Source organism: Nicotiana tabacum, chromosome 15 (assembly GCF_000715075.1).
Source record: "Nicotiana tabacum cultivar K326 chromosome 15, ASM71507v2, whole genome shotgun sequence".
Classification (NCBI taxonomy): Eukaryota; Viridiplantae; Streptophyta; class Magnoliopsida; order Solanales; family Solanaceae; genus Nicotiana; species Nicotiana tabacum.
In genome coordinates this window covers 130175695-130247783 of record NC_134094.1, presented here as the reverse complement: position 1 = coordinate 130247783, position 72089 = coordinate 130175695, and the positions used below count along the sequence as shown (strand labels likewise).

Below are 72089 nucleotides of genomic sequence, written 5' to 3'. Positions count from 1 at the left end.
CTAGGATTAACTTCGCTTTTTGCATCAATAACTGCTATCTTGGTCTCATTCTGCGCTGCGCATTTCTTTGTCCTCCAGGATAACTTAAGGAGAGCAGCATTTCCAATATACGGGGTGACATGCATACCTGTGGTGTTTTTTGCATTTAATCAATTCCCTCTCTATTTTGATCTCATAAGGTCATACATCCAACAGCTACCACTTCGTAGCTATAAGGTGTTTTATAACGAGTCCTCAGGCGCAAGTAGCTCAGATCAGACGAAAGAAGGTAAAGAGAAGGATGATTGAAACAGGTAGAGATTATGACAAGAGGTGAGCGTTTACTTTAGTTTTCCAAATAAGACTGGGTTGTTGTGTTCCAAAAAATGTGGAATTCCAGGAAAGGTTTCCCTTCGCTGAGAGGAGGCGAGGTGGAGATATCATTTTTCTGTGTTTCCTGAATAAACTTGTACTCTCTAACTAAGAGTTACATGGTTTCATATACGTTGTTTCTGTACTAAAGCTAGTTAAAAATGTTTTTTGATCCCTTAATATGAACTTGAGGGAATCTTTGGGAACTCACCATGTCTAGATAGCGCAAAAAATGTATGTTCCTGTTTGTAATCCTTATTCGGAAGAAGAAAAGGCTCAGCTTTTCAAGGTTCAATTTTCATTCACTTATGAGTAAATCCAAATTAAAAGATTACTCTTAGGCTACCTCGCTCAAACTTTAACCAAATATGGATAAGAAATCAATGTTCTTCTTCAGTAAACTTTAGAACCCAAGCAGATTCAACTAAGAAAAAGGAGAGGACAAGATATTCAGCAGACCTAATAAAGACACAGGAGTTTAAATAGCAAAAGGAATGTTGCAACAACTAGCCTATGCAAAAATAGAAGCGGAACATGCTAAGAGCGACTAATCTGCCAAGCTGGTGTGGTTCCTCAAAAGTATTACTCTTTAACCAGATTCTTTTAAATTGTGGTTTTTGTCTCATAATATGTTAACCACTGCTAACAGATCGTTGAACCTGTGGTATAGTCGATGAATAAAGCATATGGAACAATAGAACACACATACACACACATCATATATGTGTGTGTATATATATATGTATGTATATATCAGTGTTGTCAAAGGCGCGCTTAAGCCCTGAAGCGAGGCTCAAAACACGTTGAGCGCTTCGCCTCGCTTTGTGGGCGCTTTAGTATCGCATCAAAGCTCTAAGGCATACCTTTCCTTGCCAATGAGTGTAATACTGAAAAGGCGATCTTAAACAATTGATATTTCACTTTATCATAAATTATTTTTCTTTGTCCATATCCATATATTTGTTATTCATGCTTATAATGATTAGTCTTGGACTACATGCATATTTTTACTTTTTTCTCTCGTTGCGCCTTTTTTAATTAAAGCTCACGCTTTATTTGCGCTTTGCACTTAAAGCCCCAACGGACTTTAGAGCTTTTTTTGCGTTTTTCGCCTTTAATAACACTGATATATATATATATATATATAAAGAGAGAGAGAGAGAGAGAGAGATTCATTTTTCCTACTCAAGCAGTAACTTGGGCCATTTGTGATATGGCTATGTTTTGGAGACGAATTATTAGGTAAAGTACTTATTCAACATGTCCACTAATATATTATTAGAAAGAAAACATAAAACTTTTTGTACAAGTAGCTAACATTCAATGCCTTACTATCTAATGATCCACAAAAGATGGAAGAAACAGCAGAGGTTTAACAACAGGGACCTTACATCTGAACACTGGGTAGAGGTCAATAAATAGCAGAGTGATAAGTTGTTACCAGCAGTGAAAAGATAACAATTGTTGTGCCTTCTTACTCATAATCTTCCATATTATCCAATAGAGGATCAATCCCAGTTTGTCCTCAGCGGTTGCACATTAATACCGTCAGCTGCATGCTTTAAAGAGGTCATTTGCCCAGCAAAACTTGTTCTCAAATAACTGCACAACATCTCTTCAGAAAACAATATGGGGCATTAATTGGATTGTCTTCCTCGGATAGGAGCAACTGTGATGGAAGATCCAAGGCACAGTATTAGGAACTCCAAGCTCAGAACCATTTGAACCCCTGTATTTTGTTTATCGGTAAATTCACAGTTCAAAGTTTTATGATGTCACAAGGGGAAAAATTATAGTAATCGTCATGTAGATTTACCATACCTCAAGAGCTTTGTTGCATTCCTACAGAAACACTTCGAGAACGCCTTTTCTTTGACATGCCCTGAAACACAACTTTCATACCATTACTTCTTTGCTCAAGGAACAGATGATGCAAGAACAGCATGGTGATTACACTTAAAATTTGAAAAAGAACAGCATAGATAAGGTCAAAAAACAACTCTCAAGGTACTATGTAAACTAAAGAAAAAACAAGCAATTTGTCCTGAGCACCAAACTTTTGGAAGTACCATTCAAATTCCACAAAGATGAACAGATCAACTTTCTTTCTTTTTTTCTTTTTGTAGGGCCTAAATTGTAGGATGACAGCACTAAATGAGTGCTTATCTCGCGTCATCAAGACACCATCAACAAACAAGGTCAATTTTTAGAATAGGTGGAAGAAATGGACGCAGAAAAGCAATTTGGAGTGATCATAGGTGGACAATCAAGTGGTCAACACAAAATAACCACAAAGCCAGGCCCAAGAAAATGTCAAGCAGAGGCCACAAATAAACAATCACACGATGACTTGTTGACATTCACTTATACATAACAATTCCGCGACAATACAAGACAATATTAGTTAAAAGAAATATGTATAAACTTATTAATAATGACATGAACATCATAAACATGAGGTTCTTTATCCAAGGTCAAATTACATGGACATTTTAATCCCTGATATCCATCCGTCTCATGATACTTCAAACACTTGTCTTTTCCAGAAACATTAATACAAGCTCTTTCACAGGTTTCTGTATCTGGATTTTCTTTTAGCACTTCCCCTCCAAGCGAAATGGCATGATCAGGAAGCTTCTGGTTTACATCAGAGGTGTTAACCATAAGCACCATCTCTTTCTCCTGAAATTCTTGGCTGCTATAAGAATGCTCTCTTAGGTCAACTTGCTTTTGGGAGCTGGCATCTTTATTCTGTTTTTGTATTGGTGCCTTTCCCCCCAAAGCAGTATAACTTTTATTATCAACAGAAATTACCTCCACGGAATTCCTGTTTTCTGCCTCAAACGATGTACTAATCTGATGAAGCATAAGAACTGGATCCTCAGTAGGATCGGATGAAGCATCAGCACGTCTTAGAGCATCCGCTAAAATCCCACTATCAACTGTTGATTCCTCATTTCCAAGATAAGACATCTGCCTATACACTTCAAGTTCCTTCTCCAAAAAGTGTTTCTCCCTCTCTGTCCGCACCAGGATCTCCGTTAGAACGTTCATTTCCTCTTCAATTAATCTCTGGTATTGCCGGGCGTCCATTTCAATAGATGCCTTCTCCTCTTGTAGACGTAAGATCATAGCCATAGCCTCATGTGATTTCTTTCCTTCTCAAGCTCAAGGGAAAGAGCAGCTCGAGCATCTTGTTCGTATTCTAAGGCTCGTTCCAAAAGTCTTAATCTCTTTTTCTCATCGAAGTTGGAACCGAGTTCGCCATTATATCTCAGTTCTTCAACGGATGCAAAGTTCTTTCGGATGTGCTCAACTTTGAGAAGATGGTATAGAATTGGAACGAGGAGAGTCAAATATTTGAAACAAGTTAGGGGAGTAAAATACCTATACTCTTTTTCCGCACTCTTTTTCCGCCTTACTAACGTTTTCGTACCGGGTTTTCTTATAAATTTTTTAGCGAGACAATTGGCTATGCTTCATGCTAAATATGTTTACTCTTTTTTTTTCACTAGAATTTTTTTCTCACGGGTTTTTTTCCTAGTAAAGTTTTAATGAGGCACATTGTTATAAATATATTAAATTATTGATGTTTATTTAGTAGTCCGTTGTAAATAAGTTTCATGAAAAAGCTTATCCATATGAGATTCCGCCATAATTATATTTATCCATTTAGTACTCTATTGAAAATAAGATTCCTGAAGAAGCTTATCATTTTGATACCCCGTTATGGATAAACATTACTCTGGTAGAAGATTATCTATATCTGGTACAGTAGCAGCTTACAAGCAACTTACAGAGCAGCTTGTAGTAGCAGTTTGTAGTAGTAGCTTGCAGCAGTAACTTACATAACAACTTTCTTTTTTCTATAAATAGAGGAGATTTCAGTTCATTATGTAAATCAGTTTAAAGTTGAATAATGAAAGGCTTACGGAAAGGCTTACGTGAAAGGCTTGAAATACATCTAATGGATGTGGTTACAGCTTATCTGTACGGGTCACTTGATAATGAAATTTACATGAAAATCTCTAAATGATTTAAAATGCCTAAAGCATATTCAAAATCTCGGAAAATGTACTCAATCAGATTACAAAGAACTTTGTACGATTTAAAGTAATCTGGGCGCATATGGTATAATCGCCTGAGTGAATATTTGCTGAAAGAGGGTTACATAAATGATGTTATATGTCCATGTATTTTTATAAAGAAAATGACTTCAGAATTTGTTATTACCCGAATTGTATATTTTGCAAGTGTTGATTATGGAAGACGATGAATAGTAACTTGGAGGCAATGGACAATTGATGTAGTATTATTAACGACTTCGAATGGGTATTAAAACATAAGAATGAAGTTGAATGGTCTAGCATGTAAAACTATTTGGCGATTTGAGTTGTTGGAGGCTTGTAGCCAACTTATGAGCCATATATGGAGGTTGATCAATATCTTAGATCATATATTGATGTAATAAGGATATCTAATTATAGATATCGACTTGTTGGTGATGTTGAGCATTTTAATCAACATTGGAATGATGGAGGAGGATTGAAAGCTTGTGAATGTTAATAAAGCAAAAGCGAGGTAAGTTGATTAAAACTTACTCTTCTTGGGGAACTTTCTCTAAAAGCATGTTTCAAGTTAATACTTAAGTTGTTTGCAAATGTGCTTTCGTGCTTGTGGGGACAAACAAGTACGGATGTCTCCATGTATTAAAATATTATGTTGCATATGTAGTGTCATGCTGTTTTATAAAAAAATTATTTGAAATCTTGTTGGCAAAATGACACTCTAGGTAAATGTTATAAGTTTTTATCAAAACTTACGTATTTACAAGAGTATACATATTTGAGTACTAAAGATAAGTTTTCGTGAAAAGTATTTCTTTTGGAAATTGACGAACAGAATGGCACTTGTGGTATCTTTTAAATATTGATGTTAAATTTTTAAAGGCTTTAGTATGAAAAAGATTATTTATTTAAATTTTATTCAAGTGATTTAGATTTTCTATAAATTCAATAATTTGATATAAATAGATCCTTTGAGGCTACTATGCTATGAATTTATTTTTGAAGTATCAAATATTTTGGGAGTTACTTGTGTTCGCCAAGATTGGCTTCAAATATATCTTGTTCGTTGTCATGAAACTATACGTGCTGATGTAGGCGTAGATTGTCACTTTGTGGTATAGACTATGACAGAGTATTCTCCCTCGAGAGAGTACTATTTTGTGCTATTATTAGCATGTCTGAGTCGATTTGTACGGCACTACGATGAGACGACCTGAGCAAGTAGGGTATATGATAATTGCCGCTAGGTACATAACATAGTTGACCTTCTTATGTCGGTGATGGTATAGTACTCCCAGTGAAAGGTAAGGATGATTTTCTTATGTTTAGGCCCAAGGAGCTAAAACAGATTTCGATGACTTAAAGCAAATAGAATGATTTTATATGATTTTATCCAAAATCTTGGATTGATGTAAATGCTTTAAAAGTTTATATTGTGGGTTATATTTTACTTGATTATTATTTAAAATAACAAGGGTCATGAATTGATAAAATATCTTATCATTTTTTTATCAAATATTGGTGCATTATTTTTATAAAGTTTGTCCCAAGAACTTAAGTTAGAGAGAGTCTATGACACTTATTGAGTACCGTTCTGGTGTACTCAACCCTTAGTGGGCCCCCTCTAGGACCCTACTTACTTTACATGTTTCAAGATGATGTACGATACGTGCCATGCGGTCAGGTTTGGATGACTCTCTTTCCTAGGTATTATGAAGCACCACTTTTATTGTGTGGTAGCTATCATGTTCGTTCTTATTTTATTTTGTTGGAATTACTCCAACCGTTGGTTTTATTCTTTAATATAGAGGCTCCATAAATAGTTGTGAAAGGTTGTAATAACGGGGTTGTACACGACATACATGAAAGTATATTTATTATACTTAGTCTCATTGTTATTATCATGAAATACGTCATGTGTGATTTTGAATTAGAAAAGATTTTTATCATTTAATTTGAAAATGTGTATGATTTTCAAGGAGCTTCCGCAATTAAATTGGTTTTCATGCATATAATTTGGGTGCATCACATGGTTTGGTTCGCTCGGATCGTGTAGTGTGCCGGGTGCCGGTCACGTAATTTTGGGTCGTGACAAATTTGGTATCAGAGCACTAGGTTCTAAGTCGAGTCCTAGGAAGTCTATGGAGTCGTGTCAAGTAGAGTCCCTCTTATCGGTCTGTTGCCGGCCACACTTATATCGGGGAGGCTACAATGACATATAAGGTGTTTCACTTTCTGCATACTCCAGATCATGCGTTTGTGTCTGAAGTGAGAGTACGTATTCTCGATCTTATTAATTACCTGTTGTGTGAGATATAGAAGTGATGAGAATAAAGCTCAAGGTTCAAGTAATAATACAAGATGTTTAGGCTAATTAGCCAAGAAGTGTCAGATGTTTTCAAAATGGAAGGATAAGTTGAGAATAAATTGGGATTGATACAGTCAACACGTATGACTTTGGTGAATAAGAATTATCAGTCGAATACTGAGAGATCATGGAAGAAAATAAGGTGATGATGTCAGCTAGTATTGTCAGGATGGTGTCCTGACTTAAAAAGAATTTTACTAAAGGATGCGAATAAAGTCATCTATGTTAGACCCTAGATTTAAGTTCAAGATTTTTGGTCAAGATGTTGGAGCGACTGTTTACTATGGTAATCACCACTAACAAGTTTAACAAAGGTACAAAAAAAGAATATTGTAAATGAAGATGTTGCATCTTAAATTATCATGACAAGATATAGAGAGGTGATATGGATCTAATTGATAAGTGAATGAGAATTAGTCAAGTTTGTGGTAAACATAATATGACTCATAAGAAGTATGGCATAGTTAAGACAGTGTCAATAATGACCAAAGACACCTTCCCCAAAAAAAATAGGGACTTCTTGATCATCTGAAAAGGGAATATTATAAGACGAGAGAGATGACCCTTAATTGTACTTGACACCGGATTTTCCCTAAGCATGATAGGTTATCGTCATGATGGTGTCATATGTAATTGAGGTGGCACACAAAAAATAAAGTGTCATGTGTAAGTACGAGTTGAGGATAAACGAAGCATGCCATATGTAAAAGATGGGCATGACAAACTTGAGTTACTCCAGCTATACAAATAAAAGTCAATCTTTAATTATGCATACCAAGGTATGCGAGGATAAAGTATGTAAACTTAATTGGGTAAGCGTAAAAATAGTAAGGCATGAGATACACAAAAGGCGTAATCTTGGAGGTTATAAGAAACAATATAGGTTATTAGAGAAGGGGAAAAAATGATGTGGAATGATAATCTTGAGTTTTTTTTTTCTAGTCAAGGTATGTCTTATTTTATTCTGTTGAAATGATGAAAAATTGAGAATTTCCAAGAATGATCTCAAACCAACTCTACATGTACCCAATATTGAAATGGCTCATGGGCTAAGTTAAAGTTGTTGGAAATTTATACATATAAGGTGTACGATGTAAGGCTCAAAACAAAGATTGAAAATGGTTATGGTACGGATTTGGAGATTGAGAAGTACAAGAATTCTAAGACTACATATTTATCATATGAAACGTGTTGATGTAAATATATGGTAGTAGCTATGGCTAAAAGAGTTCGCATTATGATAAAGACATGAGGTGATAAGGCCCTACAAGCATGACATCTTTATCATAAGTATTAGCCTACTAGGTGGGATACCATCAAAATAAAGTTTTATGAAAGGACTTAATAGCAAGGGATATAATTTCAGAGATATATACTACGGAATCTCATATATATATATATATATATATATATATATATATATATATATATATATATATATATATATATATATATGCGACTTGAGAACATGATGTTGGCATAAAGATAGAATGTGTAATTCTTACATGTAGCATTGTGAATATGGTATATGTTGTGAAAAGTTATATAATGATATATGGATTTAGCCTAAGGGAGTCACACTTATTCAACATATTTAAGCATGAGATGAGAGGCGCAAGGTATTTGTACTTGCTAGAATTGTATTAGAGCATGGATTGAAGGGTGAAATATTAGAAGAGATTTCAACGGTAGAGTTAACATGAAAGAGTGAAGTGTTAACTATAAAGATGCCGTAAGGGCAGAAAATAATGGCCCTTAGCAATATATGTTGCAGCTAGTAGTGATGTGATACTTGGATACGAAAATGAACAAAGAAAGTTCCTACGAGTATAACCAATATATCATATTTTCTGAATAATGAGCATATCGGTATAATGATGAAACAAAAGACAATGTATGATGAAAGATTGAAGCGGTAAAATAGAGATTTTTAATTGGGGGATAAATAGCCCGTAAAAGCAGGTGAGCATGTAAATGGCCCAAGAAAATTTGTCCGAAATTTCAGTTAACTCTTTAAGTGGTAGGTAAGAGTTTCAAATTTCATTTGCTCCTAAGTAGAGGAGCGTCTGAGTAAGCAGATGTCACCTTTAAAGTGATGGTTTATTAAAAAAAGGAGAAAAGGTTATAGTTATTAAAAACAAGGCGAATGAGGTATTATCACTAACCTTTTATGATCAGGAGGGTACAATTTTTATGAAGTGCTTGTACGACAATTACAAACTAAATATTAGCAATAGTTACGATGTTCTGCATCAAGGATGTTGAAAGTTATGTCTGATAGTCAAGGATTTAATAGGCAACTTGAATGTATTCCTACAACTTGGGGACATGTGCGATTTGAATTAAATTCAAGTATTGTGAAGAACGAGGGAGTACTTATACGTGTAATTGTATGGAATAAGAGAGTCCTTTTAATATGTGCACACTTTGCACGGAATAAAATAGAAAGGGTTAATGCAATGCATATTCTTAAATGAGAAGATACTTCTATACAAAAATAAAGTATGTCAGTAAAAAGCACGGGTTCAAAGAAGAGCACTAATATTAAAAGGGTGCAAGTACCATCGTGGTAACCATGACTCTTGACTGTTGAAATTTTAAGGGCTACGATAGCATGTCTATGGTGCGCATGAAAATAAAAGCAATCTCAAAATTTTTGGTAGAAAAATATCACAAGATACTCAATGGTGTCAAGGAATTGGTAAAAGTTAAGAAATAAAACTAGAACGCGGATGTCCGCGAGTAGGTGGCAAACTAGTGTCATGAACTCAAATGAAGTGAATTGAATTACTTTTAGAGCAAACTTGTTGGTATCAAATTATGGATCTAACATGAGCTCTAAAGGAATGAGCGAAAGTGGGGGTATGAAATTATCATATGATAGAGAAATTTAAAACAAATATCTTATTAATCTTTGGAAGGAATAAAAAAACATTCTAAAATATTTTTGATGATTAGCGAATATTAAAAGTTTTAAGCGGGAAGACTTTTCCTGGAAACAGGATTCATAAAGGACAACATACTAATTTGAAAGTATTCGTTATAAGGAAATTTTGAGACTACGAGTCGTAATGAACAAGTTTTACAGATACCAAGTGGGCAATATAACTTCGATCTCATAAACTATGAGATATTGCCTTGAGCAAGCTAAGAAATTAAGGGGGCATGAAAATAAGTTATTGTTCATTAAGGAAATCCAATCACACAGAGAGATTTTGATTTATTTGAAGATACTTTTCAGGTACAACTTGACGTATGCATGACTAAAAAAAATGCAGGCATGTATAATAGTGATATGGGAGCTATGTATAGTAGAAATTATTGATATTGAATGGAATTTATATATGTTACAAGTTAAAAGTTTTAAAGATTTACATTTGATGCATTTATGGTATATGTACGGCCGAGTGGGGTCAAGATGGTATATTATATTGTGTATTGTTGATTGTTGAGCGATATTGTTATTGGTTCCCGTGTGGGGTTTCTGGACAGATTAAAGTTTTTGGATAGTCCTAGTTATAGGGGACGCTCTGCCGAAATTTATAAGAATTTGTAAAAGATAGCCAAATTTTTAGGGCCATAAGTAAGTTGAAATTTTGGAAAGAAAGTATAAGACTCATGTAGTCATAAGTGCCTATGCATAATGGTTGGAGGTAAAAGAATGGTAACTCTATTCTTAGAAGTGACTTGAAAAACATTCGAAGACGAATGTTCTTAAGTGGGGGAGAATGTAGCACACCGGAAAGTTTTGAAGTACTTAAGCGCTATTAAGAAAGTTGATATGCGCTAATTATATTATTTTGTGTGCAGACGAGGGCTATTAATATGATGGATATCAATTGGATATGATAATAAGTGTACGAGACATATTATAAGTGATTTGGGATCTAAGGAGAGGCCTAAGTCTAAGCCAAGTTGGAAAATTACATGATAGACTAAAATTCCAAATGAGTACGCACAAGACCAAACTTTGGACGAGCATATCTACATTTATATAAAGAGTTGTGTGATGCACAATCTATCAAATTAAAGCTCTTTGAGTCTAGTTTCTAACGCAATACATGAAATATCCTCGAGCCTAGTTTCTAATGCTTCAAACCGTTTGTCATTTGTACATTCCTACAAGAAGTTATGACCAAATTACCAAAAGCTCCGCGTCCGAAAGAAAGGCTGGCAGTGAAGTGTTGCCATAGCGTCTAGGTCTGCATTCGAACTTCAAAGAGGAGTGAAGTGGGGATGCGAATCATCCGAGGCCGCATCCAAAATCCAGAAATCTGGGCCTATAAATACAAAGTCGGGGGAGGAGAGTATTTTGAGTATTTGGGGGTTAGGGTTCTTGAGGTGAAGGGGCGATTTTGACCTCAAATCAAATCCAATCAACTAGGGTAAGTTGTTAATAATGTTTTGGGTTGATTCTTACTTAATATACATGAGTTCTAACATCATTCTTGCATCCAAATGCTAGATTTCATCATCAAATCCTCAAGAACACTAAAATCATCAAAGTTGTGATTTTTCAAGAGATATGTACTAGAGGTAATTCCAATGCCTCACACTCATTTATTATGAGTAGTTAGAAGTATTTGAAGCATTTGTTACAAGTTTTAAATGGTTGAAATATTGGATTATAAAACTCTAGTTCATGGCATGAATAGTACTTTTGAGAAAATAAGGGAGAAGATGAATGGTAGTTTTGGCGATGAAATTTATGAATACAATGAACCTATGAAATTATTTGTTAGCAAAATATGGAAGTGATCAACTAAGTAATCACCCGAATTATATATTTTGCAAGTGTTGATTGTGGAAGACGATGAATAGTAACTTGGCGGCAATGGACAATTGATGTAGTAGCATTAATGATTTCGAATGGGTATTAAAACATAAGAATGAAGTTGAATGGTCTAGCATGTAAAACTATTTGGCAATTTGAGTTGTTGGAGGCTTGTAGCCAACTTATGAGCCATATATGGAGGTTGATCAATATCTTAGATCATATTTTGATGTAACAAGGATATCTAATTATAGATATCGACTTGTTGGTAATGTTGAGCATTTTAATCAACATTGGAATGATGGAAGAGGATTGAAAGCTTGTGAATGTTAATAAAGCAAAAGCGAGGTAAGTTGATTAAAACTTACTCTTCTTGAGTGACTTTCTCTAAAAGCATGTTTCGAGTTAATACTTAAGTTGTTTGCAAATGTGCTTTTGTACTTGTGGGGACAAACAAGTACGAATGTCTCCATGTATTAAAATATTATGTTGCATATGTAGTGTCATGATGTTTTATAAAAAAAATTATTTGAAATCTTGTTGGCAAAATGACACTCAAGGTAAATGTTATAAGTTTTTTTTTTATCAAAACTTACGTATTTACAAGAGTACATATTTGAGTGCTAAAGATAAGTTTTCGTGGAAAGTATTTCTTTTGGAAATTGACGAACAAAATGGCACTTGTGGTATCTTTTAAATATTGATGTTAAATTGCTAAAGGCTTTAGCATGAAAAGGGTTATTTATTTAAATTTTATTCTAATGATTTAGATTTTCTATAAATGCAATAATTTGATAAAAATAGATCCTTTGAGGCTTATGCTATGAATTTATTTTTGAAGTATCAAATATTTTGGGAGTTACTTGTGCTCACCAAGATTGGCTTCGAATATATCTTGTTCGTTGTCATGAAACTACACGTGCTGGTGTAGGTGTAGATAGACCCTTTGTGGTATAGACTACGATAGAGTACTATTTTGTGCTATTATTAGCATGTCTGAGTTGATTCGTACGACACTACGATAAGACGATCTAAGCAAGTAGGGTATATGATAATTGTCGCTAGGTACATAACCTAGTTGACATTCTTATGTCGGTGATGGTATAGTACTCCTAGTGAAAGGTAAGGATGATTTTCTTATGTTTAGGCCTAAGGAGCCAAAAGAGATTTCGATGACTTAAAGCGAATGGAATGATTTTGTATGATTTTATCCAAACTCTTGGATTGAGGTAAATGCTTTAAAAGTTTATATTGTGGGTTATATTTCACTTGGTTGTTATTTAAAATAACAAGGGTCGTGAATTGATAAAATATCTTATCATTTTATATCAAATATTGGTGCCTTGTTTTTATAAAGTTTGTCCCAAGAACTTAAGTTAGAAAGAGTCTATGACACTTATTGAGTATCGTTGTGGTGTACACAGCCTTTGGGGGGGGGGAGGGGGACCTCCAGGACCCTGCTTACTTTAGTGGTTTCAGGATTATGTACGATACGTGGCATGCGGTCATGCTCGGATGACTCTTTTTCCGAGGTATTATGAAGCATCACTTTTTATTTTGTGGTAGCTATCATGTTCGTTCTTATTTTATTTTGTCGGAATTACTACAATCGTTGGTTCTATTCTTTGATATACATACTCCATAGATAATTGTGAAAGGTTGTAGTAACGGGATTGTACACGACATACATGAAAGTATATTTATTTTACTTAGTGTCATTGTTATTATCATATGATTTTGAATTGGAAAATATTTTTTATCATTTAATTTGAAAATGTATATGATTTTCAAGGTGCTTCCGCAATTAAATTGGTTTTCATGCATATGATTTAGGTGCATCACATGGTTTGGTTTGCTCGGGTTGGGTAGTGTGCCGGGTTTCGGTCACGTGGTTTTGGGTCGTGACACAATTGGTGCACTAATGTATCTTGCTAATGCTACAAGGCCTAACATAGCATTTTACTAGGAAGATATAGTTCTTCTCCTACACGGAGACATTGAAACGGGATTAAGCATATATTGCGATATTTAAAGGGAACTCTAGATATGGATTTGTTTTATGCTAACAAAGATAGTGTAGATCTTGTTGGTTATGCATATAGAGATTATTTATCTGATCCTCATAAAGCTAGATCTCAAGCCAGGTACGTATTTATATGTGGAGGTATCGTTATATCATGGCGCTCCACAAAGTAATCTATTGTTGCTACTTCTTCAAATCATGCTGAGATAATAACTATTCATGAAGCATGTAGGGAATGCGAATGGTTGAGATCAATAATTCATTTTATTCGAGAAAAATGTGATTTGGAATGTGAGAAAAGACTTACAATTTCATATGAAAACAATGCTACATGCATAGCCCAATTCAAGGGAGGATTTATAAAAGGAGATAGAGCGAAACACATTTCACCAAAATTATTCTACACACACGATCTTCAGAAAAATGGTGACATGTATATGCAACAAATCCTTTCAAGTGACAATCCGGCATATTTATTCAGTAAATCTATAACGACCCAAACCGACGGGTCGCGACACCCGGTGCCTTACTCAACCGAGTACCAACGTTACATATCCTTATTATCGTACTGTCATTGGCAAATGGGCCAAACGAGCCGTCATGGGCTAACCAGAATAAACATAAGGGAATACTCAATATAAGACGACCCAACCTGATATAAAAACTTATACATTTGACATACGGGCCTATAAGGCCACAATGAACACTCGTATATTGAACATAGGCCGACAAGGCCATACAACCTTTCATATACATGACATCTGTCTACAAGCCTTTAAGAATACATAATTGTCATAAAGGTCAGGACTGAGCCTCTCCATACCAATCAATACATATCTTAATCATACTGACCAAATAGCAACTCCGAAGTAAATGAAGTGCAGCAAAACCTTTCGCTGAGCTGATAGCCTACTTGGAGAACTCTCGACCTATCTATCGGGACCTGCGGGCATGAAACACATTGTCCCCAAGCAAAAGGGACGTTAGTACAAATAATCTACCGTGTATGTAAAGAATGAAATTCATTAATTAATAGTCTTAAGAGAAACATGGAGTAAGAGACTCAATATGTAAGTCTGAACAACTCTGTGAATCATTAATATTTACAATATCATGCATATGTGTATAAATGTCATACCATGCTTAGGTATATGTTATAACATCATCAAGCCTCTGAGGGCATCCCATTATATCATCTCGGCCACTGTGGGCAAATCATCAATGTATACCAGCTAATCAGGTGGTGGTGTGTATATAACGTCGTAACCTTTTCCCATATCCCATATACATATAATATACGCATATATAACGTCATCTGGTCATGGGTCAAAATACGTTAATAAGATTTCTCGGAATGTTATAAGATCAATATGCCTTTCGGATAAACTTTATCAACTACGTATTTTTCTGAGACCCATGAACAGAAGATATAATAATATGTCACATGGGGAATCAAGAACATAGACACCCCTAGTACTTCTATGAATAGAGTCATTTATGAAAGTTGTGCATTTGCTCGTTTTGCTTGTATTATTTGGATAATGCCAAAAAGAAAGAAGGGATAGCCTTAACATACATGAGTCAATTCTCTTGACAATCCCTTTAACACACGTTAATTGCGACAAAACACGTGACGACAAGTTCAGAGTAGGGAAATATCGGTATGATATTCTTGAGAAAGATTGTACCGTACTCCCCTATAATTGCAAAATCTCACATTTTGAAAAGTTGAAGATGCTATGAAATCTCACGTTGAATTCTTGAAGATCCATATTTTGGCATTTGACATATGCTTAAAGTAGAGATGCCCTCATGTTGAATTCTTGAAGATCCATATTTTAGCATTTGATATATGTTTAAAGTACAGATGCCCTCATGTTACATATGATTTCTCTTTGTTAGAGATGTCTTTTGTTCAAATTGATGTGGGCCCCACCTTATGTGGTGGCTTAACCACATATCCTTAATCTTGCCACGTAATTCCTATGACTTAAGAGTCATATATTTAGGGTGTCTTGCTGCCACGTAGGGGGTGTGTCTAATCTTATCCCATTCTTTAATTATCCAAATTTTAATTAATCTCCCACTAAAAATTATTAATTACCCAATTATCCATATAATTAAGAATTATTTTAAATTACTTAAAAATACTACTCACTTTTAACACACTTTATGTACCCTACTATCGCGTTCATGTGGTATGTTATATGGCACTAGTCCATAAATACCGGGTATTATCGCTCGGACCGTATTTTAACCCAAATCGACAACCTTCAACGAAAATCATTTTTTTTGATTCGTTTACCCTTTTTCCTTCGCGAATTTACTTATCACTTGTTTGAAATAGCATAATCCTTATAATCCCAAAATAATCTCATTCCCGAACTTACGTCGATTAACTTACGACGAAGCTTTAATGTACGAAAATGCGGAATGTAACATCGATGTAATACTGCGGGGCATAATATCATTCCCCCCTTTGGAACATTCATTCTCAAATGTTGACTGATACACTTATCATTTTGGGATCTAGGCAACTGTTTTGTGAATAAATCCAAAGGCCAGGGCATTCCCTCCTTTAGGCCTCTTTCTCATACCACGACTTGTAGTCGGAATCCTTCCAATCTCGTAACTGTTGCTACCTTCTATCATGCAGCCTGTACCACTTTTTCCTTATATGTGCGCCTATGCGACTCTTCCCTCCAGCTTTTTCCTCTAGTTTTTAGCAAATCTCTAGGCCTTACCTTGTAAACATATACAGAGCTTGACATGATGTCCCTCTGGGCATCTATAGGTATACTGAAGTTCTTCGCTCGGTACTTTGTCGAACTTACGAATATTGCTATATCTCATTTCATAGGCCCGATTATCTATCCACATGACTTTACTACATCTAGGTGGATCATACTATACCATAACTCTTACTTCGATTTATCATTACTGAGGTCTGCTACCAAACTTCAGGTTATTTTCGCTGCTTATCCCATATGTATAAATCTAAGTCCTTTACTGCTTCCTCATTACTATTTATCTTAAGAATGACGGCCTAATCTCATCTCATACTTTGTGACTTTTGTCCATTCATTGTTAATTCACCTCAATATTGATCTACAATCTACCACTGATAACTTGAAACCTCTTACTTAATCACTAGGGCTCACATTGCATCGTGGAACATTTGAAGTGATTTTCCTGATCCACATGGGGGCGATACGATACTATACTTACACAATCGTATTTCATAACATCCCAATGTGGCTTACCTTGCGTGGGTATTTTAATCCTGTACAATTCATGAAATCATTACTCAATCGAAGGCCTAAACGTTATCCTTCATTTATCATAATTACACCTTCATTTTACTATCAGGGCAGCATTCCATCTCTTCTAAATGCTACTAGTCTTAGACTCCTTTGAGTTTATTCAGGCTATACTGAGTTTTCTATAACTTAGAGAAACCATTAGCTCTCTTGTTTTCATGGGCTTAATCCTGAAGACTTATCCATTCTTGTCACCTTCTCACTCACCCTTTCTTATCCTTACTCTTGTCTTCTAGAACCTTGTCGCTTTACCATACAATAGCTTGCGACCTACACATATCTATTTATCTTACTCGCAACCTTTCAACTTGTTTGCATCATAGATTTCCTGTCATTCTGGAACATCAAGTGAGACATCACATTGTCTCTAACTCTTCTTTACTCTCTTAATCAGGCTTCTCGATACCTAGAAACCATAGGCTGGAAGACATGCTACTGACGCCGCCGCTATTATTACTGGATATTGAATCCCTGCGCTTCTAGCCTTCAATCCAAAGTATAGACTATTCACAATCTTCTGCACTTGAGTATCTCGTACGTTTTTCATCATTACCTTACTTACCTTAAAATCTCACATCACATCTTCTATTCTTTTCATAACCTCCATTCCACATAGGTATGATTCACACTCACAACTTGAAGCTCTATTATAATACTTGCAACTTTGGTGCATACACAATCCGGTGAGAGCTTCATACTGACTTCTTATGCGGATGGTACTCTCCTAATTGGCTTTATCGTAGAGCCATTATAGAATATGGCTATTGTACTATCTCTCTTGTACCTTTGATATTAAAAGTGATTCTGCTATGTTCCCAATCACGATTCCTGTAATTTCCCGGGTCCAATAATCAGACTCCTGATTTACTTTGTTGATGTAACTCTTTAGTTTCCTCTTCCTTATGATCAGCCTTTATGTAAGCTTAAGCTATCTTCCGATCTGCGGCTCATGGCATTTGGTTATTGCTTTAGCCCTTCATGGACTCTATGGAATATCCATGATACAATTTTCTAATATTTCAATCCCTTATCTATGACCTGGACTCAATTCTTTCTTTTAACTTATACCAGAGTCTTCTACGACTGTATGATTGTCAACATATATGTTGCATGGATAATACTACAAACTCTTAAGTGCGTTCATAACGTAGCTAACTCTGGATCATTGATCGAATAGTTCCTTTCGTTCAATCTCAGCTTTCCTTAAACGTAGGTAATTACTTTTCCTGGTCTTTCTACCCCCTTGTTGCGTGCATACTTAGCTTATCTTAGTTCCCACGCATGCCAGAATGTTTGTACAACTCATATGGTCTCGAATATTACTTCTGATTTTTACTCCCCGTTCATTAGCCATGGTAGGTGCCACTTTCTTTTGGAGTGCATACAATTTTGTAGGGAGACTGTTTTTACATTACTATTTCTCCTTCAAGTTACCATGTTTAGGTTGAAGTCTTCTTCCTTATTTCCTCAGCTAGTCTTTTATTGTAGTACTTAGGGAGACCTTCTGGCTCTTGTTAAGTTACAAGCTTATCACATCGTATACTTGACGGAATTTTTGATGTTCTTCCCCGCCTATAATCATCAGTAGTTACTTATTTCCACGTTCTTGTGCTTGTAGGGTTGTTTCTAAACTAATATTTTGACTGTATTCCCAGTGACATTCTCTTTTATTTACCTTTAACTACCCCAACTCATATCTGAATATATCTCAAGGATCACGATGTCATATCTGCGAGAATGAATTCCCCATGTTGGGGTTCACTATGTTCATCTTACACAATCTGTTGATTTGTCTGTATCCTCTTGTCTAGCCATAATTGGGCTCTTCCTGAATCAACTACTAACTATTCGTTGGCTCATCCTCATATCAATATTTTGCGTAATCTTTCTTGGGTTATTTCCTTTGTTCTAACTTATGTCTCTCACAGGCTCCTTATTTATCATTAACATCTCGGGCATGAACTCTTACTTCCTCTCCCTGACGTCATGTTTGCATAATGTTATGGAATCGTAGCATATCAGTAGGATTTGAGTAAGTGCAATCTCATCCCTTTCTCATTTTTATCGTATTCTTACTTTACCATTCCATAGTTACTAGAACCACTTAATTCTGACTTAAATACCACATCACCCCATATTCCCCCCTTTAGGAGAGTACTAAGATTTAGTGCTACGACGATCTTCCTATAGATGTTTTATCTCTTCATCCTTGGCGTCTTTTCACATCATCGATGACCCTTACCCGCCTTGCGGTAATCCTTCTGTACCAAGGATAACAAAATTCCTTACTCACGAGGGTGACACCTAGTATAACTGGCACATACAAAGCTTAACTTTGCTCACACTGCTTGCTTTAGGAAAGCGTCTTCCTGAATGACCTTTAAAGGTTATTCTTCTGTCGTCCATTCTATTATCGCTGGAACGCAATCTGAAATTCTCATGATACCGACCATTATCAAATCACTCAATCCCTAATTCATGTTTAGTTTATCTTGTTCACCAGTCCATACTGATTTCTATTACTCTAGGGTCTAACTTTTTCTTTTGGTAATCACGTTAGAGTCACGAACTTATTTTTCGAAATGAGGATATGACTTTATGGCCTATACTCTTTTGTTGCCTCTAGGCCTGTCGCCTCTCGTATTTTCCTTTACTTGACTATAGACTCTGTAATACTGTCATTCTTTTTATTTACCGTTGTCATCCATGTATCACATCTTACTCATAATGCTTCATTAGCTCTCTTCTTATTTCCCTACTAACATCTTTGTCTATCACTTTATTTTGAAAATTCCAACAAGACATTCTTTTGCTTTTAGCTCCCGTTGCTCCATCCCCTGGATCTTTGGGTTGCCTAACATTCTTACTCTACTAGGGACGGGAGCCACACTAAGGTAATATTTATCCCTTCAAGGATTCCAGTGCCTATCTTTGTAGTACTCATATCCAGTTGTACTATTTTAGAGTGTACCATCTGGGTGTCTCACTAGGAGATCTATTAGCATATTTGCAATATTTTTCGGAAATGTCAACTAACACAAACAATACATTCACCACTTTGGGTTACTCTAACCCCAACTGGATCGTGATATCCCGTCCTTTTCTTAAACTACACTTGTTAGCACCCAATAGGGTATAACTGAGATGAGTGTGGCCAATTATAGATACCTCTGTTGTTGTTGTTGAAGGTAACTCTTATATCTCCCTTCCTAAGTGGTAAGTAATGATAATCTTCTTTAGCTGATTACCTCGTACCCTTCTTCATCTTGCTTCTTTTACTTGTTGAAACTTGTATCTACCTTCTGATTCTCTCGTTGCTTTTTACCATATAGGTGGATAGATATTCATGCTTTAGGGCTTCTTTTCCATAAGCTCACACGTCTTAGTACACATATGATCTGCTGGAGACCTTACATTTACTCATCATAAGCATGATGAAAAATCGAGCTCATTTCACTCAACTATATCTCTTACCAACTGTCTTTCTAGATGTAGGCATCGTCATATTATGAATAAGATAGAGTTTAGAAAATTAAATTCTTACAACTGAGCTCTACCACATGATCTAGAGTAAGTAAAAGAGTGACAGTCCTAAATGCCCTGTAGCCTCCTTCTTATAAGTGTGGTGCACAACACACTCATAAAAAAGACTCTACTAGACACAGCTTGTAGATTCCCTAGGACAAAACTACTCTGATACCACTTTTGTCACGACCCAAACCGATGGGCCGTGACGGGCACTCGGTGCCTTACTCAACCGAGTACCAACATTACATATATCGTATTGTCATTGGAAAATGGGCCAAACGGACCGTCATGGGCTAACCAGAATAAACATAAGGGAATACTCAATATAAGACGACCCAACCTGATATAAAAACTTATACATTTGACATACGGGCCTATAAGGCCGTAATGAGCACTCGTACACTGAACATAGGCCGACAAGGCCATATAATATTTCATATACATGACATATGTCTACAAGCCTCTAAGAATACATAATTGTCATAAAGGTCGGGACAGATCCCCACCATACCAATCAATACATATCTTAATCATACTGACCAAATAGCCACTCCGGAGCAAATGGATCGCACCAACACGTTCCGCTGAGCTGATAGCCTACTTGGGGGACTCTCGACCTGTCTATCGGGACCTGCGGGCATGAAACACAGCATCCCCAGAAAAAAGAAATGTCAGTACAAATAATGTACCGAGTATGTAAGGAATGAAAATCAGTAAATAATAGTCATGAGAGAAACATGGAGTAAAAGACTCAATATGTAAGTCTGAACAACTCTGTGAATCATTAATATTTACAATGTCATGCATATGTGTATAAATGTCATGTTGTGAATAGATACATGTGTTCATAATATCATCAAGCCTTTGAGGGCATCCCATCATATCATCTCGGCCACTGTGGGCAAATCATCAATGTATACCAGCTGATCAGGTGGTGGTGCGTATATAACGCTGTAACTTTTTTTCATATCCCATATACATATAATATACGCGTATATAACGCCATCTGGTCATGGGTCAATGTCATGTATAAATGAATGAAATGCATAAAAAATATGTTAATAAGATCAATATACCTTTCGGATAAATTTTATCAACTACATATTATTCTGAGACCCATGAACAAAAAATATAATAATATGTCACATGGGGAATCAAGAACATAGACACCCCTAGTACTTCTATGAATAGAGTCGTTTGTGAAAGCTGTGCATTTGCTCGTTTCGCTTGTATCATTTGGATCATGCCAAAAAGAAAGAAGGGATAGCCTTAACATACCTGAGTCAATTCTCTTGACAATCCCTCTAACACACGTTAATTGCGATAAAACATGTGACGACAAGTTCAGAGTAGGAAAATATCCGTATGATATTCTTGAGAAAGATTGCACCGTACTCCCCTATAATTGCAAAATCTCACGTTTTGAACAGTTGAAGATGCTATGAAATCTCACGTTGAATTCTTGAAGATCCATATTTTGGCATTTGACATATGCTTAAAGTAGAGATGCCCTCACGTTGAATTCTTGAAGATCCATATTTTAGCATTTGATATATGCTTAAAGTATAGATGCCCTCACGTCTACATATGATTTCTCTTTGTTAGAGATGTCTTTTGTTCAAATTGATGTGGGCCCCACCTTATGTGGTGGCTTAACCACATATCCTTAATCTTGCCACATAATTCCTATGACTTAAGAGTCATATATTTAGGGTGGCTTGCTACCACGTAGGGGGGTGTCTAATCTTATCCCATTCTTTAATTATCCAAATTTTAATTAATCTCCCACTAAAAATTATTAATTACCTAATTATTCACATAATTAAGAATTATTTTAAATTACTTAAAAATACTACTCACTTTTAACACACTTTATGTACCTTACTATCGCGGTCATATGGTATCTTGTATGACACTAGTCCATAAATACCGGGTATTATCGCTCGGATCGTATTTTAAACCAAACCGACAACCTTCAATGAAACTCAATTTCTTTGATTTGTTTACCATTTCTTCTTCGCGAATTTACTTATCACTTGTTTGAAATAGCATAATCCTTATAATCCCAAAATAATCTCATTCCCGAACTTACGTCGATTAACTTACGACGAAGCTTTAACGTACGAAAATGCGGAATGTAACATCGACGTAATACTGCGGGGCGTAACAAAATCTTTGCCAACTTCAACTTTTGAGAAGATGCTATACAAGATTGGAATGCGGTGACTCAAATATTTGAAACAAGGTTTTCATTAGGGGGAGTAAAATACGCGATGTACTCTTTTTTTTCTTACTAAGGTTTTTTCCTACGGGGTTTTCCTTATAAGGTTTTTAATGAGACAACTAGCAATGCGTATTACTAAATATGTGTACTCTTTTTCTCTCACTAAGATTTTTTTCCCATAGGGTTTTTCCTAGTAAAGTTTTAATAAGGCACATTATCTTTTAATGAACATCCAAGGGGGAGTGTTATAAATATATTATATTATGGATGTTCATTTAGTACTCCGTTGTAAATAAGTTTCCTGAAGAAGCTTATCCATATGAGACTCCGCCGTAAATATGTTTGTCTGTTTAGTACTCTATTGGAAATAAGCCTCCTAAAGAAGCTTATCATTTTAGTACTCCATTATGGATAAACATTACCTCCGGTAGAAGATTATTTATATCTGGTACAGTAGCAGCTTACAGAGCATCTTTCAGTAGCAGCTTACAGAGCATCTTCCAGTAGCAGCTTACACAACAACTTTTTTTCTTCTATAAATAGAGGAAATTTCAGTTCATTATGTACATCAATTTGAAATTGAATAATATATCAGTTTCTCTCTATACTTATTTTTATTTTACAGTCTTTATTTCATAACACACATCATCTTTTAATGAATATCTAAGAGGTGTTATAAATATATTATATTATAGATGTTCATTTAGTACTCCGTTGTAAATAAGCTTTCTAAAGAAACTTGTCACTTCGGTACTCCGTTATGGATAAAAATTATCCTGGTAGAAGATTATCTATATCTAATACAATAAGCTTATCCTTTCGGTACTCCGTTATGAATAAATATTACCCCTGGTAGAAGATTATCTATATCTGATACAATAAGCTTATCCTTTCGGTACTCTATTATGGATAAATATTACCCCCGGTAGAATATTATCTATATCTGGTACAGTAGTAGCTTACACAACAACTTGCAGTAACAACTTTTTTTCTTCTATAAATAGAGGAGATTTCAATTCATTATATACATTAGTTTTGAAATTGAATAATATATCAGTTTCTCTCCATACTTATCTTTATTTTACGGTCTTTATTCTATAACATCTCTTTTATTATTAAAGTATTTCATATTTTATCCAAATTAGAGCACTTGCAACCCTTGTTGTTAGCTCAACGCATTGGAAAAGATTTGTCACTTATATATACCGTCAAATCTCTCTATAACAACCTTGTTTGTTCCAAATATTTTTGGTTGTTATAGCGAGGTGTTATTTTAGAAAATATATATTATAACATAACATGAAAGTTAGTTTTGAAAAAAAACTTGATTTTTATAGTGGAGTGTTGTTATATAAGGATGTTGTTATAGAGGAGTATGCCTGTATACTCAAAATTCATTATTTTAGAGACGACTTTTCTTTGATGAGTTTTATTTTAATGGCAGACAGCTAATAAGCATCTTTAGATTGACCTTAAAGTTTAAATGATGATATCTTGGAAGATAAGATTGAGATTTTAAAATTTGGATATAAGTTATATATACCAATAATTTCGAACTTATTTTTATAGTGAATTTTTTATATGGAAAATAGTAGCTTTGCCTCAAAATTTATTGATATTTTAAAAAGTTGACTAAATAAGTATAAATGATAGATTGAACCCAACAAATCAAACTGACATGGAAAGAATTTTGACTCAAACACATAAAATTTAAATTTTGAATCGCCTATGCCTGTTTTTTTTATTCCCTTTTCTATTAGGGCTATATAAAAGTGAGGTTGTCCCATGTAAAAGACAACGAATTTTAAGGCCGTATATAAGGAAGAGATGGATAGTCTCGGAACAATTACGAGAGAGGGCTCGTAGCTCTCCCTCTCACTCTTCGCTTTTCTGCCTATTTGTTACCTTAGATGCATAACTCTTTTTATTGTTTTTAATAAATTGATAGATTCATTACATATTCCGAAATAATATTGTAAAGGTAAATAGACTTTTTCACGTTTTTTTCCATGAGGACCTATGTTAATATTTTGGAAAGTGGATGTTCTAATTTTCTAACAAAAACCAAAAGCGCCCCCCCCCCCCCCCAAAAAAAAGAATTTAAACTCGAATTTATAGATCAGTGTTGGGTTTTTCATAAAATAAGATGACTATTATGAATAGCCTTCTTTTGACTCTATGAATGAAAAATGACTAGGTAAATTTGCAGTATACATAGAGTAACAACGTTGTATTCTGAATAGACTTATTATCTATAACTTTTTCTTAAGATAGTATACGGGCAATATCTTAATTATTGTCACACCTCAAAGCTTTTCAGAATTTTGTCTTTCTTCTATTATTTTTCTTCTAATAACAACATAATTGCCACAAGGGAACTTTACCGAGGAGCAGCACCCTCCACTTCCAATCAAGAGGTTGTCAGTTCGAGTCACCCCAAAAGCAAGGTGGAGAGTTCTTGGAGGGAGGGAGCCGAGGGTCTATCGGAAACAGCCTCTTTACCCCAGAGTAGGGGTAAGGTCTGCATACATACTACCCTCCCAAGACCCCACTAGTGGGATTATACTGGGTTGTTGTTGTTGTTATTGTTGTTAAGGCAAAGGGGTTGGGGACAATTAGTGGCAGAAATAAGGTTATCAAGAAACAGAACAAGGGTATAGTTTTGCATATTTTGTTAGTGAAAGTACTAGCTTGTATTGAAAGCATAAGACTAAAAAAAATTGGCATTACGTAATACAATATTTAGATTTTTTGAGGTTTTGATGAGCAAGAAAGTGCACTCTCGTATAGATAATTAAGGCGTTAGAAGTTAGAACTTTGCTTTTTTTTATAAATCCATCCACCCAGGCTTTCACCTCATGCAGTGCCATATATATTAACATCCAAAATGGTACAAATGAGGGGGACATGTGACCTTACCTCTTAACTTCCTAAAACAGAGAGTTGGACATCTCCAAACTCTTAGATATTCTAGACTAGGACTACTATTACAGTACTAGCCTGTGCAAAAAAATGTGAGATAAATTAAGTATCCAATCTCCCTCCAAACATCTACAAAATACAAGTCAATGTACATCATAGACATTGTTTGAGCTGATCCTATGGTTTGTGGGAGAAAGTGATACTTCTTCTGTGCTCCTATAATACTGTGGTGTTGTTAGAGGATTAGTTACACCAAACTGATGCGAGAGGTTGTATCCTGCTACATTTTTGTAGCTTTGCAACTGTTCAGGTCTGGAGGGATGATTGAATCCACCTGAAATGGAGACTTGAGTATTTCTGGCATTTCCTTGCACTTGCTCTTTACTTAAGTTGCAAACTGCTTGTTTCCTATTACTTTCTCTGATTCTAAAGTTAGGCATTTGCATCTTGTCCATTTTATATGCTCCTCTTGCTTCTCTAGGCATCTCTATAGTACATTGTAGGAATAGGTGCTAAAGGGAGTTCCAGTATTGAACCTCCATGCTTGGCAAGTACATCTGCCACTTCGTTACCTTCTCTATAACAGTGCATTACTCTGTAATGGCATTCATGAATAATATTTTTCATCTTCCTAATTTCATCTCACATTCCCCAAGGAGGATTAATATTGTTCTCCAATAAGTTAACTACCAATAGTTAGTCCATCTCCAATAGGACATGAGTGAAATTATTAGCCCTACATAATGATAGAGCCAAAGATGCAACATGTACTTCAGCTGAGTTTTTAGTGCAGAATTGAAGAGGCTTTGCAAAGGCAAAAACTAAATCTCCATTTCTATTCCTAACAATCCGTCCCATCCCTACAGTCTTCATATTACTGTTTCTAGAAGGTCTGTAACATATGTATGAGATTTTGAGCATTTCTGTTAATGCTTAAAGGATCACAGAAACGTTTCCAAATTGCTGAGGCATTTTCTACAAGAATAAAAATGTGGTCAATAGTTTCCTCCTGAGGACTTTTGCAACAACTACATTTGGACATAGTCATTTGACCAAACCTGGAGAGGATTTCATCTACATGTATCTTCCTTTTAAGTGTCCTCCATAGAAGAAATGACATCTTGAAAGGAATATTTTTCCTCCATTACATTCCTCCACATAGTATTAGATTGTCTTCTTTGTCTCAGGTGTTATAAGGCTGAGGCACAAGTGAAGTTGTCGTCAGAGGTCAACTTCCATGTTGCCTGATCCTTCTGATTTCTATCTCCAATGGTAATTTGAATTATCTTGTTCTCTATGTGTTCTGGCACCAGAATGCTAAGAAAATCCCTATCCCATCCACCAATGTAGTCCTCCTCTATGCAATCTTCTACTAGCAGGTTTCCTGGTTTTTCTCTTTGGGGGTAGAACTGAGCCATTGAACCTAAATCGCTCCAATTGTCCCACCAAAAGTCCAAGTTTGCTGCATTAATTTTCCACAGTATGTTAGGCTCTGCTTGCTTCTTAATGCTCATCAAGTCTTTCTAGCTACTAGAATGGCATGCAACACATAATTTAGCAACTGGATGTGATCTATGGCAATATTTGGCCTTCATGAACTTTGACCAAAGATTATCAACTACTCTTAATCTCCACCATATTTTTGCAATAAAATCTCTGCTTATGTCTTCAAGTCTTTTAAAACATGTTCCTCCCTCACTTGTAGGATAGCACATATTGCGCCATGAACTCCAATGATATCTATTTTGGCCTCTGGTTGACCCCAGAAAAAATCCGAGAAATGCTTTTCCAGTTGCTTGATCACTGTTTTTGGAGGTGATATAGCTGCTAGAGTATGCAAAGTTTGCGATTGTAGTACATGCTTTATGAGAGTAGCTCTTCCTCCTGGAGATAGAAGGTTTCCTTGCCAAGCCTGAATTTTATTCATAACATTAGCAGTTATATCAGAGAAGTAGGCAATTTTCTTTCTACCAGCATAGATGGGGGATCCAAGATATTTAAAAGGAAAATGTTGATGTTTAAAGCCAGTCACTTTTTGAAGCATTCTTCTCTTTGTTTCTGATGTGTGCCTCACTGTCAAGAACACACTCTTCTCATTGTTGATTTTTTGCCCTGATGCTCTTTCATATTGGTGAAGGCTCTTCGTGATCATTTTCACATTCCTTTTATCTCCAGAAGTGAAAATCACCAAGTCATCTACATAACTCAAGTGATTAATCTGAGGACCTTGTTGGTGCATTGAGAAACCTATATATCCTTCTTTATCATGTAAATGATCTAGAGATCTTGTGAGGGCTTCTGCAGCCAAGACAAACAATCCTGGGGATAGAGGGTCTCCTTTTTTTAATCCTTTGGTGGACTGAAAGAAACCATACCTTGACCCATTAATAAAGATAGAGTACCACACATTGGAGATCAACCTCTAAATCATAGCAATGAAGTCTTCTCTAAATCCCATACTACTCAAAACAGCAGAGAGGAATGACCAAGACAATCTATCATAGGGTTAGAACTTTACTTATAACATCTATATAGGCTTACTTTTATCTTCTTCTTGTTTGCGTTATCCTTGAATGTGATTTAAATCCATTTTTCGGTCGGTCATTTTAAGAAACCTTTTAATCTTAACATGCCAGATGAACAAAAAATTCGCGTGACAGCACGTGGCTCTCATCTTCATTAGGTGAGATTAATTAGGGACCGAGGCTATCAAATAGCCAAATATAAGAAGGGTTCATGAGTTATGCCTCTCTTTAACTATACAATCTATGGGCTTTGCTCTGTGTTGGCCTCTAATTCTGGCTTGGACTTAGATGCAACTGGCCAATAAACAACAATATATTTCAGTGGCTTCTACTTTAACCAAAATAACCATCTTGATAACTTTAGGTTTTAATAACCAAAATCTTTGAATGTATTGTCTTTGCATGAGTTCTAGGGATGGCAATTGGGTAGGACAGTCCATGGCAAGGCAAGTTGTGGCCTGCTAAGCTTTTGATCCGTCCTACGCTGCCCTATTTGGCTTTTCCAAATGTTGCCCTGTTTACGCTCTCCTCTTTTTCTTTTCTTTTTTAACTTTTTCATTTTACAAGATTCTATTTTAAGTTATTGATCTTTTTAATGAAGTTAAAACTCTTTACTTATCTTTGTCCTGTCCTATTTAAAATTTTCTAAAATGCTTTTGACCCGCCCTGCCCTTGCCCCGTTTAAGTATTGTTCTGTCCTGCCCTACTTTTGCCCTGCCCTGCCCCGCATGCACGTCTAGATGTGATTTGTGTTATTTCACTACCAAGAATGAAACAAAAATAAATGAAGAAAAAAAAGTTTACAAGTTTCAAAGTATGATAGTCAAGATTCTACAATTCTTGCCTCTACCTCTACTAGACACGGGATGAGGGAGATTAATCAATTTCCACTTATATATTTATGTCCCGCATTAAAAATACTAGGTAGAGCTACATCCGCCACCACTAATCATTTACTTTTAACAACTTCATTTACTCTTTCCTTTCATATCAAGAATTGTAAAAAAAGAAGAGGATACTAGAATGATGTTAACCTATGGACATTCTAAAGGCAAAAAAAGTAAGTGAATATTAAGAGTTCTTACATCCATATCTCTCTTTATTATTACTGTGTTTGGAATGACTGACAATGTTTGTCGAAAAAATAAGTACAGTAATATTTTACTGTTCAATTGCCAGAAGAAATTTTTCTCGAAAGATGGTAAATGACTTTTTGGAAGGAAAAATCATTTTTTTCGCAATTATCTCCAATCTTAACTTCACGTCTAATTAATCAACCCTGAATATTTATTATCAAACTGCTCAAAAGTGTCGTCAAAACATTATCCAATTTGCTAAACATTATTAACAATCTCTACTACACATTTTTCTCCAGAAATATTTCCCATTCTCCAAATACCGGGAAATGTTCTATTGTTAAAAAGAGTTAAATTGCAGATAAAATAGATGTTCCTTAACCCTTTACGCAGACAAAAAAGGTAAACTCTAGAAATACAATAAAATAATTACTAACGTCACAGGAAAAAAGGTGCAGCCAAAGTGTTCAAACTCGACATTTAAGATACTTAAAGTAAAGGAAAATGTAGAGAAAGAAACTAAAAGGAGAATAGCATTACATTTGAGCAAAGAATATACCAAATAAAATGCATATCTTTATGTCCAAAATCCAGTTTTGGCCCTGCCACATTATGGATTTACAAACTAAAAGACAAAAAAATAATAATAACTTTAAAAAAAAAAAAAGTAATCCCATGAGATTCTAAGAGACACACAATTTGCACATTGATACTTGTCAACCAATAAATTTTCATTTTTATATGGTTCTTGTCAATAGATATAATATAAAAAATCTTTGTATTTTTCAACTCTTACGGGAAACGACTTTCTCGAATTCCACCGGTGCAAGATTATACTAATATAATCTTGTAAGTTGCAATCATAAAGGATAATATTTTATCAGACGAGAAGAGTAATTAGATCATTGTGAGGTTAAACCAGTATCGTCTAGAGAGGGTAATATGTAGGCAAACCTTACCCTAAACTTGAGAAGGTAGATAGAGAGAGGTTGTTATCGGTAAACCCTCGACTCAAAGAAAGATGAAAAAAGAACGGTAGCAACACGTAATAACACCAGCTATCAAGTTATAAGAACATCGAAGCGAAATCAGTAACAAGTTATTATTCTAAGACAATAAGATGAAAATGCAAGAAAAACTTATGATTCAAGCAGGACAAAAAATAAAAGAATTTCTACTGGAGTAGCAATTCTAGTGTACTATAAAGTCAGGAGGCAAAAGAGAGATGCTTTGGTGATAGCAGCAAGAAGGGAACAAATGACTAGAGGTCTTGCTTCAAAGAGAAAGGAGATTACCCTTGAGTTTTGCATGACAAAAGTGTAAAGAAAATGAACATGGACCTAACTCATCCCCAACAAGTAGCTCGTGATGCGAGGATTGTCGGAGACAACATCTCATATCTTCAACCAATATAGAACACTTAAACAATGTTGAAGAAAAAATTTAAAAAATAGAAAGTATACCATCACGATTGTCATATGATCAGGAAACGAGTTTGAGCCGTGGAAACAGCCTCTTGCAGAAATACAAGGTAAGACTGCGTATATATGATAAGACCCTTGTGGTAACTCCCTTCCCTGAACTCCGCGCATAGCGAAAACTTAGTGCACCGGACTGTCCTTTTTTTTTATACCATCACGATTGTCGAAGTCAACCCCTCATATCTTCAACCAATGTAGAACACTTAACAATGTTAGAAGATAAAATTAAGTAAATAAAAAGTATACCATCTTTAACAGCTTAAACGTGTAGGTGAGATTGTCACACAATTCAATATGATATAATAGCAGGCAGACGTCTCACGTTCAAATCTCACCGCCACCCATTATCACAAAAAAATTCACGTGATGAAAGCGTGTGTTTAAGCCATAAGTAATACGCTCTTTAACAACTTAAACTTTTAGATAAATAGCCACGCAGTGTCACAAAAAAAGAAGTCATGCGAGCTTTTCGTATGCACGAGGAATCTTTCAGTGAAAAACTATAAGGCATTCTGATAATTTCCATTGTATTCAACGTACTTTTTTGCTTTTCTTCGTCAAAAGTTAATTAGGCGACAAGTATTTTCGTGATTTTGTCCAACACCTATTATCGGATTTAACTTATATGCAATGACAATATGTATAAAGTTATACTATCATTTCACCTAAAATCTATTGTAAGAGGTACCTGACAATATATGAAAATTTTACATAATCATGTCTTCAAACCCGTGGTAAGAGATCACCTGTTTTACTTTCATATCACCAATTTCACCTAGAGTTTTAACTTAAGTGCACTGACGGCATAAGACTTTTTTCCTACACCATCAAGGCCAAAGTAACATACAACATGTAACGGACTATAATAACACTTAACAATATTTATCAACTTAGAAATAAAGTAATCACTTGGAGTAATAGATTAAAGTACATTGATAGTGTTAAACTAAATTTCTGGTGTATGAGCTAAATTCAGCTCACTTATTATGAACAATTATTAGCAGAGGCGGACCTATGCAATAGGCAGGTAGAGGGGTCACCGACACCCGTAAAGTTCGACAAAAATTTCATATATACATGTATATGTTTTTAGGAACTAGTGATATATTAATAGGGGTTTACCTTATATACAAAACAGATTTTAGTTTAATCAAAAAGTATATCAACGACCTTCAAATCTTGGGTCCGCCTCTGACTATTAGTAACTATTTTTTAGGTGATATGATAGAATAAAAGTTATTTTACACCACCATGAGTGTAGAAACATTAGATTCTTTAATACTTTGGGTATTAGAAAGGCATTACACATGCACAAGTAGAGGTTTGTGAACAAATATTTCTCAAGAATATGCCCCTCCTAGCAGTATAAATTAAAGCCATTGGTGACTGGTGAGTGGCATCAAACATAATCTGCAGTTATAACAAGTAGTGAGAATGGAGCCTTTAGGTGGGCTGAGCAAAAGAGGAAAACAAGAAATTCAACCACAGATTTCGGTACTAGGAATGGAATTGGGACGACCTTCCGATGAGGAAGAAAAGGAGAAAAAAAGAATTAAAGATCAATTATTTCAAGCCTGCATGGAGAATAGGTGGACAGGAGTTAAGCAACTGTACATCAACGACAAGTTTGCCCAAGAATCCAAACTCACTAAATCTGAAGATACTGTTCTTCACTTAGCTATCTCTTCTTACCATCCACATCGAGATGACTCTTTACAGAAAACTCATCTTGATTGTATTAAGGATATGGTAGTTAAAATACCAAAGGAAAATCGATTGTGTATCTTAAAACAGAAGAATGAAAAAGGGAACACACCTCTTCACCTTGCAGCAGAACTCGGAAGTGTCTCCATAATTGCGTGTTTGGTAAACCCACAAGAACCTGAACTCATCTGGGAGACCAATTCAAAAGGTGAAACCCCTTTATTCGTTGCTGCTTATCGTGGCAGGCTAGATGCTTTTCTCTACCTACATGAGTGTTGTCAAAATGAAAAGAGCGGAAAAGATCCAATTGTACTTTGCAGGAGGGGAGATGGGGATAACATTCTACACGCAGCTATCTCTGGCGAGTACTTTAGTAAGAGCCAAATCCCCTTTTCTTGTTAATTATCAAACATTTTGTTACATAAGTTTGCATACAATGTCTTCTTTCTTGTGGGATAGTGATATTAACAACTTAATTTCTTGTAACAGAGTTGGCTTTTCAGATAATAAAGCGCTATGAGCTACTTGTCAACCGTTTAAACTCAGAGGGCATGTCTCCTCTACACTTTCTATCTAGGATGCCTCAAGTATTCAAAAGTGGAAGCCATTTTCGGTACATAGATAGCATTATCTACTACTGTAAGTCTCTATAGTCTTTTTGGTCAAAAAGTGGCATAGATAAGCCCTTTACAACGATTTAAATACACCGACACATATCGGGGTTCTTTTTGTCCAGGCATAACTGTCGAAGAGCTAAAGATAGAGAAATATAAAACTGAAGGCATAGAAGACACATATCGTAGACTCCCAGATAACTGGAAACTCCCAGATAACTACCAAACACTGGTGGACTTCTTGGAACTACTTTGGAATGGGACTGCAAATTTTCTTGGTGGGTAGATTTACCGCACATGATCAATGTCTTATATTTAATCTATATCGTACATTATACTTGTACAAAAATTGTTAGGGAGGAAATGCCAAACACTCAAATCAAAACGAGAATGGTTCACTTGCTTTTGGGGTTTCACTAAACCAATCTCCTTTTGATAATGCACTAACAAAGTGTTTGATAGACTGTTGTTGGCACTTTCTACCTAAGAATTTTACATTACCAAGACTGATTCTCTTCTCTATCTAGATTACATTAAGGAAATCTGGAAGCAAGCAAACAAGTCTAAAGGTAAGTGATTACATTACCAATCTCTTTTTGAAAATGAACTAACCAAATGGTTCGAGCGCCTCAGGAGAGTCCTGTTGGCATTCTGTACCTAAGAATTTTACATTGTCAAAGACTAATTCTCATTTCTATCCAGCTCCTACTGAAGAAACTAATGAGAAGCGAGATAAGAAGTCTACAGGTACGTGACTATGTAATAAACTTTTCAGGTTATATGGACTTAACCAGGTTACTTAAGCGGCTAGAATACAGAAACTATGATATATAATATATTTTCATGAGGAAAACTCATACTAGTACTAACTTATTTTTCTTTTTTCTTCGCACCAAGGCAATCAAGATGATCCTGAGAATCCCCCAATTCCAGGTGAATGCATACACATGTATACACTGCAGTTGAAGCTAAATGTTACCCTTAACTATGATAATAACTAAATACAAATCATCAGAATATGCATACAACAAATAATCAAGAAGATAAGGTGCATTTGATTACGCAGGAACCTTCCAGTTTATTAACTCATTATATCAAAATTAGGAAGTAGACCAATCTCTTTTGGAAAATGAACTAACCAAATGATTTGAGCATCTCATCAGGAGTGTGTTGTTGACACTTTGTACCTAAGAATTTTACACATTCAAAGACTGATTTGATTTGATTCTCTATTCCAGTAACTACTGGAGTAACTAATGTGAATCAAGACAAGAAGTCTCCAGGTATGTGATTACGTACAAACCTTTCAGGTTATGTCAACTTAAGCAGGTTACTTAAGAGGCAAGAAATCTATGGTATATGATTTTTATCACGGGGATAACTCTTATTAGTATTAACGTATTTTCCCACACCAAGGCCATCAAAATGATCCCAAGAATCCTCCAATTCAAGGTAAATACGAACACTTGTACATGTAGCATGGTTGAAAATAAATATTACCTCCAACTACAATGATTAGATGTAATTCCTCTAAACATACATGCACAAAGTATCAAAAAGATATAATGTGGCATTTTCAAAAGCATGATATGGTAAATTATTCTATGTCATGAGAAAACTTAAAGCTTTATTAATAGCTGCTCTTTACGAGCACCGATGTGTGCCGTAACTAGTGAGGTACACACCCTTAAAGGTTTCATCATAATCACACTTAAGCCATCACTTAAAGATCCATCAGACCACATTTGACAAGTTTTGAAATTGAGACTAGATATTTGGCAGACAGATATAAATATATTTGTGAAAATAATTTTTATTTGTTTTCTAAAGTAACTCAAGAGATCAGACATATTCAACTTTAAAGCAAGTCCTAATAGAAGTTATGTTCATTTCTCTCTGTCTTCCCTATTTTGGAAGCGTTGGGTGGTGTTTGTCAAACAAATTGAGGAGCCGGAGTAAATCCACCATGAATTAGAATGAACATCTATTGGAAAAATAAAAATCTATTATTAAATGGATTAGTAGCACACTAATTAAAACAAGAAGAGTGTATGTATGTATGTGTGTTACTTCTTGAGCCTCTTCATATGGTTACACCAATAATTCTTTACATGCCATTTTCAAAATATATTTCCTTCAACTTTTCTTTTAGAAAAGCTTTTCGTTGCTTATTCTGTTTTAGAGTATTCTTTAGCTTCCAATAATTGAAATCAAAGCATTGAGCTAACTTATTTCCAATTTATGTGAACATTTTCTAGGTGAAGAGCAATGATAAAAAAAATGCAAGAAATTCTCCAACATATTTGTGCTAACAACTAATCTCTGGAATTTCAGCTGAAGGGAAGAGAAATGGCAACTTATTTCCAGCCAATTACACCACCTTTATCAATTTCGTCAAATTACTAATGACGATTTTGCTAATCGTAATTGGTATTGGTAAGATTTTCTTAAAACATTTCTCTTCAATCATGCATACATTTCGTAAGAAAGAACGTGGTTTGACAGCCTCCCCCCCCCCCTCAAAACCCTTTTTTTAAATAACCGTGGTGTTCGAGCCAGCCAGTGTGCGCCCGCTCCTTTAAAGGGCGGCGGCTTGAAAGCTTACCTTATTATTAGAGAAAGGTTTGGAACTCTAACCAACGTTTTGGATTTTGGAGTTTTCGCCCCAACCTAGGCTGAAGAGCGTGAAGCGGGGAAAAGCGACAAGCCCCTTTTCGCTTAAAGCGAGAAGCGAAGCACTCGCTTTTTTGAAGTGAAGCGGAATTTTAAAAAAAATATTAAAATAAATACTGCACAGACAATACATGTAACTGTAAGAAAAAATGGGCAGCATTTCAACTTTTTTCACTCAAACAGTGCAACAAAATGAAGAAGAATGAGAAAGAAGAACTGAAGGGGAAAAAAAAATTCGCTAGCATCTCGCTGCTATTTGGACGCTGAAACAGTGAAAGAAAAAAAAAAGGGAGGAAATCACATACGTGGGACCAAACTTGATGATTTTGAAGTTGAAAAGTGTAGAAAACTTAAACCCTAGGTCGCCTCTTTCTTTCTCTGTTGCTGCTGCTCGATAGTGTTTTGAAAAAAGACAGTTTTTTTAATTAAATACGTTGGCAGCTCAGTTATAAAGAGAAGCGCTCGCTTCTTACGCTTCATCGCTTCTGCTTTTTCAGGGGAAGCGAGCGCTTTTGTAAATCTGCTACGCTTCAGCTACCAGAAGCACCAGATACCTCGCCTCGCTTCGCTTCTCGCTTTAAGCGAGGAAGTGCTCGCTTTTTACAACCCTGAGGCCAGCTTACACGCACCTCGACTAAATCCACGGGATACCTGCTACCTCCCACCAGCAACAAATACCAGGTAATTCTGTCCATCAAAACTTGGACATATGGAAAGAAATCACTCAGTATTTTTTGCCTCCGCTGGGAACTGAACCCGAGACTTCATGATTCTTAACTCACTTCATTGACCACTATCCTTGGGTGCAAAGCCTGGACCCTTAAAAATGATTCTTCAGCAATCCTATCCTTTTTCACATTTTAAATTTGTTTATGAATCTTTAACAAGTAAGCGTTTTCTTTTCCGTTCTTTTCTTTCCACATCATGCCATAAGGTCTCAAATCTTGTTGCATGCAGGACTCCAAAGGATAAAGAAATTAGAGGTAAAGAAGAAGCACCATCAATGGGCAGTTAAAATTATGAAGTTGATGATTGAGAAAGAAGAAAGTTACAAATTCTATGAAAATACTGGGGAGAAGCCTGAAGATAAGGACCTCTATGATCAAGGCCTCTATAAGCAAATTGGAAAACCTCCTCCAGCACCCCCTCCAACAGATATTAATTTAGAAAAAGCAGAAGAACCTAGTAAAATTTCACAGATCAAGCAACCAGCAACCTCAAGCACAGATAACAAAAAGAAAGATGATATCAAGTCTGGTAAAGAATCTCTCGTCTCTTTCTGGTCATACTTGTGTGGCACTGAAAACTTTTGTTCTGTGTCATCAAGATTCTGCAATTTTAAAAACACAAAATCTATCACGCAAAATGCTGTAAATTTTGTTCTAATATTCCAAGTTAGGATCAATTTTCTTTGAAGCTATATGTTCCCTAAAAGCAACTAATAACTATAGTTCTTTTATTTTATTTTTTTGAGGGGTAGATGAACTGGTAACTATAGGTCTAAATACAGAGTTGTCAAAGACCAAGGCGACACCCCTATTGGTGGCATCAAAGATGGGTATCGTAGAGATGGTGAAGGAGATCCTTGAAAAGTTCCCAATAGCCATTCAAGATACGGATTCTGACGAGAAGAATATCTTGCTTTTGGCAGTAGAGCATAGGCAAACAGCCGTCTATAACTGGTTAATAGGACAAAAGTATCCAGAGCGCGTGTTTTATCATGTGGACAAACAAGAAAACAATGCAGTACACTTAGCTGCATTGTTTCAGAAGCACGAGTTGTGGCGCATCCCTGGTACTGCGTTACAGTTGCAAGGCGAAAGGAAGTGGTACAAGGTAAGAGATCTCTAACAACCATCCTTTTTTATATCAGTAAGGATTAAACTTAGATATGTTGAAAGAATTTTACCCATCATAATGCAGTATGTAAAGCACACTTTGCCAAAACAATCATATGTCCGTTATAATAAAAAAGGTCAGACACCAAGAGAGATCTTCAGAGAGACGCATGCAAAGTTACTCAAAGATGGCACTGAGTGGCTTGTCACAACCTCAAATTCGTTCTCTGTCGTTGCAGCACTGATTGCTACAGTTGCATTTGCTACAGCTTCTGCAGTCCCAGGTGGAGCCGATGATTCTGGCCGTCCATACCTTGAAAGTCAACCTGCTTTTTCAGTATTTTCTATCTCATCACTTGTTTCTCTTTGCTTCTCTGTCACGGCCCTGGTGTTTTTTCTAGCTATCCTCACATCTCGATGCCAACACAGTGATTTCGAGAAAGACTTGCCAAGAAAGTTGCTCCTAGGATTAACTTCGCTTTTTGCATCAATAACTGCTATCTTGGTCTCATTCTGCGCTGCGCATTTCTTTGTCCTCCAGGATAACTTAAGGAGAGCAGCATTTCCAATATACGGGGTGACATGCATACCTGTGGTGTTTTTTGCATTTAATCAATTCCCTCTCTATTTTGATCTCATAAGGTCATACATCCAACAGCTACCACTTCGTAGCTATAAGGTGTTTTATACCGAGTCCTCAGGCGCAAGTAGCTCAGATCAGAAGAATGAAGGTAAAGAGAAGGATGATTGAAACAGGTAGAGATTATGACAAGAGGTGAGCGTTTACTTTAGTTTTCCAAATAAGACTGGAATTCCAGGAAAGGTTTCCCTTCGCTGAGAGGAGGCGAGGTGGAGATATCATTTTTCTGTGTTTCCTGAATAAACTTGTACTCTCTTAAGAGTTACATGGTTTTCATATACGTTGTTTCTGTACTAAAGCTAGTTAAAATGCTTTTTGATCCCTTAATTTATATGAGCTTGAGGGAATCTTTGGGAACTCACCATGTCTAGATAGCGCAAACAATGTATGTTCCTGTTTGTAATCCTTATTCGGAAGAAGAAAAGGCTCAGCTTTTCAAGGTTCAATTTTCATTCACTTATGAGTAAATCCAAATTAAAAGATTACTCTTAGGCTACCTCGCTCAAACTTTAACCAAATATGGATAAGAAATCAATGTTCTTCTTCAGTAAACTTTAGAACCCAAGCAAATTCCACTAAGAAAAAGGAGAGGACAAGATATTCAGCAGACCCTAATAAAGACACAGGAGTTTAAATAGAAAAAGGAATGTTGCAACAACTAGCCTATGCAAAAATAGAAGCCGAACATGCTAAGAGCGACTAGTCTGCCAAGCTGCTGTGGTTCCTCAAAAGTATTACTCTTTAACCAGATTCTTTTAAATTGTGGTCTTTGTCTCATAATATGTTAACCACTGCTAACAGATCGTTGAACCTGTGGTATAGTCGATGAATAAAGCATATGGAACAATAGAACACACACACACACACACACACACACACACACATCATATATGTGTGTGTGTATATATGTATGTATGTATATATATATATATATAAAGAGAGAGAGAGAGAGAGAGAGAGAGAGAGAGAGAGAGAGAGAGAGAGAGAGGATGCCAAGATTTCTTGGACAAGTGTCAGAGGATACTCCGTATATGGCTATGTTTTGGAGACGAATTATTAGGTAAAGTACTTATTCAACATGTCCACTAATATATTATTAGAAAGAAAACATAAAACTTTTTGTACAAGTAGCTAACATTCAATGCCTTACTATCTAATGATCCACAAAAGATGGAAGAAACAGCAGAGGTTTAACAACAGGGACCTTACATCTGAACACTGGGTAGAGGTCAATAAATAGCAGAGTGATAAGTTGTTACCAGCAGTGAAAAGATAACAATTGTTGTGCCTTCTTACTCATAATCTTCCATATTATCCAATAGAGGATCAATCCCAGTTTGTCCTCAGCGGTTGCACATTAATACCGTCAGCTGCATGCTTTAAAGAGGTCATTTGCCCAGCAAAACTTGTTCTCAAATAACTGCACAACATCTCTTCAGAAAACAATATGGGGCATTAATTGGATTGTCTTCCTCGGATAGGAGCAACTGTGATGGAAGATCCAAGGCACAGTATTAGGAACTCCAAGCTCAGAACCATTTGAACCCCTGTATTTTGTTTATCGGTAAATTCACAGTTCAAAGTTTTATGATGTCACAAGGGGAAAAATTATAGTAATCGTCATGTAGATTTACCATACCTCAAGAGCTTTGTTGCATTCCTACAGAAACACTTCGAGAACGCCTTTTCTTTGACATGCCCTGAAACACAACTTTCATACCATTACTTCTTTGCTCAAGGAACAGATGATGCAAGAACAGCATGGTGATTACACTTAAAATTTGAAAAAGAACAGCATAGATAAGGTCAAAAAACAACTCTCAAGGTACTATGTAAACTAAAGAAAAAACAAGCAATTTGTCCTGAGCACCAAACTTTTGGAAGTACCATTCAAATTCCACAAAGATGAACAGATCAACTTTCTTTCTTTTTTTCTTTTTGTAGGGCCTAAATTGTAGGATGACAGCACTAAATGAGTGCTTATCTCGCGTCATCAAGACACCATCAACAAACAAGGTCAATTTTTAGAATAGGTGGATCATAGGTGGACGCAGAAAAGCAATTTGGAGTGATCATAGGTGGACAATCAAGTGGTCAACACAAAATAACCGCAAAGCCAGGCCCAAGAAAATGTCAAGCAGAGGCCACAAATAAACAATCACACGATGACTTGTTGACATTCATTTATAAATAACAATTCCGCGACAATACAAGACAATATTAATTAAAAGAAATATGTATAAACTTATTAATAATCACAACAACAAAATATTTGAACATGCTAGTCTCATACCTTAGAGGACGGCAGGGGCAAGGAAGCCTGTCGTACAGCCTTCTCAGGTTCATTAAGCTGCCGAATCTCTTGAAGTTGGTATGCTATATCCTTCAGAAGCTTTAACTGCATCTTTTCTCTTTCTCTATGCTCTGAAGTCAAGTCAAGTTTCTCTCTTCCCTCTTGCACAATCTTTAACCTCTCACGAAGCCGTCCCACTTCAGTTTCAATTTTCAGTCTTTCATTGTCTACTGAGGACATGGGATTTCGCCGCAAATCACATAGCAAAGGTTTACCACGTGGCCCCACTGGTGGAAGCCCACAAGACGTGTCTGCACTGCTTTTAAGATCCACTTGAGTATACAACGTGCTAGTACTTGGACGATCTCTAATTACATTAATCCTCTGTGCAGGAGAAGCTTCAGTAGGGACACTAGTTTTTCCAGAAAATTCTAATGCACTATTCGTAGATTCACCACTATTGACTTCGTTGCAAAAGTTGGATCCATCAACAATGACATGAACATCATAAACATGAGGTTCTTTATCCAAGGTCAAATTACACGGACATTTTAATCCATGATATCCATCTGTCTCATGATACTTCAAACACTTGTCTTTTCCAGAAACATTAATACAAGCTCTTTCACAGGTTTCTGTATCTGGATTTTCTTTTAGCACTTCCTCTCCAAGCGAAATGGCATGATCAGGAAGCTTCTGGTTTACATCAGAGGTGTAAGAATACAAACCATAAGCACCATCTCTTTCTCCTGAAATTCTTGGCTGCTATAAGAATGCTCTCTTAGGTCAACTTGCTTTTGGGAGCTGGCATCTTTATTCTGTTTTTGTATTGGTGCCTTTCCCCCCAAAGCAGTATAACTTTTATTATCAACAGAAATTACCTCCACGGAATTCCTGTTTTCTGCCTCAAACGATGTACTAATCTGATGAAGCATAAGAACTGGATCCTCAGTAGGATCGGATGAAGCATCAGCAAGTCTTAGAGCATCCGCTAAAATCCCACTATCAACTATTGATTCCTCATTTCCAAGATAAGACATCTGCCTATACACTTCAAGTTCCTTCTCCAAAAAGTGTTTCTCCCTCTCTGTCCGCACCAGGATCTCCGTTAGAACGTTCATTTCCTCTGCTTCATAAGCAGATTTCTCTTCAATTAATCTATGGTATTGCCGGGCGTCCATTTCAATAGATGCCTTCTCCTCTTGTAGACGTAAGATCATAGCCATAGCCTCATCTGCGGCCGATGCGGCAGCATTTCTTTCCTTCTCAAGCTCAAGGGAAAGAGCAGCTCGAGCTTCTTGTTCGTGTTCTAAGGCTCGTTCCAAAAGTCTTAATCTTTTTTTCTCATCGAAGTTGGAACCGAGTTCCCCATTATGTCTCAGTTCTTCAACGGATGCAAAGTTCTTTCCGATGTGCTCAACTTCATCAGGAAATCCATTCAATTCAAAGCTGTCTCTCTCACCCAATCTCATAACAAGTGGAGGGTGGCAACCATCTGTATTCACCGTAAAGAGAAGCATTTAGTTTCATACATATTAAAAAACCAAGGCTTTAATGCTAGTAAAATAAGGGAGGCTACAAATTGTGGAAATTAAAATTTTGAAAATATTTAATTTGAGGTATCTTCTTTTAAGCCCCAACTAGTCTGGGTTGAAGCTTAGGTTGTTGCAAAAGTAGTAACTGATTCTGCTCAAACATATTGAATATTACCAAAAATTTCTTCCTTTTGTTTTATCCATAACGAATTGTACCAAAAATATCTTCGGCATAAGAGGCAAAATACTCGCTTGAAATCATTTGATTGATAGTAAAAAAAACCATTTCTTGACACCATTTACACCCAAAAAGGGCTGTTTAAATTACGTAACTATACGGTATCTTTCAACATTTTGTTTTGGAAATAAAAAGGCAGACACATGTTCTAAGTCAACCAATATGTCTCCAGATTTTCTTCCCTTATCAGCGGAATAAGGGCTCATATAGTGACATTCAGGAATATTAGAATGCAACCATAACAGCCAGAGGCGGATCCAGAATTTCAAGAGGATGGGTGTCCTATTGTGAAGAGGTGGATCTAGAATTTACATTTGACGTGTTTGACTTTAGTCTCTTACCATGAACCCACTACACTTTTGAAATTATAGGTTCAAAATTATATTTTTTCTAAGTCTTTTTAGTGATTTTCACGCGTATATCTATACTCCGTGCTGAAAAGAAGACCGTCCGAAGTGGGATTTGAACCGTTAATTTTACTCGTAGAGGTGCACCCAATAATTATTGTACTATAGGAGTCTTTGAGCATGGGTGCACACACATATATTAAAGTAATTTTGAAGAAATATAACATTATTATACATGGTTTAAAGAGAGCAGTATGGGTTCACGTGAACCCATATCCTAAGACCTAGATACGTCCCTGATAACAACAACAACAACTACTACTACAACTCAATCTCAAGCTAGTCCCGTGCAGCTAAGGATGCAATAATAAGCTGAAAGTACACAGAAAATCAGTGACTAAACATCAAACATACAAAGGAGAGCATTAGCATCTCTAAAATCAAAAATACATTGTGTCATCTTCAATCAATCATTTACCTTCTTTATTAATACTAGGCGGAGATGGAGGATCAAGCGGAAACTCTTCACATGGAGGATCATATGATGAAACTGATGAAAATCTCCCATAATCAACAGCTGCTTTACGCCTTCTTCGACGAATCCCTCCTCTTTGTTTCAGATTCATCACCCCTTTCCCCTTTATCCCAAGCCTTCCTCCACTCGCACCCAATGGATTCACTGCCCCAAATTCATTCCTTGGACTTAACTCAATCCTAGCAATATTATTATGTGACTTTCTTGCATCTGATACTGAACTACATGAAGCCTCATCGCCCATTTCAAGATACTTATTAGGACTATTCTCCCTTTCACCAATTAATCTCCAATTCAAATTACAATTCTGGTCCTTTCCCCACATGGTATCATTAAAAGGGAAATTTGCTTTTACAGAAAGTTGAACATTAGACACTTTCTCAGCTGGGAAATCAATCAAAAGTCTATGAAAACATAAATTCCCATTACCAAAAAGTTCATCACAAGGACATGGCAATCTTAAACCAAAAAAACCAAGAAACTTTGATGCTAAATAAGCTACTGTTGCTGCGCAAAGCAAGAAATATGCTATAGCTAGATCAACAAAAGCTGCCACAATACCACTCAAACTCCACATATAGCTACCCTCACAAGCCATTTTTTCACCCCAAAACACTAGTAAAATTTCAAACTTTACTATTTAAGAAAAGGGTCCACCTTTTTTATGATAAACTTACAATAAAAAATGAACTTTCTCCACTTAGAGATCACCAATTGATTCCTTCAAGAAAACCTAGGCCAAACAAACCAGAAAAAATATCTCATCAAATTTTTTACCACAAAATACAAGTAAAAATTCAAACTTTACTACTAAACAAAGTAAAGGGTCCACCTTTTTACAGATAAACTTACAAAAAAATTGAACTTTCTCCCCTTAGAGATCACCAATTGATTCCTTCATGAAAATTCAAGAGCAGACCAACCAGAAAAAATATCCCGTCAAATTTTTTACCCCAAAATTCTAGTAAAAAATCCAACTTTACTACTAAACAAAGTAAAGGGTCCAGTTTTTCTGAGAAACTTGCACAAAAATTGAAAGATCCCCAATTAATTCATTCAAGAAAACCCTAGAGCAAACCAATCAGAAAAAATAATCCCATAAAATTTTAGACCTTGTAATATAGTGGAAGCTGTTGTTTCTTGATTTAGGTACCTCTAATAATGAATGTTTTGAAGTAGACATAGGACTTTTCTCACATGTGAAAGTGTTGTGTACAGATTTTTATTGTTTTTCTGTAGGCTTTTACGCTGTCGTATTACGGCTTTGAGTGTTTCATTAGTCACAATTGTCAACTGAATGTAGCTTCAGCAGACACCACGTGGATTTTTCAACGTTACATTATTGTTGTCATCATTTTAGTAGTAGTACAACATTAGCCAACTTCCATCCGTTTATAACTTTATATACTTTTTATATTATAAAATTTCTTGTTAAATGGTTTTGGGAAAAAAACTTTTTAGATACCTTTTTGAATTAGTAAGGTTTGTTGACATCAAAATTCAAACCATTCTAGATGTCTAAATTTCTACTACCCTCTAAGTTTGACTTCGTTTTATTTTTTGAAGTTTCCGATCTGGTGTCTGGTATCCGTATTGGGGCTCGACTAAATTCGGATTCGCGCCGGAAAGACCCACATTGGGGTTAAAGTGTTTCCTAACAAAGGCGACTCAATAACCAGAGCTCGAACCCGAAACCTCTGATTAAGGATTACTTATCACCACCACAACACTTGTTGGTGACTTCGTTTATTTTGTATATGTTTGACCAAAAAACGTAGACGTTTGATTAACCTAATTTGTATGATGAAGGGCTAAACCTAGTTAATGATAATAACTTCAAATTTATAATCGATTAACATAAATAATGCAAGAGCAGTGTTGAGAGAAGATTAAATGTGATGTACATTCAATGTTTTAAGATCATTAATGATGGGGGAATATCAAGCAATAAATAACGACAAATGGCATTAAAGTAAATACGAAGAATGATTCACCCAATATTGAATTAGGTGGATGATTCTTCTTTCTGACAATGATGAATGATAGACAAATACTAGAATATTGTCATGCCCCGAACCTAGGGGCAAGACCGGTACCCGGTGCCTCACCTATCCTTGCGTACCAACTTGCGACTAAGGGACTCTGAACATATAATATTATAATTTGGTTGTGGCCACATTGCACGACAATTTGCGAAGCAAAATATAAAACTGAACGGAAGCTAACGCTGACTAAACGTCAATATAATGCTGGGCCGACAAGGCCGTCACAACTACTATAGCTGACAAACCAATAAAATATACATAGAAGGCCTACAAGCCCAACATACTGCACTAACTGAAAGGATATGTCTACAAGTCTCTACTGATGGATGTATTGTGATCGGAACAGGGCCCCGATCTACCCATAACTTATATACATATATACACAAGATGTACACAAAACTCTAGACCCGGCAACTCTGAAGGACGTGGAGCTTACCGATAAAGCTGAACTCGGGCAACACCTACTAAGGAGGTCTACCCGTCTGTCCGTCTAAACCTGCACGCATGAAATGCAGCGTCCCCAGAAAAAGGGACGTCAGTACGAAATAACGTACCGAGTATGCAAGGCAATAAAATAGCTGAAAGTTGAAACTGAACCGATAATATAATAACTGAAAGTATCTGGGAGTCAAAGATGATCTGGAGATATACTTACCTGCTGATACTGACTCATACCACGACTTGTGGTCACGACCCAAAATCTAATCATGGTCGTGATGGCGCCTATCGTGTTATAAGGCAAGCCTATTTTCCAAAATATTACTACTAAATCGATTATAAGAATTTAATGAAACATTTCCAACATTTGAACTTTTCATAAACTAAATCAACCCTAAATATAATTATAGAAAAATATGGAAACGAGCCCCAAACATCGAGGTGTCACTAAATCATGAGCGTCTAAAACTATGAACTAGGATATATAACTGTCTAACTGTCAATACAGTCTCAAAAGAAGAAATGATAAAAGGAGTAACAAGGTCTTGCGGACGCTAACAGCTACCTTGCAGTCTCCAAAGTTAGTCGGCCTGAACTCAACGATCACCGCCCTCTAACTCATACTATACCCTGCACTTTATGTGCAGATCCAGGTGAGTTAGAAGGCGGCAATCGTTGAGTTCAGGCCGGCTAACTTTGGAGACTGCAAGGTAGTTGTTAGCGTCTGCAAGACCTTGTTACTCCTTTTATCATTTCTTCTTTTGAGACTGTATTGACAGTTAGATAGTTATATATCCTAGTTCATAGTTTTAGACGCTCTTGACTTAGTGACACTCCGATGTTTGGGGCTCGTTTCCGTATTTTCTATATTATATTTAGAGTTGATTTAGTTTATGAGAAATTCAAATGTTGGTATTATTTTATTAAATTCTTATAATCGATTTAGTAGTAATATTTTGGAAAATAGGCTTGCCTTGTAACACGATAGGCGCCATCACGACTATGGTTACATTTTGGGTCGTGACAGAAATCCTTCCAATCTCGTAACTGTTGTTACCTTCTATCATGCAGCATATACGACTCTGACCTTGTAAGTGCACCTATGTGACTTTTCTTTTCTTTTTCCCTCTGATTTGTTTTTCTTCAAATCATAACTCAATTGAAAGCCCAAACGTCATTCTTTAGCTATCACAATTACACACGTAATCTACTGCCAGGAAAGCATTCCATCACTTCTAAATGTTAGTAGTTTTAGACTCCTTTGAGTTCATTCAGGCTATACTGAGCTTTCTATAACTTAGAGAAACCATCAGCTCTCTTGTTTTTATGGGCTTAATCCTGAGGACTTATTCATTCTCATCACCTTCTCCTAAAACCTTGTCGCTTTACCATACTTTTGCTTGTGACCTACACATATCTATTTATATTACGGAAAAGGGCCAAAAATGCCCCTAACGTATTGAAAATGGCTCAATTTTGCCCTCTTTCCACCTATTGGGCCATAAATGCCCTTAACGTTAGTTTTTGGGCTCAAACTTACCCTTATATATAACATAACTAACATGGTCAATTTTTTGACTTTAACTTCGCCATGTGGCATTTTCTTAATCCGCCACGTGTATTATTTGTATTAAATAAACCCACCTGTATCTTTTAAAATACCCAACGACCTTGACCCACTCCTATATATTTGGACGGTCAGCTAAAAATAATTACATTTGCTAGTTAAATATATAAAAAAATATACATTGATTATATATAAAAATATGTATATTATACATTAATACTTTAATATATATTTTACATGATATTATTTTTAGGAGAAATTATACGGTATAGTTTTCTCTTCAAATTTTGCAAATCTTAACAAGTTTAACAAATATAAATTTTAATTTACAAACATAAAAATGATAGTGTTCTATTTATATGATTCTAAAGCAGAAGCAAAGAAACAGATGGAAAGGAAATTATTTAAAACCTTTAATTATATACATATCCAACTGCTTAGCACATTAATGGACTTCACATGATCTTTTCAATGGGAACTAATAGTGTTTTAATATATAACGATAGAGCTAAAATATTAGCAAAAACTATTGTTCCATTGTCAGATTTGCTTAATAAATTCGAGTTATAGATCATAATTAATAGAAAAAAACTACACCGTATAATTTCTCCTAAAAATAATATCATGTAAAATATATATTAAAATATTAATGTATAATATATATATTTTTATATATAATCAATGTATATTTTTTATATATTTAACTAGCGAATGTAATTATTTTTAGCCGACCATCCAAATATATAGGAGCGGGCCAAGGTCGTTGGATATTTTAAAAGATACAGGTGGACTTATTTAATACAAATAATACACGTGACGGATTAATAAAATGTCACATGGCAAATTTAAAGTCAAAACATTGACCAGGTTAGTTCTTTTATATATAGGGGTAAGTTTGAGCCCAAAAACAAACTTTAGGGGCATTTGCGGACCAAAAGGTTAACAAAGGGTATTTCTGAGCCATTTTCGTTAGGGGTATTGTTGGCCCTTCTGTTAGATATAAGGGTAAGTTTGAGCCCAAAAACTAACGTTAAGGGCATTTATGGCCCAATAGGTGGAAGGAGGGCAAAATTGAGCCATTTTCAATACCTTAGGGGCATTTTTGGCCCTTTTCCGTTTATATTATTCGCCATCTTCCTTTAACTTGCTTGCACCATAGATTTCCTTATGTTATTCTGGAGTATCAAGCGAGACATCACATCGTTTCCAACTATTCTTTGCTATCTTGTCTAGATCTCTCGGTACCTAGAAACCATAGGCTGGAAGATATGTCACTGACGACACCGCTATCATTCCTGGATACTGAATCCCCGCGCTTCTAGATTTTTATTCAAAGTATGGACTATTCACACCCTTCTGCACTGCAGTATCTCATACGTTGTTCACCTTTACCTTACTTACCTTAAAATATCGCCTCACCTCTTTTATCTCTTTCATGACCTCCTTTCCATATAGGTATAATTCACATCCACGAGTTGAAGCTCTATTATAATACTTGCACCTCTGGTGCATACACAACCTGGTGGGAGCTTCATACTGACTTCTTATGAGGCTGGTACTTCTTCTAACTGGCTTTATCGTAGAGCCATTATAGAATATGGCTACTGTATTATCTCTCTTGTACCTCTAATATCTAAGAGTAATCCTGTAATGTTCTCAATCACGAGGTCTATAATTTTCTGGGTCCAATAATCAGACTCCTGATTTACGTTGTTGGTGTAACTTTTTAGTTTCCTCCTCCTTCTGATCAGTATATTTATGTATGCTTAAGCTATCTCTCGATCTGCGACTCATGGTATCAGTTATTACTTTTAGTCTTTCATGGGCGCTATGGAATATCCATGATACAATCTTTTAACAATTCAATCCTTTGTCTATGACCTGGACTTAATTATTTCTTGTAACTTATACCAGAATCTTCTACGGCTATATGATTGTCATCATATACGTTGTATGGATAGTACTTCGAAATACTCTTGATCATTAATCGAATAATTCTTTTCGTTCCTTTTTAGATTTCTTTAAATGTAAGACATTACTTTTCCTAATCTTCTGCCCCCGTGTTGCGTGCATACTTATCTTAGTTCCCATGCATGTTGGAATTCCATACCACTCATATGATCTTGAATATCACTTCTGATTTTACTTCCCATTTATTAGCCACGGTAGGTGCCACTTTCTTATGGAGTACATACAATGTTGTTGTGACTGCTGTTATAAGATCATTCCCTCTTTAGGTCACTAAGCTTAGGTTGGAGCCTTCTTTCTTATTTCCTTAGCAAATCTTTTGTTATAGTACTTAGGGATACCTTCTGGCCCTAGTAAAGCTACGAGCTTATTACATCGTATACCCAATGGAATTCTTGGTGTTCGTACTCACCTATAAAATTCCTTAGTTACTTACCTCCATACTTATGTGCTCGTACGGTTGCTCCTGAACTGAAGTTTTGACTATCTTTCCATAACACTCATACAGTATCTTTAACTACCCCAACTCCTATCTGAGTACTTCTCAAGGTCACGATGTCATATCTGCGAGATTGAATTCCCCATGTTAGGGTTCACTCTGTTTATCTTGCACGATCTATTGATTTGTATGTATCCTCTTACCTAGTCATAACTAGGCTCTTCCTGAATCGACTACTAACTAATCGTTGGCCCACTCTCATATCAATATTCCGCGCAATCTTTCTTCGATTATTTCCTTTGTCTTAACTTATGTCCCGTACTGGCTCCTTATTTATCAATAACATCCCAGGCAGGAACCCTCACTTCCTATCCTTGACGTCGTGTTTGCATAATATTCTAGTATCGTAGCCTATCTGTAGGCTTTGAATAAGTGCAATCTCATCCCTTTTTCATTTTTGTCGCATTCTTCCTTTACCATTCCATAATTACTTGAACCACTTAATTCTGACTTAATACCACATTACTCCATATTACCCCCCCCCCCCCCAGGGGGATTACTAAGAGTTGGAGCTACGACGATCTACCTATAGATATTTAACCTCTTCAACTTTGGCATCTTTTCACATCATCGATGACCCTTACTCGCCTTGCAGAAATCCTTTTGTACCAAGGATAACAAAATTTCTTACTCACGAGGGAGACACCTAGTGTAACTAGCACACACAATCCCTTAAGCTTAACTTTGCTCACATTTTTTGCTTTAGGAAAGCGTCTTCCTGAATGTCCATTCTCTGAATTTCTCATGAATCTTCTTCTGTTGTCCATTCTATTATCGCCAGAACGAAATATGAAATTCTCACGATACCGATTATTATCAAATCACTCAGTCCCTAATTCATGTTTAGTTTATCTTGTTCATCAATCCATACTAATTTCTATTATTCTTGGGTCTAACTTTTCCTTTTGGTAATCACGTTAGAGTCACGAACTTATTTTTCAAAATGAGGATATGACTTTATGGCCTATATTCTTTTGTTGTCTCAAGGCCTGTCACCTCTCGTATTTTCCTTCACTTGACTATAGACTCTGTAATACTGTCATCTTTTTTATCTACCGTTGTCATCCATGTATCATATCTTACTCATAATGCTTCATTGACTCTCTTCTTATTTCCCTCCAACATCTATGTGTATCACTTTATTCTGAAAACTCGAACAAGACATTCTTTTGCTTCTAGCTCTCCTTGCTTCATTCACTAGCTCTTCGGGTTGGCTAACATTCTCTCTTTACTAGGGACGGGCGCCATACTAAGGTAATATTTATCCCTTCAAGGCTTTCAGTGCTTGTCTTTGCAAATAAAAAAAATCTAGTATTCATATCTAGTTGTACTATTCTAGAATGCACCATCTGGGTGTATCACAAAGAGATCTATTAGCACCTTTGTAATATCCTTCAGAAATGCCAACTAACATAAACAATCCATTCATCATTTTGGGTTACTCTAATCCCAACTGGATCCTGATATCCTGTCCTGTCTTAAACCATATCTGCTAGCTCCCATAGGACATGTGGCCAATTGTACATACCTCTGTTACTGTCGAAGGTAACTCAAAATTCTTATATCTCTTTTACTGAATTATAGATAATGATCATCTTCACTAACTCGATACCTCGTTCCCTTCTTCACCTTGCTTTTATTACTTTTTGAAACTTGTATCTATCTTCTGAATCTCTTATTGCTTTTCACCATATGGGTGGATAGATATTCTTTCCTTAAGGCTCCTTATCAAGAAGTTTATATATCTTAGTACGCACATGATCTACTGAAGACCTTACATTTACTCATCATAAACATGATGCAAAATCGAGTTCCTCTGACTCAACTCCTCCACAACGATATCTCTTACCAACCGTCTTTATGGATAAATGTATTGTCGTATTATGAATAAGATAGGGTTTAGAAAATTGAGTTCTTACAACAGAGCTCTACCACCCGATCTAGAGTAAGAAGAAAGAGTGACAGTCCGGAATACCCTATAGCCTCCTGCTTATAAGTGTGGTGCACAACACACCCATAAATAGGTGAGACACGACTTGTAGACTCCCTAGGACAGAACTGCTCTGATATCATTTTTGTCACGCCTCGAACCTGGGGGGCGAGACCGGCACCCGTTGCCTCACATATCCTTGCGTACCAACTTGCAACAAGGGACTCTGAACATATTTGGCCGTGGCCACATTGCAAGACAATTTGCGAAGCAAAATATAAAACTGAATGGAAGCTAAAACTTACTAAACATCAATATAAAGTTGGGCCGACAAGGCCGTCACAACTACTATAGCTGACAAACCAACAAAATATACTTACAAGGCCTACAAGCCTAACATACTACACTAACTGACAGGATATGTCTACAAGCCTCTACTGATGGATGTATTGTGATCGGAACAGGGCCTCGATCTACCCATAATCTATATACATATATACACAAGATGTACACAAAACACTAGACCCGATAACTCCGAAGGACGCGGAGCTTACCAATAAATCTGAACTCGGGCAACACTTACTAAGGAGGTCTACCCGTCTGTCTGTCTAAACCTACACGCATGAAATGCAGCGTCCCCAGAAAAAAGGGACGTTAGTACGAAATAACGTACCGAGTATGCAAGGCAGTAAAATAACTGAAAGCTGGAACTGAACTGATAATATAATAACTGAAAGTAACTGGGAGTCAAAGATGATCTGTAACTGCTCCGCCGTAGTAGGCTCTCTCATAGGCGCTCGACCATATTAGGCTTTGTATCTCGGCCATGCTGGGCTCGCTTATAGGCGCTCGGCCACAGTAGGATCGGTATATAACTTACCATCTGATCAGAGATTGCCCAATAGGGGCCAGCCTACCCATTATAGCTTGATGGTGGGGAAAATACTGTAATACTGTATATATATAGACCCTCTGCTCTCTTAACTGGAAGAAGACAATACTCAATTGAATATGAAGTCTCGATAAGGGAAAATACTGTAACTTATGAGACTAGGATAATGTATATAAATTCGGTAGTATGAACTTCTCTTTATGCCTCGTTATCAAACGCATGTAGTTACGAGATCATGGCAAAATAAAAGAAGGGCTTAACCTTAACATACCTGAGCCGATTCTTTTGATAATCCCTCTAACGCACGTCAATTGCGACAACACATAACGACGAATCGAAGTAGAAAAAAATACGTATGATATTATTGAGAATGATTACGTCGTACTCCTTTATAATCGCAAAATCCCGTTGCTAATTTTCTAAGAAGTCTCGTAGTATATCCTCAGATAAATTATTTTGCTGAAGGCTCGTTACTTGGAGATTGGATGTAAGCATCTCCATTTTATATTAAAGAAGCCTTTTAGTGAATTTGATCATAATCTTGCATGACCTTTGTAGAAAATTACGTTGCTAACACTTTGAATGAGTTTGCTGAAACATTAAGGAGTTTCAAGTGAATTTTTGTTTGAGACATCACCCGTTGCTTAGCAACATAAGTATCTTACTTTAAAGATGTATGAAAGTCTTCTTATCTATGAGGTTTGTGGGGCCCCACTTTTGGGGATGACATTTGCCCAAAAATTCCCTAATTAAGCCACCTAGATACCTAATTTACCTAGTCACTATAAGGCATGTCTAACAATCCAACTTGCTGCCACATTTTGGGAGGTATCTCCATTAAGCTTATCTACCAATTTTTAGTTAATTAATTAGGTAATCTCTCATTACTCAATAATTAACCAATTACCCACATAATTAAGAATTATCTCAAACTACTTAAAATACTATTTACTTTTAACATACTTTATACACCTTACTATCATGGTCATGTGGTAATTTGTATGGTACTAGTCCATAAATACCGGGTATTATAGCTCGGACCGTATTTTATTCCAAAATGTCAAACTTCGACGAAATTCATTTTCTTCGATTTGCTTACCTTCTCACCTTCATGAATTTACTCATCACTTGTTTGAAAATAACATAATACTTATAATCTCCAAATAATCTTGTCAAGACAGTGATATAATACTGCAATTGTCAATTGTCTTACGATAAATTCAACGTACAATACTATATGGTGTAACATCGTCATAATATAATATTGTAGAGCGTAACATCATCGTAATATAATATTGCGGAGCGTAACATCGACGTAATGCTGCGGGGCATAACAAATGTTGGAATAACAGACAATCGAATCTCTTTAGAAAGGTAGTGGTTGTCTTTTTTTCTAGAGAGAGTCTGCTTTTCAAAGAGTGTTCTTATTAGAGAATATTTCCCTTTTCTTTCCTATCTTCTTTTTTATTTATATGGGACATTCCCCAATGAACCCTAAAAGTACAAACACCATAGAATATTCAAGAGAATATTCTGTTATGAAAACTAGACGTTAGTACTACTCTTGTTACACCCATATTTTTGTACGTGAAAGTCGTAAGTCAATTGATGTAAGCTTGCAAATGAGATCCTCTTTGAAAGTATATAAAGTGATTTAATGATGTTACGTACCATTTTAGCAAGTCTTTAAGAGTTATCATTCAGGGACATGTTGTTACACCCCGTATTTCAGACATCACTGTCATTATAGGATTATCTTATGTAAGCTCAAAAAGGACGAACTCATTCTACAAGGATAAGAAAGGTTTACCGAAGTCTTAAGTAAGTTAAGATGAATATGAGACTTTCTAATCATGATTTAAATGATTTTAAAGTCATGATATGATAATATATGATGTTTGGATATAATATATAAAGTTTGGGAAAAGTCGGATTTAAGTTACCGAAAAATTGAGCTAAGATTTGTTTTGTAACGAGCCGTTTTGAGAAATTAATTCGTAAGCTTTATGACATTATTTTGGGACATATATCATACAAAAATGAAGGTATTTGAACCTAGTTTCCAATGGTCTAAAAGATTTATTCATACTATATCGGGGTAGAGAATTATGAATTTTTAAAGTAGGGTCGCCAAGTCACGTCTCCGCACTTCGGAGTTACAGGTATATTTTTATATTGAATTAAATACCCAATGTGTATAGTTTCTAACTCTTCAAACCGTTCAACAATACGACATCGACGTAGAGAGATATTTGCGTTTTCGCGAGACTGCGCAGGAGGGGACCGACTTTCACTTATTCTTATCTCGTTTTTGGGATGCGCTTTGCTCATTTTTCGTCCTCCTTCCATACTCACACTCTCCAAACTCTCCCAAACAGTTCTCCAAAGGATCCAAACAAATTCTAAAGGAATACACCATAATCAAACATCAAAAGTTAGCCTAAGTGAAGAAGAGAGTCTCTATGGTATCGTGATATGATTAAGGGATGTTGTATGATATGGGAAGCTTTGGTTCGAGTTGTTCCAGATTATTTAAGGTATGTATAACACCCTAATTCTTGGGATTAATATTATCTATATGTTGGTTAAGTTATTGGATGAAGATTACAAGATAACACTTGAAAGGGGAAGAGTTGTTGTTATCTTTTGTTGGGTTGTTTTAAGGCTCTCTCTCTCTCTCTCTCTCTCTCTCTCTCTCTCTATATATATATATATATATATATATATATATATATATATATATATATATATATATATGGCTGAAATTTCAAGTTGTATCTACTGCCTAAGGTATGCAAATCATGTTATTGGTTATGCTTAAGGTTAATCAGGTATTGTTTGAGTTAAAATCTTCAAGATAGTAATTGACATGGCATAAGGAATCGTTATCTTTTTTTTGTGGGATGTGTTGAGGCTATATATATGGTTGGTTGTGGCTGAAAATTGTTATAAATAGTTTGATTATGTTGTGGCTGCTTTTGTTAAGCTTATCTATGTGCTAATTCAGCGGATTGAAGAAGATAACATGAAAAACAAGCGATTGACGATAAATGTTAAGGTGCTAGGCGTGTGGACTATTTTTAAAAATTATTCTTATGATGTTTTGGGATGAAAATAATATGGTAATCATAAGTATGATGTTATACATGTTGTAGGCAGATTCATGGAAAATGAATTGGATTAAATTATATTTTTTGTTAATTGTAAATCGAGCTTGCCGCTCAAAATGGTTGTTGAAGTAATCAGAGAGCTTATTGTGAATTATATTGTTGTTGTTTGGGCTGTTTGGTGACTTTTAGTAACTTATTGGATGTTGTAAAAACAGGGGAGGTGCTGTCCGTTTTCTTGTAAAATATTAGTTTTGAAATATGAGAGTTACAATGCTGTCATGACCCGAAATTCCCTCCTTCGGACAGTGATGGCGCCTAACATTTCACTTGCTAGGCAAGCCAATGTTAGAATAATATTATCCATTTTTAAAACAATTTTAAATTTATTAATAACAAGAAAATAAATGCGAAAGTAAAATTTGAAATATAGTGAATAATCCATAAAAATAACGGTGTCTAAATACTATCCCAGAATTGGTGTCACAAGTGCACGAGCTTCTAAAATAATACAAATAAAGATTTGAATAAAATAAAGCTGTCTGGAAAAAAATACACAACTAAAGTAAAATTGGCGGGGACTTCAGAACTGCGGACGCTATGCAGTTATACCTCAAGTCTCCTCCGAGTAGCTGAAATCCGAGCAAGTCTATGGTACGCCGCTGGGACCAACTCCAAAATCTGCACAAGAAGTGTAGAGTGTAGTATCAGTATAACCGACCCCATGTACTAGTAAGTCCTGAGCCTAACCTCGATGAAGTACTGACGAGGTTAAGGCGGTTCACTTACATTAACCTGTACACAATATTAATAACAACAACAAATAATGAAAATAAATAAGGTAACTCAATTATAATAATTGAAGCCAACTCAGCTGTCATAATCCATTATTATTTCACTCAATTCTGTTGCAGCGTGCAACCCGCTCTCACAATATATTCACATTCAATTCTGTTGCAGCGTACAACCCGCTTTCACAATATATTCACATTCAATTCTGTTGTAGCGTGCAACCCGCTCTCCCAATATATTCCTTTTAATCAAGTCTGTCATATATTTATTTCAATCAAGTATATATATAGACTTTTAAATAAGTCTGTTGCGGCGTGCAATCCGATCCCCCAATATTGACTTTTAATAAGTCTGTTGAGGCGTGCAACCCGATCCTCCAATATTTACTTTTAATAAGTCTGTTGCGGCGTGCAATCTGATCCCCCAATATTGACTTTTAATAAGTCTGTTGCGGCATGCAATCCGATCCTCCAATATAGACTTTTTAATAAGTCTGTTGCGGCGTGCAACCCGATCCTCCAATATATCCATTTCAATCAATTCTGTTGCGGCATGCAACCCGATCCTCCAATATATCCATTTACCAATTCTTATAGAAGAAATTTCCCCAATAAATGCAACAATTAATATAAAATTATAAGACAACAAGCATACAATACTTATGATTTAATTACGAAATAAACAATGACTAATAGCAAATTATTATGGAAATCAGGGAGAAAATATGCAGTTTAATATTTAATATGCTAAATGTCAAATAACAATTAAAACACATAATTCAAATAGCATGTAACAATTAATGCAGGAATTCAAGAATTAATATTTGACAAAGAATAGGAGAGAAACAATCATTATAATAATTAATTTATGATTTAAAACAATTTATGGGTTTTCAAGTAAGCAGGCAAATAATTAATTTCACGACGTATAGACACTCGTCACCTCGTCTATACGTCGTTCACATGCATGTCATATAACAAATAATTTAAGGGTTCTATTCCCTCAAGTTAAGGTTAACTACGACACTTACCTCACTTTGCAAATTTCAATCAATTATTCAACCACAACTTTTCCTTTTAAATTTATCTCCGAAAGCTTCAAATCTATTCATAAACAATTCAATATACTCAATACGAATCATAGGAATTAATTTCATATGAATTTACTAATTTTTCGGATAAAATCCGATATTCATTAAAATATTCGACAGTGGAACCCACGTCTCAAATCTCGAAAAAACTTACGAAATCCGAACACCCATTCCGAGATGCGTCCGGATATACAATTGGTTTTGGAATCCGACCTCAATTCGAGGTCTAAATCCCCAAATTTCAAAATTCCTAAGTTCTACCCAAAAATCCTAATTCACCATAAAAATTCTAGATTCTAGGTTGAAATCTTGTTATAAGATGTAAAAGATTGAAAGTGACTAGTTTAGAATCACTTACCTATGATTTGGGGAAGGAATGATCTTTGGAAAATCGTCTCTTGTGTTTTAGGTCTTGAAAATTTAGGAAATTAATGAAAATTCCCATACAAAAGTCATTTTAATCAGCTGCAGATGTCGCATTTGCGACCTGAGCTTCGCAATTGCGAAGCTTGCAAATGCGAAGGGTTCATCGCAAATGCGAGAACCTACACAATTCCGCTGCCTTCGCAATTGCGAAGATAAACTCGCAATTGCGAGATCTCCTGCCTAGGCTTTCTTCACAATTGCGATAAAAACCTCGCAATTATCATACTTGCTTGGTTCGCATTTGCAATGCTTGATCTCGCAATTGCGAGATCAGAGTCCTGCAACAGGTTCAGTTATACCAACAAAAGTTTCTAAGTTCAAAATATCTCGTGGCCTATCCGAAACTCACCCGAGCCCTCGGGAATCCAAACCAAACATGAACGCAAGTCTAAAAACATCATAAGAACTTGCTCGTGCGATCAAATCACAAAAATAACACCTAAAACTATGGATTTAGCACCAAAACTCATGAATTCCTCGAGAACATTTCAAAACTACTATCTTCTCAACCGGACATCCGAATCACGTCAAATCAACTTCGATTTCTACCAAATTTCATAGACATGACTTATATATTATATTAAACCTGTACCGGGATCCGAAACCAAAATATGGACCCGATACCAACGAGATCAAACATTAATCAATTTCTTTAAATCCATAGAATTTTAGTCTTACAATTTTCATCAAATATTTATTTCTTGAGCTAGGGACCTCGGAATTCGATTTCGGGCATACGCGCAGGTCCCATATTTTACTACGGACCTTCCGGGAATGTCGGAACATGGATACGAGTCCGTTTACTCAATACGTTGACCAAAGTCAATTAAAAATCATTTTTAAATCCCAAAAATTATTACTTCATAAATTTCCACATAAAGGCTTTCCGGATTTACGCCTGGACTGTGCACGCAAGTTGAGGAATGATAAATGGTGCTTTTCAAGGTCTTAGAACATAGAATTACTTATTAAATTTAAAGATGATATTTTGAGTCATCACATTCTCCACCTTTAAAACAAACGTTCGTCCTCGAACGAAGTTAGAAAACAAATACCTTTGCTAGAGAAAAGGTGTGGCTATTTACTCCGCATGTCCGACTCGGACTCCCAGGTAGATGCCTCTACCAGATGATCTCTCCATTGCATACGAACTGAAGGATAACTCTTAGACCTCAACTGTCGGACCTGCCAGGCTATAATAGCCACCGGCTCCTCCTCGTAAGTCAAATCTTTATCCAATTGGACTGAGCTGAAATTTAACACATGGGACGGATCACCATGATATTTCTGAAGCATAGACACATGGAACACTGGATGAACCACTGATAAACTAGGTGGTAATGCAAGCTTGTAGGCTACTTCACCCACCCTTTCAAGAATTTCAAAGGGTCCGATATACCTAGGGCTCAACTTGCCCTTCTTTCCGAACCTCATTACACCTTTCATAGGTGAAACCCAGAGCAATATTTTTTCTCCAACCATGAATGCAATATCACTAACTTTACGATCGGCATAACTCTTTTGCCTAGACTGAGCTGTGCGAAGTCGATCCTGAATAATCTTGACCTTATCCAAGGCATCATGTACCAAATTGGTACCCAACAACCGAGCCTCTCCCAGTTCAAAACAACCAACTGGCAATCAGCATCGCCTTCCCTATAATGCCTCATATGGAGCCATCCGAATGCTCGACTGGTAGCTATTATTATAAGCAAACTCCGCAAGTGGCAAGAATTGATCCCAAGAGACTACAAAGTCTATAACACAAGCGCGAAGCATATCTTCCAATATCTGAATAGTGCGCTCTGACTGTCCGTCTGTATGTGGATGAAATATTGTACTCAACTCCACCCGCGTGCCTAACTCACGCTGTACAACCCTCCAGAAATGTGAGGTAAACTGCGTACCTCGATCTGAAATAATAGACACGGGCACACCGTGAAGGCGGACAATCTCACAAATGTAAATTTTAGCTAACCTCTCTGAAGAATAGGTTACTGCCACTGGAATGAAATGTGCTGAATTGGTCAACCTGTCCACAATGACCCAAACTGCGTCAAATTTTCTCGGAGTCCGTGGGAGCCCAACAACAAAATCCATAGTGATATGCTCCCACTTCCACTCAGGAATTTCTAACTTCTGAATCAAACCACCAGGTCTTTGATGCTCGTACTTAACTTGCTGACAATTCAGACACCGAGCTACATATGCAACTATATCCTTTTTCATTCTCCTCCACCAATAATGTTGCCGCAAATCTTGATACATTTTGGCGGTACGTGGATGAATAGAATACCCAGAACTGTATGCTTCTTCAAGAATTAATTCACGAAGCCCATCCACATTAAGCACACAAATACGACCTTGCATTTGCAGAACCCCATCTTCCCCCACATCAACCTGTTTTGCATCATCGTGCCGCACCGTATCCTTAAGGACAAGTAAATGAGGATCATCATACTGCCTCTCTTTGATGCGTTCATATAAAGAAGACCGAGCGACTGTGCAATCTAGAACCCAACTGGGTTCTGAAACATCTAACCTCACGAACTGATTAGCCAAAGTCTGAACATCTGCAGCTAATGCCCTCTCACTAACCGGAATATACGCAAGACTGCCCATACTCACAACCTTTCTACTCAAAGCATCGCCCACCACATTGGCCTTTCTGAGGTGATACAAAATGGTGATATCATAGTCTTTCAACAACTCCAACTATCTTCTCTGCCTAAAATTAATATCCTTTTGTTTGAACAGATACTGAAGGCTACGATGATCAGTAAATACCTCACACGAGACACCGTAGAGGTAATGCCTCCAAATTTTCAGCGCATGAACAATGTCTGCCAATTCTAAGTCATGAACAGGATAATTCTTCTCGTGAACTTTCAACTGCCGCGACGCATATGCAATTACCTTGCCATCTTGCATTAATATTGCACCAAGCCCAATGTGAGATGCGTCACAATACACCATATACGATCCTGAACCTGTAGGTAATACCAACACTGGCGTCGTAGTCAAAGCGGTCTTGAGCTTCTGAAAGCTCAACTCACACTCGTCTTACCATCTGAATGGGACACCTTTCTGGGTCAATCTGGTCAATGGGCTTGCTATAGATGAAAACCCTTCCACGAACCGACAATAATAACCTGCTAAACCTAGGAAACTCCGGATCTTTGTAACTGAAGTAGGTATAGGCCAATTATGAACAACCTCAATCTTCTTAGGATCCACCTTTATGCCTTTTGCCGATACAGCAATCCCCAAAAAGGAAACCGAGTCTAACCAAAACTCATATTTTGAAAACTTGGCATATAACTGATTATTCTTCAAGGTGTGAAGCACACTTCGAAGATGCTACTCGTGTCCCTCTCGACTGCTGGAGTAAATCAAGATATCATCAATGAATACAACTACAAAATAATCCAAATAAGGTTTGAACACCTGATTCATCAAATCCATAAATAATGCTGGGGCATTTGTCAACCCAAATGACATCACTAGGAATACGTAATGCCCATACCGAATTCGAAAAGCTATTTTAGGGACATCAGATGCCCTAATCTTCAATTGATGGTAACCAAACCTCAAATTGATCTTCAAAAATACCTTGTCACCCTGAAGTTGATCAAATAAATCATCAATTCTTGGCAGCAGATATTTGTTTTGATAGTGGCTTTGTTCAACTGTTGATAATCTATACACATCCGCATAGAGTCATCTTTCTTCTTTACAAATAATAATGGTGCACCCCAGGGCGAGACATTGGGTCTAATGAATCCCTGATCAAGCAAGTCTTGTAACTGCTCTTTCAATTCTTTAAACTCTGACAGGGCCATACGGTATGGTGGAATAGAAATAGGCTGAGTGCCTAGAGCCAAATCAATACAGAAGTCAATATCTTTGTCGGGTGGCATCCCCGACAAATATGCATTAAATACTTCTGGAAATTCATGAACAACTGGTACTGAGTCCATAGAAGGAGCATCCGCACTGGGATCGCGAATGTAAGCCAAATAGGCTAGACACCCTTTCTCTACCATACGTCGAGCTTTCATATAAAAAATAACCATGCTGGCAGAATGACCATGAGTTCCTTTCCACTCTAACCGAGGTAACCCCGACATAGCTAGGGTCACTGTCTTGGAATGACAATCCAATATAGCATGATAAGGTGACAGCCAATCCATACCTAAGATGACATCAAAATCTACCATATCAAGAAGTAGAAGATTCACACTAGTCTCAATATTACCAATAGTAATCCTATACGAATGATAGACATGATCTACTATAATAGAGTCTCCCACCAATGTAGATACACACATAGAAGCACTCAGAGAATTACAAGGCACAACCAAATATGAAGCAAAATAGGAGGACATATAGGAATAAGTAGATCCTGGATCAAATAGAACAGAAGCATCTCTATGGCAAACTAGAATAATACATGTGATCACATCATTAGATGACTCGGCCTCAGGCCTAGCTGGAAAAGCATAAAATTGGGCCTAGGCCCCACCACTATGAATTGCATTTCTGGGACAGCCTCTAACTGACTGGCCTCCACCTCTAACGATCTGACCTCCACCTCTAATGGCCTGACCTTCACCTCTAATGTCTTAACCTCCACCTCTAGCTGGTTGAGCAGGCGGTGAAGCAACCAGTGCCGGTATGATGGCACGCGAATCCTGCCAAGATCTGGTACTCGACAATTTAGGACAATGCCTCCTAATGTGACTAATGTTTCCACACTCGTAACACCCATCCTGATGTCGTGGCTGCTGAAGCTGACCCAAATGGGCCGGATAACCGCTGTAGTAACTCTGGAGTGGTGATGCACTGATATGAGCTGAATGTGCACTGAATACTGGCTGCCTAGAGTAAGGCATAATAGGACTGTGACTCCCTGAAGCACCGGGAGATACATGAAGTGCTGAATAAAACGGTCTGGAAGGATGACCCCTACCAAATTTACCTCTGTCTCCAGACGAGGCACCATTGAAAACACTGAACTAACGAGGCCTCTTATCGGACCTCTGCCCTCTCTCCTGTGTAAGAACCATCTCGATCCTCCTTGCGACATTAGTGGCCGCCTGAAAAGAAATCTCACTTCTGGTCTCCTTGGCCATCTGAAGTCTGATAGGGTGAGTGAGTCCCTCAATAAACCTCCTCACTCTCTCTCTCCTTCCGTAAGTAGTAAAAGGAGAGCATGACGGGCAAAATCCACAAAACGGGACTCATACTGAGTAACAATCATGCTGCCCTGCTGTAGACGCTCAAATTGCTTGCAGAATTCTCTCTCAGTGTGATAGGGAGGAACTTTTCCAGAAATAGCTGAGAGAACTGCTCCCAGGTAAGTGCTGACGATCAGACAGGTCGGGTCAATGTATAATCTCTCCACCACCCCTTGGCGGAACCCGTCATCTAAAATACAGCAAAATCGACCCCATTAGTCTCAACTATACCCATGTTCCGCAGCACCTCATGGCAGCGTTCAAGATAATCCTGTGGGTCCTCAGAAGGTGTACCACTGAAGTGAACTGGAAAGAGCTTGGTAAACTTATCGAGTCTCAATAAGGCCTTAAAATACATGGCAGGCCTATCACTGATCTGTGCCGTGATAACTGGCTGAACTACCCCAACTGACGGGGCTGTTGGAGCCTGATTCTGGGGAGCCATCTGCTCCAGAGTGGGAGTAGTGGGAGTTTGTGCTCCCCCCAACATGTGAGACGGTTGGTGCCACTGGAAATGTACCATTCTTATAAGCTTTAAAGAAAAATCCCTAACTCTCCAATCATTTCCAAAATGCCCGATTTTTACTTCGACATACGATATTAGTCTCAACTGGCTATAACAACTCATGCCTACGCACACATCAACTTTCTTGATAGTGTTGAAGTACTCCGGGGTGTTACATTCTCTCTCGCTTAGGATCATTTACACTTGAATGAGAAGTAGAGCTCGCCCTCAAACACATAACATAACTTTTCTCTTCTTTCGCACATAAAGGCTTTCCAGATTTATGCCCGGACTGCGCACGCAAGTCGAGGAATGATAAATGGTGCTTTTCGATGTCTTAGAACACAGAATTACTTATTAAATTTAAAGATGACATTTTGGGTCATCACAAATGCTTATATGATGACGACAAAGTCGGGTTACTCAATGTAGACATAAGAAGATTATATTGAGCTTGTTTGACGATTGGAGAGAAGATTGTGATAAGGTATGTTAAGGCTAAGCCTTTCCTTCATTTTGGCATGATCCCGTAACTACATATGTTTGATAACGAGACATAAAGAGAAGTTCGTATTCATGAATTTATTCACATTATCCTAGTTTGAGAAGTTACAGTCTCTCTCTCTCTCTCTCTCTCTCTCTCTCTCTCTCTCTCTCTCTCTCTCTCTCTCTCTCTCTCTCTCTCTCTCTCTCTCTCTCTCTCTCTCTCTCTCTCTCTCTATATATATATATATATATATATATATATATATATATATATATATATATATATATATATATATATATACAGTATTTTCACCACCATCAAGCTATAATCGATGGGCAGGCCCTTATTGGGCAACCTCTAATCATATGGTAAGTTATATACCGAGCCTACTGTGGCCGAGCGCCTATGAGCGAGGCTAGGATGACCGAAATACAGAGCCTAGTGTGGCCGAGCGCCTATGAGCGAGCCTACTATGGTCGAGCAGTTACACGTACCGAGCCTTATAGGGCCGAACATTTATTTTACTTACTATATTGAAAGGAGTTGAGTTAGTATCAACAGGTAAGTATATCTCTAGATCATCTTTGACTCCCAGTTACTTTCAGCTATTATATTATCAATTGAGTTCAACTTTCAATTATGTTATTGCCTTATATACTCAGTACATTATTTCGTACAGACATCTTTTTTCTGGGGATGCTGCATTTCATGTGTGCTAGTTCAGATAGACAAACATGTAGACCTCCTCAGTAGGTGTTTCCCGAGTTCAGCCTGATCAGTAAGCTCCACGTCCTTCGGAGTTGTTGGGTCTAGGGTTTTATGTACATCTTCTGTATGTATATATGTTATGGGTAGGTCAGGGCCCTATTCCGATCATAATACATCCATCAGTAGAGGCTTGTAGACGAGTCTTGTATATTTTGTATATGAGTAGATGTTCATGGCGGCTTCGTCTTCCTGCAGAGTTATATATATCAGCTTTTATGTATGTTTACCCCACAGATAAGAGAGATGTTATTTTTAGACGATTCAGAATATGACCTCATCGGTTGAAGTTGAGGGTTACCAGTTCACAGTTACAGAGTGGTATGCTCGGGCCGAGTATGGCACCGGGTGCCGGCCACGCCTCTTCAGGTTTGGGGCGTGACAAACTCTGTATCAGACCAGTTCTGTCCTAGGGAATCTATAAGCCGTGTCTAGTAGAGTTTTGTTTATGGGTGTGTTGTGCACCACACTTATAAGCATGAGGCTACATGGCATTTAGGACTGTCACTTTTTTCTTATTACTCTAGATCGTGTGGTAGAGCTCAGTTGTAAGAATTCAAACTCCTAAATTTTATTTTATTTATAATACAACGATACCTACATCCAGAAAGACAGTTGGTAAGAGATTGAATGTAGTTGTGGAAGAGTTGAGTCATAGGAACTCAATTTTGCATTATGCTTATGATGAGTAAATGTGAGGTCTTAAGAAGATCATGTGTGGACTAAGATGTGTAAGCTTCTTGATAAGGAGACCTAAGGCAAGAGTATCATTCCACCTATATGGTCAAAAGCCCTACGGAAAGAATATCTATCCACAGGTTTCGGCAAGTAAAAGAAGCAAGATGAAGAAGGGCACGAGGTACCTAGTTAATGAAGATTATTAGTATTTGCAATTCAAACAGAGAAATACAAGCATTATGAGTTACTTTCAACAGTAATAGAGTTATATACAATTGGCCACACTCATCTTAATTATGCCTTATGGGAGCCAACAGATATAGTTTAAGAGAAAGATAGGATGTCAGGATCCAACTGAGGTTAGAGTAACCCAATAATAGTGGATGGATTGCTATCATTAGCTAACATTTCCGAAGATAGTGCAAATATTGTAATAGATCTCCTTGTGAGACACCTAGATGGTGAACTCTAGAATAGTACAGTCAGATATGAATATTAGAATTTTCAGACATTTCAGAAGATAGGCAGTAGAATCCTAAAAGGGATAAATATTTACCTTAGTATGACTCCAACCCTGAGTAAAAATAAGAGGAGAATGTTAGACATTTCAAAGAGCCAGTGAGATGAAGCAAGGGGAGCTAAAAGTGAAAAAACGTTTTGTTGAAATTTTAGAATAAAGTGAAAGACAAAAATATTATTCGGAGAATAAGAAGAGAGTAAATGAAGCATCACGAGTAAGATGTGATATATGGGTGATAACGGTAAATCAAAATATAACACGATGACAAAGTCTATAGTCAAGTGAAGGAAAAGACAATAGGAGACATGCCTTGAAACAATAAAAGAGTATAAGCCATAAAGTCATATCCCTATTTCGAGAAATGAGTTGGTGACTCCAACGTTATTACCAGAAGGAAAAGTTATACCCCTAGAGTAATAGAAATCAGTATGGGCGGGTGAACAAGATAAAATGAATATGAATAAAGTACTGAAGGATTTTATAATAGTCGGCATCGTGAGAATAGCCTTTAAAGTTCATTCAGGAAGACGTTTCCCTAAAGCATGCACGGTGAGCAGAGTTAAGCTTAAGGGACTAAGTGTGCCAGTTACACTAAGTGTCACCCTCGTGCGTACGAACTTTAGTTATCCTTGGTACATAAGGGTTACCGCAAGGACGATATCAATAAATGTGTGAAAAGACTCCAAAGATGAAAAGGTAACTATGGAATAGTAAAGAAAGAATGAGGTAAAAGGGTGAAAGGAATGCGATTGCATTTATTCAGATTCTACAAATATAATACGACTCCAGAACATTATGCAAGCATGATGCTGTGGAGAGGCAATAAGGGTTCCGTACCAGATGATACTGATAAATAAGTGGGAATGAACACTCGATACATAAGGTGAAAGTACGAGAGGTAAGTTAAGACAAAGGACATAACCCAAAAGGGGTTACGTAGAATATAGATACGAGAATGGATCAACGAGTAGTCTATAGTGAATTCAGGAAGAGTCTAGTTATGGCTACACAAAAGGATACAAATAAATCAACAGATAGTGAAAGATAAACATAGTGAACCCCAATATAGGTAATCCAGTCTCGCAGATACAAGATCGCAATTTTTGAAAAATTCTTAGATTGGAGTTAGGGTAGTTAATGGTACTGTATAAGTGTTCTAGCAATAAAAGAGAGTGCCACTGGGGAGACATTCAAAAATTCAGTTCAGAAGCAACCTTACGAGCACAAGGGCGCTGAGGTATGTAACTAAGGATAATTATAGGCGAGTAAGAACATCAAAGATTCCTTCGGGTATGTGATGTAATAAGCTTGTAGTTTTACAGGAGTCAGAGGGTCTCCACTATGTACTACCCCGAAAGACTAACTGAGAAAATAAGGAAGAAGGCTTCAACTTAAGCATAGTGACACAAAGAAGAAATGGTCTTGTAACAACAATCCCACTACAATATAGTATACACTCCATAAGAAAGTGCCACCATCGTGGCTAATAAACGAGAAGTAAAAATCAAAGGTGATATTTGAGATCATATGAGTTACAGGAAACTCCTGTATTTGTGGGCAATAAGATAAGCTAAGTGTTCATACAACAAGTAGCAGAACGACCAGGAAAAGTAATTGATTACATTTAAAGACAATTGAGAAGGCACGAAAGGAAATCTATGGTGCTAGCAATTTAAAGGAAGATTGTGAGTAGTATAAATAGATACATGTAGGTCGCAAGCTAAAGTATGATAGAGCGACAAGGTTTTAGGTAGACAAGAGTAAGGTTATGAAAATGTGAGTGAGAAGGTGACGAGAACAGGTAAGGCCTCGAGATTAAGCCTATCAAAACAAGAGAGTTGATGGTTTCCATAAGTTATAGAAAGCTCGGTTGTAATGACCCAACCGGTCATTTTGACTGTTAGAACTATATTTCCCTAAATAAGACTTTCCGTATGTGCTTTTAATGATTTATGACTTGCAGGGATGGTTGGTTCAGGATTTAGAAGTGTTCGGGTTGGATTCGGAATACTTGGTTCCTTAAGTTAGCCTTAAAAGGCCAAGTTTGACTTCGGTCAATATTTTTGAGAAAATAACCCCGGAATTGGGATTTGATAGTTCCAGTAGCTCCGTATGGTAATTTTGGACTTAGGAGCACGTTCAGAATTTTATTTGGAAGTCCGTAGTTAAATTAGGCTTGAAATGACTAAAACAAGAATTTAAGTTTGGAAGTTTGACCGGGGAGTTGACTTTTTGATATCGGGGTCAGAATCCAGTTCTGAAAATTTTCATAGCTCCATTATGTCATTTATGACTTGTGTGCAAAATTTGAGGTCAATCGGACTTGATTTGATAGGTTTCGGTACCGAATGTAGAAGTTGGAAATCTTATATTTCATTAAGCTTGAAATGGGTGATAATTCGTAGTTTTAGCGTTGTTTGATGTGATTTGAGGTTCGACTAAGTTCGTATGATGTATTGGAACTTGTTGATATATTTAGTTGAGGTCCCGAGGGGTTCGGGTGAGTTTCGGACGACTAACGGATCACTTTTTGCCTTCAGAAGACTGCTGATATCTGTGGGAAATATTATTCTGATATTCTTATACGCGATCGCGTAAGTTGGTATGCGATCATGTAGAGTAATTTGGGCAGATGGAATTTGTTCTCTGCAATCGCGAGGGCATGTCCGCGATCGCATAGGTTAGACCAGCTTGTGCATCACGATCGCGTGTCGTTGTTTGCGATCGCGTAGGGGAAACTTGGGAGGAGCTGGGCTACGCGCTTAATGCATCGCTATCGCGTGAGGAGGTTCACGATTGCGTAGGTTTGCAGAATCAGTGCTTCGCGATCACGTGGGACTTTAGGCGATCGCGTAGGGTTATTTTCTGGGTAGAAAAATTTGTGCTCCGCGATCGCGTGAGGAAGTCCGTGATCGCGTAAAAAAATATCACTGGGCAGAGAGTTTAAGTTCTGAAAATGGGACTTCGTCCCATTTTCCATTTTTAACGATTTGGAGCTCGGATTTGGATGATTTTAGGAGAAAACAACGGGATAAGTGTTCTTAACTCAATATTGGTTAAATTACCCGAATCCATCACTATTTTTATCATTTAATTGGTGAATTAAGTTGGAAAAAGTTTGAAAAACCTCTTGGATAGATTTGAGGATTTGAGGGCTGCATTGTTATCGGAATTTAGTGATTTTGGTATGGGTAGACTCGTGGTTGACTGGACGTTCATATTTCGTAACTTTTGCCGAATTTCGAGACGTGGGCCTCACAAACGATTTTTGAATCAATTTTGGATTTTTATTGAAAAATATAGTATTTTCTAATGAAATTAATTCGTGTAATTTTTAGTGACTGTATTGAATTATTTTGGCTAGATTCGAGCCATACAAAGTTGGATAATCGAGGAAAAGGCCTACCAGTGGATTAAATTGGAGCAAGTTGAGGTAAGTCTCTTGTCTAATCTTATGAGGGGAAAATTACCTCATAGGAATTAAATTGAATAATTGTTGCTAATTGTGGGGGCTACGTTCGCACGAGGTGCGAGAGTCCGTGCGTAGCTACTATTAATGCTAAAGTCCGGGTAGTTTAGGACTCAAAGCATGAATTACTTGTGTAAATTATATTCTTTGTTTAATTAATATTATTTGGTATATATATATATATATATATATATATATATATATATATATATATATATATATATATATATATATATATATATATATATATATATATGTGTGTATAGATAGATAAAGATATTAAAGGATGGAAATCTCATATGCTTGATTTTATTTTTAAATTAACTAATTGCTAAGAGAAATTGTTCATCCTCCCGAATTTATCTTACAATAAATACTCTTATTCCGGAGGTACATAAAAAAATGTCTTCTTTTTTTGTGGAGCGGGCCGAACGCCTCGGCATGAGAGATGCATATATGGATTGTGCCGCACAACCCTCGGCAGTGTACACGAAACTCTGGATCGAGCCGTACGACCTTGACAGAAATCGTGCTTAATAATAATAATAATTACACGATACTTGGACAGTTTATTGCAGCTTGTAAAGCTAATTGATACTTTGCTATTTTTAATTGCAGCTTGTGAATTAAATTAATAGATTGAGAATTGTTGCATTTGAAGGAATTTAATTGATAAATTGGAAACTATTGGAAATTGAAAGAATTAATTATCTCTGCTTGTTAAGGAAATTATGGTTATTCCTGTAAATGAGGCTAATTGATAAATTAGAAATTTATTGGAATTGAAGGAATTTAATTACTTCTGCTGGTTCAATAAAATTATTGTTAACTCTGTGAATTACGTTGATATAAATATTTCTATTTTTATGACTATTTAATATTATTGACCCGTAGTGAGTGTCAAAGTCGGCCATCTCGTCTCTACCTCTTCGAGATTAGGCTTGATACTTATTGGGTACACGTTGTTTTTCTCATGTTTCACTTGCTGCATATTTTATTGTGCAGGTACATATATGTCTAGCGGCCTTGTGGGCGCAAAGGTGTGGTTAATAATAGTGGGGACATAGGTGAGGTGCATTCTGTATTACGATCCGCAGCCAACAGAGTCTCCTTCAGAGTTGTTATATTTTCCTATCTAATTGGTATTCTGGATAAATATTGTATTTTATTCTAAATTCCACAGTGAAAGCTCATGCACTTGTGAAACTGGGTTTTGGGAATGGTTGTGAACTGTTTAGAAATTATTTATTATGGTTGGGAATGCACTAAAATTATTTATTATTTACTCTATGAGTTTTATCTTTATTATATTATCGAAGAAGTTTTGATTTTCAAATATACTAAAATGGGTAATTAAGCTAAGTATGTATTGTTAGCTTGTCTGACAATGGTGTCAGGCGCCATCACGACCTTAAAGGATTTTGGGTCGTGACAACATGGTATCAGAGCACTAGGTTCACTTAGGTCTCACGAGTCATGAGCAAGTCTAGTAGAGTCTTGCGGATTGGTACAGAGATGTCTGTGCTTATCGTTGAGAGGCTATAGGGCTGTTAGGAATACTTCCCTTTTTGATTCCTCACTGTGCGATTTGATTCCTTTGAGGCTTGTGCCTTCATTTCCTTCCTATTCAATCTTATGCGACGTGAAGCGCTTGTTATAAATTGGGGATCGAGGAAATTTTTAATAGTACTACAGATGTAGTGCAGGATGCTTCTCCCTTGGGCTATTGGCGTCGCCTTGCGGAAGGCCGCTCTATCGTTTCATATTAAGTATCAGTACTACCTAAGGTTTTGAGATCTGGCATTGATTGTTATGACGATTAGTGCGTTATTATCGCACAGTGTTTATGAAATAGTAAAATACATGTCTATGTGTCAGGGTAGTAAACGACTTGAAAGAAGGTTATTGAGTACATGATTCAGAGGTTCCATGTTTTATTTCTAGCAGAGAAAAGGCGATCATACTATAAATGTTCAGGTTTGGGGTTGATGGAGTAACGAAGCTTGATATTTTCGAACGTGATAGAGTTCTCAATTGTGATGTGGTGTCATCCCCTTGTTAAATATGATAAGGTTCGCCGGTGTTATGGTCTTATTCAACTCACCTTCACGGCGGGGTGTTAGTAATTTTTATAAGAGAAATAGTCGTTAGAGATTGTGGTGTGCAGTGATTCAGGATCGAAGCAGCATTCCTAGCATTGATGGCTCGAGAAGGATGATTCTCGAAAAGGTTTAAAGCTGGTAATGACCTATTGGTTCAAGTGCTACAGAGACGAATTTTGAGTTAAGGCAACAACTGGGCAGCGATGGATGAGGAAGGACATGTGGAAGGTGCCTTGCGGTGGTTAGGTTCTGAAAAGGCCAAGTGTAAGAAAACATAAGTCGAGTAGTTCCTTAAAGGAAATGGTTGACCAAAGTGGGAGAGTTGCAAGGTAGCACATGGGTTATGTGGTAGGATGATTACACATTTTGAGGAAAGTTTGGAGTGATTTGGGATGTAGAATGGATAGTGACTAGGTCTACGGCCTTAAGTTGTAATATTAGCTACTATATTGAGGAAGATTGGATACAATAGGAGGGAGTTGCTTGATATGAA

General features: G+C 36.6%; 5 protein-coding genes and 1 long non-coding RNA gene across 11 annotated transcripts in view; 2 read left to right on the top strand and 4 right to left on the bottom strand.

Moving 5' to 3' along the window:
* LOC107815820 (uncharacterized) overlaps positions 1-646 on the top strand; it is a 5619-nt gene extending 4973 nt beyond the window's left edge. For both annotated transcript variants that reach the window (XM_016641457.2, XM_016641456.2), the window contains exon 11: positions 1-646. This exon is cut by the window's left edge and continues 378 nt beyond it. In XM_016641457.2, the coding sequence (XP_016496943.2) occupies positions 1-288 (288 nt within the window). In that variant the 3' untranslated portion in view covers positions 289-646.
* A 956-nt stretch (positions 647-1602) lies between these two features.
* On the bottom strand, positions 1603-3771 carry LOC107764672 (uncharacterized). Of its 2 annotated transcripts, none has more exons than XR_012699465.1 (3): positions 2421-3771; positions 2173-2233; positions 1603-2080 (listed from the first exon to the last, which is right to left on the bottom strand). XR_012699465.1 is itself a non-coding variant. In XM_075231287.1 (3 exons), the coding sequence occupies exons 1-3, from the start codon at positions 3487-3489 to the stop codon at positions 1969-1971; spliced, it is 828 nt and encodes a 275-aa protein (XP_075087388.1). In that variant the 5' UTR covers positions 3490-3743; the 3' UTR covers positions 1603-1968. The 2 variants fall into 2 exon arrangements, 1 of the variants encoding a protein (XP_075087388.1); XM_075231287.1 differs by having other exon boundaries at positions 2835-3743.
* Positions 3772-27237: 23466 nt separating this feature from the next.
* On the bottom strand, positions 27238-27816 carry LOC142169862 (uncharacterized). The gene has a single exon (XM_075231798.1). It carries the CDS (start codon positions 27814-27816, stop codon positions 27238-27240), a length of 579 nt encoding a protein of 192 aa, XP_075087899.1.
* A 2599-nt stretch (positions 27817-30415) lies between these two features.
* LOC142169505 (uncharacterized) lies at positions 30416-32615 on the bottom strand. The gene is made up of 2 exons (XR_012699464.1): positions 32476-32615; positions 30416-30842 (listed from the first exon to the last, which is right to left on the bottom strand). It is a non-coding gene; the product is annotated as an uncharacterized LOC142169505 (long non-coding RNA).
* LOC107768998 (uncharacterized) lies at positions 31955-38489 on the top strand. Of its 2 annotated transcripts, none has more exons than XM_075231286.1 (11): positions 31955-32736; positions 32853-33002; positions 33100-33255; positions 33505-33546; positions 33680-33724; positions 33875-33910; positions 34216-34260; positions 35312-35413; positions 36608-36907; positions 37161-37486; positions 37574-38489. In XM_075231286.1, the coding sequence occupies exons 1-11, from the start codon at positions 32094-32096 to the stop codon at positions 38237-38239; spliced, it is 2511 nt and encodes an 836-aa protein (XP_075087387.1). In that variant the 5' UTR covers positions 31955-32093; the 3' UTR covers positions 38240-38489. The 2 variants fall into 2 exon arrangements, with proteins under 2 accessions (XP_075087387.1, XP_075087386.1); XM_075231285.1 differs by having other exon boundaries at positions 37131-37486.
* Positions 38490-39181: 692 nt separating this feature from the next.
* On the bottom strand, positions 39182-44308 carry LOC107768997 (uncharacterized). 3 transcript variants are annotated; one of them, XM_016588171.2, is made up of 5 exons: positions 44189-44308; positions 43020-43809; positions 40422-41916; positions 39768-39828; positions 39182-39675 (listed from the first exon to the last, which is right to left on the bottom strand). In XM_016588171.2, exons 2-3 carry the CDS (start codon positions 43672-43674, stop codon positions 41123-41125), a joined length of 1449 nt encoding a protein of 482 aa, XP_016443657.2. In that variant the 5' UTR covers positions 43675-43809; positions 44189-44308; the 3' UTR covers positions 39182-39675; positions 39768-39828; positions 40422-41122. The 3 variants fall into 3 exon arrangements, with proteins under 3 accessions (XP_016443657.2, XP_016443654.2, XP_016443653.2); XM_016588168.2 differs by having other exon boundaries at positions 43909-44277; XM_016588167.2 differs by having other exon boundaries at positions 43929-44277.
* Positions 44309-72089: the final 27781 nt, after the last annotated feature.

What these genes read in the sequence shown, in the direction of transcription:
- LOC107768997 (XM_016588171.2), bottom strand. Translation starts at nt 43,674, where the DNA reads ATGGCTTGTGAGGGTAGCTATATGTGGAGTTTGAGTGGTATTGTGGCA. An exon ending in GCCTAGTATTAATAAAGAAG is followed by an intron (nt 41,917 to 43,019) that starts GTAAATGATTGA and finishes CGGTGAATACAG; the next exon opens with ATGGTTGCCACCCTCCACTT.
- LOC142169862 (XM_075231798.1), bottom strand. Translation starts at nt 27,816, where the DNA reads ATGCACCAACAAGGTCCTCAGATTAATCACTTGAGTTATGTAGATGAC.
- LOC107768998 (XM_075231285.1), top strand. Translation starts at nt 32,094, where the DNA reads ATGGAGCCTTTAGGTGGGCTGAGCAAAAGAGGAAAACAAGAAATTCAA. An exon ending in TGGGACTGCAAATTTTCTTG is followed by an intron (nt 33,256 to 33,504) that starts GTGGGTAGATTT and finishes TTCTCTATCTAG; the next exon opens with ATTACATTAAGGAAATCTGG. An exon ending in TCAAGACAAGAAGTCTCCAG is followed by an intron (nt 34,261 to 35,311) that starts GTATGTGATTAC and finishes CTGGAATTTCAG; the next exon opens with CTGAAGGGAAGAGAAATGGC.
- LOC107764672 (XM_075231287.1), bottom strand. Translation starts at nt 3,489, where the DNA reads ATGGCTATGATCTTACGTCTACAAGAGGAGAAGGCATCTATTGAAATG. An exon ending in TCAGGGATTAAAATGTCCAT is followed by an intron (nt 2,234 to 2,834) that starts GTAATTTGACCT and finishes GTTGTGTTTCAG; the next exon opens with GGCATGTCAAAGAAAAGGCG. An exon ending in AATGCAACAAAGCTCTTGAG is followed by an intron (nt 2,081 to 2,172) that starts GTATGGTAAATC and finishes AACAAAATACAG; the next exon opens with GGGTTCAAATGGTTCTGAGC.